Source organism: Pristiophorus japonicus, chromosome 5 (assembly GCF_044704955.1).
Source record: "Pristiophorus japonicus isolate sPriJap1 chromosome 5, sPriJap1.hap1, whole genome shotgun sequence".
Classification (NCBI taxonomy): domain Eukaryota; kingdom Metazoa; phylum Chordata; class Chondrichthyes; family Pristiophoridae; genus Pristiophorus; species Pristiophorus japonicus.
The window spans coordinates 35,333,427-35,405,131 of record NC_091981.1 but is presented as its reverse complement, the minus strand read 5'-3'; the positions used below and the strand labels follow the sequence as shown (position 1 = coordinate 35,405,131).

At 45.0% G+C, this 71,705-nt stretch overlaps 3 protein-coding genes across 4 annotated transcripts in view; 2 read left to right on the top strand and 1 right to left on the bottom strand.

Moving 5' to 3' along the window:
- Positions 1–10,290, top strand: part of exoc3 (exocyst complex component 3) — a 41,743-nt gene extending 31,453 nt beyond the window's left edge. For both annotated transcript variants that reach the window (XM_070880514.1, XM_070880513.1), the window contains exons 9-14: positions 1,593–1,703; positions 1,925–2,081; positions 5,272–5,394; positions 6,073–6,234; positions 8,293–8,420; positions 9,349–10,290. In XM_070880514.1, coding sequence (XP_070736615.1) covers positions 1,593–1,703; positions 1,925–2,081; positions 5,272–5,394; positions 6,073–6,234; positions 8,293–8,420; positions 9,349–9,520 — 853 coding nt within the window. In that variant the 3' untranslated portion in view covers positions 9,521–10,290. The remainder of the gene's footprint in view (positions 1–1,592; positions 1,704–1,924; positions 2,082–5,271; positions 5,395–6,072; positions 6,235–8,292; positions 8,421–9,348) is intronic.
- A 2,426-nt stretch (positions 10,291–12,716) lies between these two features.
- pigm (phosphatidylinositol glycan anchor biosynthesis, class M) lies at positions 12,717–39,018 on the bottom strand. The gene is made up of 5 exons (XM_070880512.1): positions 38,544–39,018; positions 25,810–26,396; positions 22,688–22,946; positions 21,226–21,327; positions 12,717–19,000 (listed from the first exon to the last, which is right to left on the bottom strand). Exons 1-5 carry the CDS (start codon positions 38,763–38,765, stop codon positions 18,833–18,835), a joined length of 1,338 nt encoding a protein of 445 aa, XP_070736613.1. The 5' UTR covers positions 38,766–39,018; the 3' UTR covers positions 12,717–18,832.
- Positions 39,019–39,167: 149 nt separating this feature from the next.
- Positions 39,168–69,077, top strand: pdcd6 (programmed cell death 6). Its single transcript, XM_070879831.1, has 6 exons — positions 39,168–39,362; positions 55,022–55,083; positions 56,889–56,933; positions 58,755–58,913; positions 66,447–66,556; positions 68,146–69,077. Exons 1-6 carry the CDS (start codon positions 39,259–39,261, stop codon positions 68,242–68,244), a joined length of 579 nt encoding a protein of 192 aa, XP_070735932.1. The 5' UTR covers positions 39,168–39,258; the 3' UTR covers positions 68,245–69,077.
- The last annotated feature ends 2,628 nt before the right edge of the window (positions 69,078–71,705 follow it).

The following is a 71,705-nucleotide window of genomic DNA, read 5'->3' as shown; positions in this document are numbered from 1 at the left end:
CCCCTGCCATATTAGTTTAAACCCTCCCCAACAGCACTAGCAAACACTCCCCCTAGGACATCGGTTCCGATCCTGCCCAGGTGCAGACCCTCTGGTTTCTACTGGTCCCACCTCCCCAGAACTGGTTCCAATGTCCCAGGAATTTGAATCCCTCCCTCTTGTACCATTCCTCAAGGCACGTATTCATCTTAACTATCTTGCTATTTCTACTCTGACTAGCTGGGGTTGTTCTCCTTGGAGCAGAGAAGATTGAGAGGAGATTTGATTGGGGTGTTCAAAATCATGAGGGGTCTGGACAGGGTAAATAGAGAAAAACTGTTCCCATTGGCGGAAGGATCGAAAACCAGAAGACACAGATTTAACGTGATTGGCAAAAGAACCAAAGGCGACGAGAAAAAAAAAATAATGCAGCGAGTGGTTAAGATCTGGAATGCACTGCCTGAAAGGGTGATTGAGGCAAACTCAATTTTATCTTTCAAAAGGGAATTGGAAAAACAATTGCAAAGCTACGGGGAAAGGGCAGGGGAGTGGGACAAGCTGAAAGTCGGCATGGGCTCGACTGGCCGAATGGCCTCCTTCCGTGCTACAACCATTCTAAGATTACCCAAGTCATGATGTATCCTACGACTTCTCCATCCATTTTGCCGCAAACTGGAGCTTTAATTTTAATCAAGTTCTTTACCTCTCCACCTGCCTGACAGTAGAGGAAGTTACTAACAGGTGCGGTAACCTGCTGGTCTCGGTTGGAAGGTGCTCAACTCAATTCTGGCACTGCTTGCAACTAATCAGAATGAAAGTGCCGGTGAATGGACATCTCAACTAAAACTAACTGGTAACTTCCTGCACAGTCAGGTGAGTGGGCAGAGCTGGAGGACCAAAGCTTTATACACACACACACCTGCTCCTACGATTGCAGAGACTGATGGGGAGGTTTTAAGAAGTACTGACTCAGGCTGGGGACAACCTTTCTCTTGCTCTCCTATACTCTATGTGCACCCACACTTTTGATGTCCTGAAAAGTAAAGCAGCATCTCTAATTGTAAAACCTCTTCACCCCAATTCAATGCAGCAATAATGATCTAATGAACTCTTAGTTTCAGATGTTATAAATGATGCGATAAATTAATGATTGGGAAGGTATTTTTATGGTCAAGGCTAATGGAAAAAGTATGCACTGAGTCTGTGGGCGGGAACAGGGGGAATATGGAAAATGCGTACATCCTGTAAAATAACTGAGGATGTGACTACTTTAGAAGCTGATCAGGGTGATATTTTAAGATGCCTGGGAGCAGATCATCCACCTATGGTCTCTAGAATCGTATGCCATTTAGGAAAGCTTATAGAGATGGAGAAAATTAAACATTTAATTTTTAAAGATGATTGCCACATACAAAATTTAATTTTAAAAGAGAGAATTTTGCATGTGGTACTTCCTTAAAAGTAGAATATAGTGTCATTGAGATAAGAGGGGAGGGCACTGTGGACTTCTGTTTTATTTTTAAATGTTGTGGAGACAGAGTTTAGATATATCTGAATTGTATAAAAGCAGATTTGGCTGAAGGCTGAGATAATGGGATTTCTCTACTTGCCAGGTACAAAGAGGAAGTGACGCTATATAAAGATGATCATCTGAAAGATCGTCAGCATCCTCAGTTCTACATTCAGTACATGGTTGCAGTTGTTAACAACTGCCAGACTTTCAAGTAAATGTACAGCTTTATTTCTTTACCACACACACTGTTTTGCTGCAATAAATAGTTTATTTTGATTAAAAGTCTCCTGTGTAATAGTTTACTTCATTTTAGAAGTGCCAAGAAGTGTGAAAAAATATTTATTTATCGGCATCTAGAAACATCTTAAACATTCTTGAAATATGCTTTGGTTAATGTAATTAGTGTAAAATTATTCATTCTGTTTACTGCAGGGAATCTGTCAACAGTTTGAAGAGGAAATACACAAAGAATGAGTTAGTGATGGACGAAGAACATTATGCCAATCAGCCAACAATAGAGGTAACTCTGGATACGATTGCCAAGGATGGGTGTGCCTACCTGCTCGATGAAGTCTTCCTTGACTTGGAGGTTAGTATACACTAAATATACCTACAATTGGAAATAAGGTCTAATGTGAATTGACTCTTATAAACAAAGTGTTTCAGGAAGAGGACAGGACAGGTGTTTAAGGACAGGACGATACTATTACCAAAATAAATTTTTTTAAAGTCCATCGTTTACTGATGAAGGTATTTTTTTTTACTTTGGAGCTACTTACAATTAAGCTGCTCCTTTTTTTTTAAAAACTTATTTTCTGACACAGCGGTGAGTTATTTGTTTAGCCCTGCAATGCCCCACGCTGCTGATTTATCAATCTTGCCGTGCTGTCGTGGAGAAGAAAATGAGGGGAGGCTAGCACTTCTCCTCCTGGTGACTGGTTTCATAGCAACATAAATGTGTCATTTTCCGGTTGGCAAACAGTGACTAGTGGGGTGTCGCAGGGATCGGTGCTGGGTCCTCAACTATTTACAATCTATATTAATGACTTGGATGAAGGGACCGAGTGTGGGAAAGCAAATTGTGAGGAGGATACAAACAATTGGCAAAGGGATATAGACAGGCTAAGTGAGTGGGTAAAAATTTGGCAGATGGAGTATAATGTGGGAAATTGAGAGGTTATCCACATTGGCAGAAAAAAATAGAAAAGCAAATTATAATTTAAATGGAAAAAAATTGCAAAGTGCTGCAGTACAGAGGGACCTGGGGGTCCTTGTGCATGAAACACAAAAAGTTAGTATGCAGGTACAGCAAGTAATCAGGAAGGCAAATGAAATATTAGCCTTTATTGCAAGGGGGAATGGAGTATAAAAGCAGAGAAGTCCTGCTACAACTGTACAGGGTATTGGTGAGGCCACACCTTGAGTACTGCGTACAGTTTTGGTCTCCGGATTTAAGGAAGGATATACTTGCATTGGAGGCTGTTCAGAGAAGGTTCACTAGGTTGATTCCAGAGATGAGACGTTTGACTTATGAAGATAGGTTGAGTAGGTTGGGCCTATACCTATTGGAGTTCAGAAGAATGAGAGGTTATCTTATCGAAACATAAGATAATGAAGGAACTCGACAAGGTGGCTGCAGAGAGGATATTTCCACTCATAGGGGAAACTAAAACTAGGGGACATAGTCTCAGAATAAGGGGCCTCCCATTTAAAACTGAGTAGGAATTTCTTCTCGAGTGTTGCAAATCCATTGACTTCTCTGACCCAGGGAGCTCTGGAGGCTGGGTCATTGAATATATTTAAGGCGGAGATAGACAGATTTTTGAGTGATAAGGGAATAAAGGGTTATGGGGAGCGGGCAGGGAAGTGGAGCTGAGTCCATTATTAGATCAACCATGATCTTATTAAATGACGGAGCAGACTCGAGGGGCCAGTTGGCCTACTCCTGCTCCTAGTTCTTATGTTCTTAACACTGGTAGTGCATTTAGTGTGCAGTAATAATGAGTTTAGTGAAGATGTACAGTACTGCTGGAGTGCTATAATGTGGGAGGTGCATTCTTTCGTATGAGACATTAAACCAAGGTCCCATCTGTTTGCTCAAGTGGGCGTAAAAGATCCCATGAAACTATTTAAAGAATAGTGGTGAGTTTTCCCAATGTCTTGGCCAATATTCATCTTACAGCCAACACCAACAAAAACAGTTGATCTAATTTTGCTGTTTGTGGGATCTTGTATGCAAATGAGCATCCATGTTTGCCTACATAACAACAGTGAGTACACTTTAAAAGTAATTAGTTGACTGTAAAACTTCTTGGGACAACCTGAAGTTGTAAAAGGTGCTACAGGTGCAGCTTCGAGAATCTGGAGTTCCGGAATGTTCCAGACTCCGGCACAATTGGTGGCAGGGTCATCAACCCTGCCGACCTCGGGACCCCGCCGCCGTCCGATCTTGGGCCTCACCTCGCCGCCATTGCCTCGGAGCCTCCTCGCTGGTCCATCCGACGACCACCTCGCCGGGGCTACACCCGACACCACCAGCTCCTCGGCAGGGCCGGCCCGTCCGACGACCTCCTCGGCGGGGCCCAGCCCACCGCTAACTGCTCCTCGGCAGGGCCGGCCCGCCCGACGACCTCCTCGGCGGGGCTACACCCGACACCACCAGCTCCTCGGCAGGGCCGGCCCGTCCGACGACCTCCTCGGCGGGACCCAGCCCACCGCTAACTGCTCCTCGGCAGGGCCGGCCCGTCCGACGACCTCCTCGGCGGGGCCCAGCCCACCGCTAACTGCTCCTCGGCAGGGCCGGCCCGCCCGACGACCTCCTCGGCGGGGCTACACCCGACACCACCAGCTCCTCGGCAGGGCCGGCCCGCCCGACGACCTCCTCGGCGGGGCCCAGCCCACCGCTAACTGCTCCTCGGCAGGGCCAGCCCGCCCGACGACCTCCTCGGCGGGGCTACACCCGACACCACCAGCTCCTCGGCAGGCCGGCCCGCCCAACGACCTCCTCGGCGGGGCTACACCCGACACCACCAGCTCCTCGGCAGGGCCGGCCCATCCAACGACCTCCTCGGCGGGGCCCTGGCTGGCCCGAACCTCAGCGGGAATTCCTCCCCCCCCCCCCCCCAACCCCACTCACCTTTCTGACGTTCCGAAATCCGTAAATACTCGAACCTGGGCTCGGGTGTTTCCGGATTCGTGACGTCAGGAAGCAAATTGAAAATCCGGAACGGCCTCAATCCCGAGGGTTCCGGATTTTAGGCGCTGCACCTGTATGTATTAATGAAAATTTGTTCATTATTACACTCTTATAATTTGGGGATAAGCATTTTTTCTTTCAAGCAAGGTGAATGATTCAGGGCATATCATGAAAATCTACATGCTGCATGGTAGTAGCAACCATTGTATTGTAAAGGCACTTGCCTCCTGGATGCAGCCTTAACTGGCAGATTTCACGAGGCCTGTGAAACCCGAGCAGCTAAAGTTAAATTCAAAATGGAGGTTCAAGCAGAGGCTTCCAGCCTCATTATAATATTTAGATAGACGACCCGCCTTCTGGCAACCTGTTAAAACCGGAAATGCGTGGGTTGGACGCGGGTTCTGGTTGGGATTTTGATTTTTAACACTTAAACTTCCCACACGACCCCCAACCCACCCATTTTTTAGGTTAAAATTCCCTCCAAAGTGAGCAGTTTACGTTTTCTTGAGCTACGCCAAGTATAGTGGAAATGATTGGATCCCCAATCATCATGCACTTCTAAAATCTACACACCTTATTTCAGCCCCATCTCCAGGAGTTGATGACCAGGAAATGGCTTGCCGGGTCTAACGCTGTGGATATCATTTGTGTTACCATCGAGGATTATTTCAATGACTTCGCTAAAATTAAAAAGCCATACAGCAAGGTACAAATTTAGTTCTTAATTTAGAACAGTCTTTCTTTTCAAAACGGTATTGATAAGGTCACTTTTCTGGAGAGCTGGTGTTCCCATCACCCTCTATTACTTGTTGTGCTAACTTTCATCTGTCTTAAAGGCCAGCTCCACACGTATTGCAGAAAGATCATGCATCACTATTTTGTAGTAAGTTGATGCTACAAAATAGAAAATGTAGAAAAGTAACCGTTTTGTCTGCTGTGAATTTCTGCAATAATCAGTTTGTGTGTTCAGTAAAAAACACAATTATTTTTAGCCAGACCCTTATAATTAATGGAGTTTTACCGATTTTCTGAAGTTCTCAAGTTGAAAAGAGCACATCTTCAGAGGACACATAAAGCATTTGTTTAAAGGAGGATTGCCACCAAAATTTTGACATAATATACAGAATTCTGTTGAGAAGGGGCTGCAGTTTTACAAAATTGATGCATTTGTTTGTAGAGCACTTGAGTGGTGTGTTTTTATAGAGACTGCTCCAAAACCTTTCTATTGTGCTACAAGTAAAATGCAGTGAATGTTTCTGGTGTCATCTTTCATTCAGTGAAGTTTTTAGATTGGATTATTCTGGTTTGCAAATGTATAATTTATGACAGCAGTTTCCCTTTGAGATCTTCATAGCATCAAAAACTGCCCTTTGTTCTTTTACAGCAAATAACAATCGAAGCTCATCGAAGGGTCGTGGTGGAGTACATCAGAACTATGATGCAAAAAAGGATCACCTTTAAAGGTTTGGACGAGCGCAGAGAGGGGGCTGAGAGAGTGATCAAAGACGCAGAGCAGTTTCGATTCTTGTTTAAGAAACTTTCGACTGTAAGTAGTTTGCCCACCCAGTCACTGTTTCAGTGATATTTCTAAAGAACTGGAATGTGTGTTGTAAGCTCCATGAGATAATCGGTCTGGATATCAACAGTGAGGTCTTGAGATTATTATTTTTTTTAAGTTCCTGTTACTCACATTCCTTTTTCTGGTCTCATGTGCCATGTACAGTCCGGAGTGCAGACTGTTGAGGGATAATTAGGGAGCTCACCTGCTGGGAGCACATATTGAGAATTGAGATTGTGCCCCCACGATTTTCTTTCTACTGATTTTAATGGCCGGTACATTGTGGGGACTGCATTGTCCCAATTCCTGATGCATGCTCCCAGTGAGCGCGGCTCCCGGCTAGGAGTGTGATTTAATTGAATTGCCCCTGTAATCTGCTCCCAGATACTGCTGTGTTACTGGCCACACACAAGTGCATACGAGCCACATGGCGCGTTAAGACACATATTTAGCCTCATCCCAGCAGTTTCCCAACAGAATTACATAGAATTTACAGCACAGAAACAGGCCACTTAGCCCAACTGGTCTTTATACTTTTGACACAAGCCTTCTCACACCCCTCTTCATCTAACCCTATCAGCATATCCTTCTATTCCTTTGTCCCTCATGTACTTATCTAGCTTCCCCTTAAATGCATCTCTGCCGTTCACCTCAATGACTCCGTATGATAGAAAGTTCCACATTCTAACCACTATGGGTAAAGCAGATTCTCCTGAATTCCCCATTCTTTTTATTGGTGACTATCTTATACTTATGACTCTAGTTTTGGTCTCCCCCCCCCCCCCCCCACCTCACACACGCACACAAATGGAAACATCTTCTCTAGGTCTATCCTATCAAACCGCTACATAATTTTAAAGACCTCTATTAGGTCACCCCTCAGTCTGTTTCTAGAGAAAAGAGCCCCAGCCTGTTCAGCCTTTCCTGATAAATATATCCTCTAAGTTCTGTTGTCATCCATGTGAATCATCTTTGCGCTTCTCCAGTGCCTCGATATCCTTTTTACAATATGGAGACCAGAATTATGTACAGTACTCTTAAGTGTGGTCTAACCAAATATAACATAACTTCTCTGCTTTTCAATTCTATCCCTCCTGAAATGAACTCGTGCTTTGTTTGCTTTTCTAATGGTCTTACTAAGCTGCATTACTACTTTTAGTTATTTATGTACCTGTACGCCTAGATCCCTTTGCTTCTCTATGCCATTTAGATTTATTATCAAAGCAGTATATGGCCTCCTTATTCTTCCTACCAAAATGTAACACCTCACATCAATGTTCCTATTGAGCTGTGTAGCTGCAGAGCTATCTGGAGGTCCCATGTAGGCCGCTCAATGGCTTTATAATTGAAACAATCGTGCGTGCTAATTTGAATGGGCTGCGCAGCCCCTTAATGGGGCCACACACCCAAAACAATTAGCGGTAACATTGCCTCACACTTATTTATATTGATATAGAACAGCCGAGATTGGGAACTCGCTATGCGGGCATTTATAGATGCCAATCTTAGCTATACATGACAGTGTCTTAGAGAACCACCATGCTGCTCCATCTGTTGCACCATTGACTCGAGCTTTGTTTCGGGGCTCCTCGCACTAAATGCTTAGGTGCCTAAAGTAGGGATAACGAAGGCATGGGTTATACAAAGACCTTAAATAAGAATGTTTGTTCTTTGCCAGCACAGTGTTGATGCTACAAACTGCAGTGCCACAGCAGTGGGTGAAGCAGGTTCAATTGCCCCACTCTGGTGAGAGTTGCCACTCTTGGCAGCATAGCTGTGGGAAGGTAGATGCCATGTACTCGTTTACATGTTGGGAGAATGCCATTAACAAGCCATACACGTGTCTAGTAGCACCTAGATGAAGATTCTGCCCTTCATCTTGGCCACATGGAAACTAGAGGAATTAGGAAAATTGGTGCCAAAAAAAAAAGATGACCAATCTAAAATGTATTCTGCACAGATGTGATTACGTAACTAAATTGCACATTTGTGTAGAGGGTATGCTGTAGTGCCTATATCCACCAGTTGCTTTATCTTTACATACAGGGTTTTGGAGAGGACACTGATCTGCTGTGTGATGCTATTCCAGCTCTAGCTGAAGTCCTAAAGCTCACTGACCCATCTTTATTATGTCTTGAGGTCTCTACATTGGTTAGCAAATTTCCTGACTTCAGGTGAGATCATTCTTCTTGAACATGCCATTGTCATGGGAAAAAATTATCGTATACTTTCATGGAAAGCAGCAAAATAGGGTTATCGCTCACTAGATCATTGGCCTGTCAATGAAACTGGTAGAAAGCTTTCTGCTGGGACCAAGATTTGAGTCACAGAACTGCACAATATTCAGATCCTGGCTCGTTGTCTGAATTTGTCAGCAAGATTATCTTAAAAGAAATTAAACCTTTCATTTTGTAGAAAGGCAGAAATCTTCTCTTTCGAATAATGCACACTTTAAGTTGCACCAGTTGCTGTCCATCGATGGAGTGGCATTGTCAACAGTCATGAGCAACTAGTGTGGGCTGTCCAATCCTCTCAGCTTGAAGCTGATGCATGATAAGGCGGGAAGTCACTTTTTAATCCAGTCGCTCCACAGAAAATGTATTTTCCTGGCATACTTCTGCAGTCACAAAAGTCGGGAACTTGAAAACTTTGGTATGGTAAGATCCAAGAAAGAAGCATGGAAGGTAAAGCTAATAGAAAAATATATTGGCTTGGAATTTGCGGTCCTGCTGACAGCGAAGTGGCAGTATTCGCCATCATTTCGCCTTTGAAACGGACCGAAAACTCAGCCTGTGAATGCACTAAATCCTAACGCGGAAATCCTGAAGTTGTGGTCTGTCATTCACTGCTCCTCCTACCTTAGTGACTGTGTGCGCCTTTGCCTATCTTATTGATGCCATGCAGTGCTACCTGAGGACTATGTGACTGTCCAGGAGATTGAACAGTATAAAAACATTTTTAAACAACTTGCACTACAAGGTTTTATGTTGGTGCTAGTTTTGAGCAGTGCGCATATCCCTAATAATGTGTTACAAAAGTTTATTTTCTAGCTAATCTTTTATAATTTAGCTTTTTTTTAAAACTGTCCATGTTGCCCCACAGGGAAGAACACATTGCAGCACTGATGGCAATGAGAGGAGATGCCAGCAGGGAAATGAAACAGACGGTTATTGAAATTTTGTGGCAAAACACAACTCATCCTGGTCCTAATTTTAAGCCAATCTTCAAAGATATTTCAGTACAAAACTTAACACTGTCAAAATTAGTCAAGTGAAATGTGCATTTTTGGAAGTTAATATATACAGTAGACCCTCTCTCAATACAGCTGCATTTGGGAGGCATATAGAAAGTATGACAGAAAGAGTTGTATTATAAGCTCTAGTATACTTTTCCTAGTGTAATTTATTTTAAATTGTATCTGTGCAAGCCTCTCTTTTCAACTCATTCTTGAATTGTGAAATGAGTGAGTTCGAGCGAAAAGGATGACAGTGTCGTTCAGCAGACACTTGCTCGCTGAGCTCGTGGCTGAGCAGCACAATGGTAGCTTTCTGACCTAAAATATTGGATCGCCACAAGACTAGCTGTGGCTTGACTATTTTGGCAACTAAAGGTAAATAGAAACTGGTTTTGGTACCACAAGTAGGGCTAGACTGTTTTTAATGAGCTTATTAATGCGGCTGCAGTAAATAAAAAAGATATAGCTGTGTTATACAGAGGGGCTACTTTATATGTATTTTTGCCTTATGCATTTTTGAAAACAATTAGTAATTAATGCCACATTTTGGAAGACACATAGAATGAGGAATGTATTTTTATGTATGCACACTTGTACAGAATTTAAGGTGCATAACCATAAGCAAAATGGATTGACTGTTTTGCTGTGGGGTCTAAAATCTGCAGTAAAATAAATGAGTTTCCAAATGTAAACTAAACCATAGAATGTTTGATAGTGGACATTTCAAAATAATGTTTTTGTGCGATGTTTTTGAAACAAAATTTCAAGTCTGTATAAAAACACAACAATAAAGCATGGGTGTAAATGTTTACCGTAGCTGGCTCCACTTTGAAATGCTATATAAGCTATCTCGTTTATTGTGTAACTCAAGTTTCAGAAGATCAATACTTTTAGCAGGTAAACCTATTTTTCCTGACGGAAGTAACAGTGTATGATGAGTTGTCTGTTAAGTCAGAGGTATTCAGTGAAGAATGGACCCTTTCTATTTGAGTTGTGGTGACTGTGGGCTCGGGAGAACATGACAGGTTTGTGCTAGAATGGACCAGTACCATCTTTGTCTTGCAGTTTTTTTTTTAAATTCCAGTTGTGTGATCTTGTACTTCGATCTGACTACAGGGATCGCATCTTGGAACAGGCTGAACGGCAACCATTTAATCCTTTTTTTTAAACTCCAGGGGGCCGAAATTGCCCTCCGCCCCAAACAGGGAATTAAATGGGTATTCTGGGGCAGAGAATGGAGTGAAATTGGGAACTTTAAAAAAAACAATTCTGTCGGGGCGGCTGACAGTCGGGAATGGGGCACTCAGCGCGGCGATGCTTATGATGCCCCTCCCCTTCAGTTAAACGGGAGGGCCACTGTGAGATCTGCACAAAGTTTAGTTGGGCCATCAGGGAGGATTTCAGCCGGACCAACATCCCAGTACCCAAGATAGGATGCCTGGCTGCCTGTTGGCGGCCCGACTATTGATATAAAATGGCAGCCGCGCTGCCCAGTCACTAACAGCTTCCCGAAAGGGGAAAGCTGTCTAGGGCACCGAACGGCAGTCGATCCGCTCCCATGGAGCAATTTCAGGAACATGGGCGAGCGGTAGTGTGCGCCACCACAGCAATAAAGGAGGGCAATTTCTCAAATGTCGGCACCTCCGCCCCGACTGAGCGGTAGATGCTTACTGACCCGTTACCAGCAGTGGTATTCATCTTTTGTTTATCTCTGCATTCCCAAGGATAGGGCCCATAATCTCACTGGGGAAAATCATTGGACTGGTTTTAGGCCAAGAGGTATTCAAAGACCCTTATCCTACATAATGCCTACCTCAACCTGGGCTCTTGAAACTAATGGAGATTGGAGCACCACTTCCGTGTTCTCCTCAACCTTTCTGTGATATTCAACAGTTGGCCACACCATACTCCTCCACAGCCTCTCCTCTGATCTAGTTTAATGGAAGTCTCCTTACTTAGTTTCATTCCTATCCATTCCAACAGCCAGCACCTCTCCAGCAACTTTTTCTGCTCCTGCCCCTGTTGGTCACCTCCAGAAATCCCCAAATATCCATTCTTGGCTCCATTCTCTGTCATCTACACACTGACCCTTAGTGACATCAAGTCAGCTTCCATATGTATTGTAACAACATCCTATTCCATCTCTTGTTACTTCCCTCGACTACCTGCGTGACATTAACTTGTGGAAAATCTGGAATTTCCTCCAGCAACTGATCCTCATATCTCTTCCTGACCACTCTGCACAATGCGAGTCATCCTTAACCCAGAGCTGAGCATCAAACACATATCCTATCCATTGCCAGAACCAATTACATCCACCTTTACAATAGTTCCTGTATTCACCCCGACTTGCTGCCACTAAAACCTCTATTTCTCCTCCTTGCCAGCTACCACCTTCCACAAACTCTCGACTCATCCAAAACTCGTCACCTGCATCTTTTCTTGTACAAAGTCCTGGTTGACCCACAACACCTCGCTGATCTATACTGACACTGTTCCCAACCCATCAAATGTACTGTCCTCACTGATCCCTCCATGACATTTTCCTATCCTACCTCTGCAACCTCCTCCAGTCCTATGTTCCCTCCTCTGGCCGTCCATGTTGTGGTATTCTTTTTAGTGCTCTCATCTGAATATTCCTCCCATAACTTTTAAAAGCCCCCTCACCATTTCCATGTCGTCCATTGTATGGCACCAACAGATGTTTTTGTATGTTTAAAGCTACATTAATATAAATTGTACCATTTCTTCTTGTACTGAATGAATTGTCTAAGAATGCCAGTTCCAAAGATTGAATGCTACTATATGAAAGTGGTATCTTTCCTAAGTTTATGACTTATGCTATGGTAAAGTTCAATAGATTCGCAGCAGCCCTGTTACTTTGCTAAAATGACTATTCTTCCTAGATGAGTACAGTGAGTATATAATCATCTGGGTAACAAGCCCAATCCTTGTCTGCCATCTACACAGCAGATATTTCAGCAGGGAGTACTGTATCGACGTGAGGAACAGGAACCCTGCCCAATTCCTCTTTCTCTACTCAGACAATATGAAGGATTATTTTCTAATCATCTCTGAATAGCTGGCCAAAGGCACCCCTCACTGGTAGGGGAGAGCATCACTAGTCCAGAATGTCCAACTACTAGCCTTGCATATATAATGCTTAATAAGTTGTGAGGTTAAGACTACAATTTCAATAAATTGTGCAATCAAATTACAGTATAAAACACCCAGGTGTACAAATAGCATTTTATTACATGAAAATGTACAAACAATGTATATAACACAGATTGATTTTGATGAAGTCAGTGGCATCTGGCAAATTTCACAAAGCATGGTGAAAAGAACATTCCGGGACTTCACAGACCGGTGAATTCAGCTATCACAGCAGAGGTTAAAGCCCCGGAATCAATGAAACCATGGGATGCTATAATGTAGGGGTTAGGATCTATATGGGTGGGTGGGTGGGAGGGGGGAGAGGGAGAGGAGGAGGAGGAGAGAATTAAATAGGACCAAATAGCCTTCCTCAGCCATAATTATTTTGTATTTGGTTAGGTGGGGAGAAAGGGAGCATATGTTTCAACTAAAATGAAAAATGAACATTATGGTGTAAAAAAATGTGCATGTAACAAGGGAGATAATCAGACACGTATTTTATATTGAGCTGCAGTTGTATTAACAAACGTGTCTGTAGTATAGTCTTGCATATAGCATGTGTCATGCATTAAGGGCATCCCTAGAGCTCAAGAAAAAGCTCAAATTCAACACTTGCCTCACGGTTTGATCTCAGCTCTACTTCCCATCTTTGATTTCTGTTTCTATGTATAAAATATGTGCAACTTATGATCAGTTGCAGGATATGGTGTAAGTTTTTTTTAAGTTATGCTTTGAGATGGATCTTGCTATAAGGAAATGTTTTCTAATTACTATGACTTTACTGACAAAAAGGCTTGTATCTCAGAAAAAACCTTGTTCAAACAAAAATTATTTGGATTTTCACTTTTTCTTTCATTCAAAAAAATGCCACTCAAAGCTGTGGGATACTTCAAGTTTACTTCACTATTACAACATAAAAACACTCACGCTACCAGGTGATAGTTCAAGCAAAAATATCAGAGTCCAGTTATCTTGATCTCACTTGCTTAAACATTATCCAAATGAAAGATGTCTGAGACAATACATGATAATAGAAAATCAGCTGATCCCAATTTCCTTGGGAACTGGTGTGAAGTTGCAGCACAATCCCTATGGGAGCTCTGGCCCCAAGCAAGGATTTCAGTTGGGTAGGAGGTTAATTGCACCCACCTTTCCCTGTCAGCTAGACCTATCAAAAAGAGGCAAGATGGAGTCAGCTGCCTGAATTCCTGTTGCATCTCATGCCTCGAACACAAATACCGGCATTTCAATACAATTGAATGGCGGCAGTGGGGTCCACAGGAGTCTGAGATCAGCCCTCAACTTTTTGTTGGAGCTACTAGATTTACCGGCTTCTACAAACAGCTGGACAGTGCTGCATTCTCCACTTAGTGGATACCAATACTGGCATAGCCGCGCCCTAGTACAATGTAAATTGCCTGACCCCTAGAAATCCAGTGGAGACTTGGAATGCAGGTCACCTACAGGCAGCGTTTCCCACTCCAACAAGGGAAGGCGAGCAGGATTGCAAATTTTCAGCCCATCCTTCGTCCCTGAGCAAGATAATCAATGAAGAAGTTAACCAGCAAGTGTCAAATAGCAGAATGAAAAACTAGGTTGCAGACAACCTGTTAAGAGACCAACTTCGCCCAGTCAAAAAGAAATATCATGGTAATTTTTATGTATGTAACCCTTGGCAATCTGTATCACACCACCACCAGAGGGCCTACCTGTTGAAGTCCCAAGGGATCCCAGCATCCCTTAGGAGCACTGTATATAAGCAGGCCTCCCACGCTGCACCAGCAGTCTGGAGTTCAATTAAAGGAGCTAAAGTCACACTCATTGCATGCAGTAATCAGTTTCATCCTTTATTATGAGCTTAATAATTGGCGATGAGTAACGAACAACCGTGCGAAAATGCAAAGAACTGTTCGTATCCTGGAGAAATTCTCAAAAGGGGATGATTGGGAGGCCTTCGTGGAGAGACTCGACCAATACTTTGTGGTCAACGAGCTGGAAGGGGATGAGAACACTGCCAAACGAAAGGCGAGCCTCCTTACCGTCTGTGGGGCAACAACCTGTGGCCTCATGAAGAATCTTCTAGCTCCGGTGAAACCAACAACCAAATCCTATGAAGAATTGTGTACGCTGGTCCGGGAACATCTAAATCCGAAGGAAAGCATTTTGATGGTGAGGTATCGGTTCTACACGTGTCAACGGTCGGAGGGCGAGGAAGTGGTGAGCTACGTCGCCGAACTAAGGCGCCTTGCAGGACATTGCGAATTCGATGGATTCCTTGAACAAATGCTAAGAGACTTTTTTGTGCTTGGCATTGGCCATGAGGTTATCCTTCGCAAACTATTGACTGTTGAAACACCAAATCTGAGCAAAGCCATAACGACAGCCCAGGCATTTATGTTCACCAGCGATAATTTTGCAGCATAAGGCGGTTTCGGCTAGTACTTTGCACAAATTAACTCGTTTTCAAGCAGGAATATACATGGCAGAACGTACACACCGACTGCTGCCCGACCTCAGATGACACATAGTCCGCCATCAATCGTTAATGCGAGGCAGTTAACACCTTGTTGGCGTTGTGGAGGTGATCATCGGGCCCATCAACGCTGCTTCAAGCACTATGCGTGCAATGACTGCAGAACAATGGGACACCCTCCAGCGAATGTGCAGGCGAGCTGTAAACCCTGCAAACCACCACATTGCAGAGGAATACCGATCCATGGTGGGTCAGGCTGAACTAGAGACTCGAACCGAAGAGGCAGAAGTGTACGGGGTATACATCTTCATCACGAAATGTCCACTGATTATGCTAAAAGTTGAACTGAATGGAATTCCAGTATCCATGGAACTGGACACAGGTGCGAGTCAGTCTATAATGAGCAAAAAGGCCTTCGACAGGCTGTGATGCAACAAGGCACACAGTTCCAAGCTCAGCCCCATTCACTCCAAGCTAAGAACTTACACCAAAGAGTTGATCCCTGTAATTGGCAGCGCAGAAGTAAAATTCCCCTATGATGGAGTAGTGCACGAACTCCCACTATGGATCGTGCCAGGGGATGGCCCCATGCTGTTTGGCAGAAGCTGGCTGGGAAAAATCCGTTTGAACTGGGATGACATTCAAGCGCTTTCGTCCGTCGACGATGCCTCGTGCTCAGGTTCTGAGTAGATTCCCATCGTTGTTCGAGCCAGGCATTGGAAATTTCTTGGGAGCAGAGGTGCAGATCCACTTGGTTCCCGGTATACGATCCATCCACAAGGCACAGGCGGTACCGTATATGATGCAAGAGAAAATGGAAATTGAGCTGGACAGACTGCAGCGAGAAGGTATCATCGTGCTGGTGGAATTCAACGAGTGGCCCAGTCCGATTGTCCCAGTACTCAAAGATGACGGCACGGTCAGAATTTGTGGGGACTATAAAGTAACGATTAACCATTTTTTGCTACAGGACCAGTACCCGCTACCCAAGGCAGACGACCTATTTGCGACCATGGCTGGAGGAAAGACGTTCACCAAGTTGGACCTGACCTCGGCCTACATGATGCAGAAGCTGGAGGAATCTTCGAAAGGCCTCACCTGCATCAACACGCACAAAGGTCTGTTCATCTATAATAGATGCCGGTTTGGGATTCGTTCGGCCGCGGTAATTTTCCAACGGAACATGGAGAGCCTGCTAAAGTAGGTTCCACGCACCGTGGTTTCCAGCATGACATACTGGTCACAGGTCGGGACACCATCGAACATTTGCAGAATCTGGAAGAGGTTCTAAGTGGGCTAGATCGTGTGGGACTCAGGTTGAAACGCTCGAAGTGTGCCAGAGGTCGAGTTCTTAGGAAGAAGAATCGCAGCAGATGGCATCAGACCCACCGACGCCAAGATGGAGGCCATCAAGAACGCGCCGAGACCACAGAACGTGACAGAGCTGCGGTCGTTTCTGGGACTCAACTATTTCGGTAATTTCCTACCCGGGTTAAGCACCTTGCTCGAACCCATACATGTGCTACTGCGCAAGGGAGACTACTGGGTATGGGGGAATTTACAAGAGGCTACCTTTGAGAAAGCCAGAAAGCTGTTGGGTTATACAGAACAAGCAGTTTGTTTGAACCTATGTAAACAATTAGTGCTAGCTTGTGATGCGCTGTCATACGGGGTCGGGTGTGTGTTACAACAGGCTAACAGGGGATTTTGCAACCTGTCACCTATGCGTCCAGGAGTCTGTCCAAGGCCGAAAGACCCTACAGCATGATTGAATAAGCTCTGGCATGTGTTTACGGGGTGGAAAAAAAATGCACCATTATTTGTTTGGTCTCAAGTTTGCACTAGAAACTGACTATAAGCCGCTCATAGCTATTCTCAGGAAGCAAAGGGATTAATACCAATGCCTCTGCCCGCATCCAAAGATGGGCGCTCACGCTGTCGGCATACAACTATGTAACCTGCCACAAACCGGGCCCAGAGAACTGCGCTAATGCTCAGTCGGCTACCATTACCCACCACCAGGGTGGAAATGGCACAGCCTGCAGACTTGCTCTTGATGATGAATGCATTCGAAAACAAAAAGTCATCCGTAACGGCCCGTCAGAACAGGACCTGGACGAGCCAGGATCCTTTACTGTCCATGGTAAAAAAAAAACTGTGTCCTCCATGGGAGCTGGTCCAGTGACCCAGCGGAAATGCAGGAAGAGATTAAGCCGTTCCACAAGCGCAAAGATGAAATGTCTTTACAGGCAGACCGTCTTTTGTGAGGTAATCGCATGGTCTTGCCCAAGAAAGACAGAGAAACGTTCATACGTGACATTCACAGCACCCACCCAAGCATAGTAATGATGAAAGCTATAGCCAGATCCCATGTGTGGTGGCCTGGTATTGACTCAGATTTAGAGTCATGAGTGTGCCAGTGCAACACTTGCTCTTAACTGAGCAATGCACCCAGAGAGGCACCGCTAAGTTTATGGTCATGGTCCTCCAAGCCATGGTCTAGGATCCATGTTGACTTTGCGGGCCAATTTCTAGGCAAAATGTTCTTGGTTGTTGTGGATGCTATTCAAAATGGATTGAATGTGTAATAATGTCTGTAAGCACGTCCACCACCACCATCGAAAGCCTACGAGCCATGTTTGCCACACACGGTCTGCCTGATGTCCTTGGCAGCAACAATGGGCCATGTTTCACCAATGCTGAATTCAAGGAATTCATGACCCGCAATGGGATCAAGCTCGTCACATCTGCCCCGTTCAAGTCCACATCCAACGGCCAGGCAGCACGGGCAGTTCAAACCATCAAGCAAAGCTTGAAACGCGTGGCGGAAGGCTCCCTGCAGACCCGACTGTCCCAAATCCTGCTCTGCTACCGCACCAGACCCCACTCGCTCACCGGGGTTCCCCCAGCTGAGCTCAAAACAAGGCGCTCTCTTTTGTCCACCTTGATCTCCATGATCATGTCGAGGGCAGGCGGCATCAACAAAGCATGTACCATGATCGCGCAAACTTGTCACGCAATATTGAGGTCAATGATCCTGTGTTTGTACTCAATTATGGACATGGTCCCAAATGGCTTGCTGGCATGGTCATAGCCAGAGGGGAGTAGGGTGTTTCAGGTCAAATTGGCCAATGGACTAACGTGCAGAAAACATTTGGACCAAACCAAATTGCAGTTCACCAACAGCTATGAGCAACCCGAAGAGGACACCACCAACTTCGACCCTCCAATACACATACAAGTGGCAACCGACATCACGGTTGACCACTAAGGCTGAATTCACCATCCCCAGCAGCCCAGTGAAGAACCAACCAACTCACCCACACCTGCATTTGTACCGAGGCGATCGACAAGGGAGTGAAAAACCCCAGATCATCTCACCGTGTAAATAAGTGCACTATTGACTTTACGAGGGAGTGATGTTATGTATGTAACCCTTGGCAACCTGTATCACACCACCACCAGAGGGCTTACCTGTTGGAGTCCCAAGGGATCCCAGCATTCCTTGAGAGCACTGTATATTAGCAGGCCCCCCACGCTGTACCAGCATTCTGGAGTTTAATTAAAGGAGCTAAGGTCACACTTACTCACTGCATACAGTACTCAGTTTCATCCTTTATTATGAGCATAATAGTAATTAATCATGCATAGGATCAGAATCCATTTTGTGTATTATCCATGAAGTAAAAGGCAACACACTGAGCAGCGAAGTGTTTCTGCTGTTATTCGAGCTTTGTTTTTGTCTGCAATTCTCTTTTCTTGTAATTTGAAATCAATACCAACAGAATGAAACAGTTGATGGAAAGAAATGCCAACCCAGCCATCCAGATAAGTAGAAATGTATTCTGTCCTTCAAACTCCAGGTAATATGCAGGGACGAGCCATAATCCCTAGATTGACAAAATCAAAACAAAACCAATCAGAGAAACCGGGCTCCAGACCCAAACAGCAACAACAACTTTTATTTATATAGCGCCTTTAACGTAGTAAAATGTCCCAAGGCGCTTCACAGCAGTGTTACAAGACAAAACAGATAAATTTGACACCGAGCCATAAAAGAAGAAATTAAGGCAGATGACCAAAAGCTTGGTGAAAGAGGTAGGTTTTAAGGAGTGTCATAAAGGTGGAGGTAGAGAGGTAGAGAGGCGGAGAGGTTTAGGGAGGGAGTTCCAGAGCTTAGGGCCCAAACAGCTGAAGGCATGACCACCGATGGCTGAGCAGTTATAATGAGGGATGTTCAAGAGGGCAGAATTTGAAGAGCATAGACATCTTGTGGGGTTCTGAGGCTGTAAAAGATGAGATAGGGAGGGGCGAGGCCATGGAGTGATTTGTAAACAAGGATGAGCATTTTGAAATCGAGGCTTTGTTTAACCGGGAGCCAATGTAGGTCAAAAAGCACAGGGGTGATGATGATCGTGACTTGGTGTGAGTTAAGACACAGGCTGTTGAATTTTGGATGACCTCAAGTTTACATAGTATAGAATGCATGAGGCCAGCCAGGAGTGAGTTGGACTAGTCAAGTCTAGAGGTAACAAAGGCATAAATGAGGGTTTCAGCAGCAGAAGAGCTGAGGCGGAGGCTGACAATATTACGGACGTGGAAAAAGGTAGTTTTAGTTATACCACGGATATGTGGCCGGAAACTCATTTCAGGGCAAATATGACACCTAGGTTGAAACAGTCTTGTTCACCCTCAGACTGATGCTAGGGAGAGGGATGGAGTCTGTGGTTAGAGAGCGCAGTTTGTGGCGGGGACCAAAGCTAATAGCTTCGGTCTTCCCAATATTTAAAATCGTGATTTTATACAAACGATATGCTATTAGCATCTGATGAAGTTTTTTTTTTTCTAAAACTATTTTATCTTCCACTCTCCCTCCCCCTCCCCCCCCCACAAATTTTGTCTTCCTGCAACGTCAACATTGGAGCGATCAGGCAGACAACCAACTACAAAGCAGCCCCCATTCTGAAACTGGCTACCAGCAGTCCAAAGACTAATCTCCTGCCAATTTCCTATTTTCTTCTGTGGGAAGCAGTTGGCCTTTGACCAGCCTTTCCCCACAGTAGCTCATTTCAGACAGGGAACTCAGGGTGTGAAAGAATCGTCATGTGCCATCGCTCACTGATAGTCCAACACACCTAATTCAGTGTTTTATGGACATGGCCAAAAACAAGTTTCAAAGAGGTTTCCCACTCCTCTGCTAATAGCCACGAACTGCTCAGCCTTTTGAGGCCAACTGTTTTGGTGATTAACCATTTTTCCCGCTGGTTAAACCACCTTAAAATCCATAAAGTTGACTCACTTTTACATTAGCACCCCCACCCCCCATCTTGCATTCATATAATCCCTCATGTAGAATCTGTCTCATTGGAAAGAGCTTTGAAAGAGATACGTGGATCCTGAGCATTGGGATTGAAGGGGCAAAGATGGGGAACCAAAGGCACAGTTAAAGAGAGGTGTTGTGACGGCAAGGAGGAGGGATGGAGGTAGTAAGGTGCAGGGAACAGGGTACAGAATTCCAGAGGGTGGGAGCATGGTGGTTTGTGATGCTGGCCTGGAGGGAGTAAGTGTTGAGTGCATCTTTCATGCAATGCTATAAGATGGATTGAGGCCTTGTTGAGGTTTGAAAGCAAGGTTCAGAGTTTTGAATTAGTGCATGAGAAGCCAGTGGAGCTTGGAGAGGACAGGGTGATGGGAGTATGAGACTTTTCACAAGTGAGGATGCGGAGAGCAGTGTTTGGATGAGTTGAAGCCTGTGAAAGGTTGGTGGAGGAAGGCTGGCTTTAAGGGCATTGGAGAAGACAACCTTGGCAAGATGAAGGCAATGGATTAGGATTTTGGCAGCAGAAGGGGGAGGTAGACAATGCTGTAGTGATGCAACAGCCAGTGGGCCCATTCCCATAGCAATGCTATGGCCAGCCAGGAGGAGTTGCACAAGAGCAGTCCAGCAATAATCTTACTGCCATTTCAATGAGCCCACAATACTGCAGTTTTAATCGTTTGCGAGTTCACATCAAAATCTAACCAAATATTCTAGGTACAGGGCACAGCAGATACATTTGTGGTGTTTTTATGCGGCGGCATTAAGGCAGTGCTACAGTATAGCAATAGTACTAACCTGACCAGTGAACCACAAAGATAGCAGCACAATGCCTCTTCTCCAGGAAAGTGTCAAATTTGGAAGAACCACTGGTAGCAGACACAAGTACCACAGGAAGTACTAAAATTGTAAATAAATGCGACGCAAGTTATTTTAACACATTCAATGTACTTTTCACTGATTCTATCCTCTCCTGCCACAAATAACTGTGAAAGTTTACAAACATTCAGATGCATGAAATGCAGATTCCATTCCACAATACTGTAGAATTCCATAGTGCAACCATCAATCAATGACTGCCACTTTTCAGCCAAACATGTTTATATCACTGCTACTTACAGATCCCTGTAAATGTCTGAGTGATGTAGAAATATATTTGTATTTTAAAAAAGTTCAGTGAAACATGCAACATAAATTTATTGTGGTTAATGTCAAAAAAACTATTTCATGTATATCCACAATTTTCTTTATAAGATAGTGTCTCAAAGAAAAAGAGGGGTCGGGGGAGGGGGGGTGGCAGGGGAATTCTGAAAGAATTCTATCTCATTTGCATTTGAATGAATCAACGCTATCCGTTTCCACCGTCTCCCTAGACAGCCTGTTCTATAGATTTATCTCTTGCTCACTGAAATAATGGGTGAATTTTAATGGGTGGATTGGGGTCACGTGAGATGTTAAAATTTTATAATTCTCAAACCCAACCTGCTCACTTCCGGGTTTAATGACCCGGCACAAGGGACTGGCAGCCAACCCGTTCCCAGAATGCGGGATGGAAATTTAATTATTTTAATGACGCTGGCAGCCTCTAATTTAACCTGCTTTGCAGGTTTAACCCTGGTCGGCTGGGTTTTCAGAACCTTGGGAAACCCGGCAGCTGAAGGGAGGCAAGTTTACAGTTGCTTCTGGGCCAGAAGGAGCAGGAGTGCTTCGTCCCACCTCCACCCAACCTCCTCTTCCCATACAAAGACCCCTGGGACGGGGATCGGACTTCGCCCAGGATCGCCCCGTGCTCCCCCCACCCACCTCCACTTGCAGGCTCCCCATCTTCTCCTGCGCTCTGCTCCGGAGTCCTCCCCCCCCCCCCAACTGGAAGCCAAGCCTGTCAATCCGGCTGACTTCTGGGCAGGTAACCAGTCAAAGAGAGAAAGACACACGCTGTGGAGTTATAATTCCACAGCATGCGGGGAAACCCGGACTTCCGGTTTCCCATCCAAAACTCCCTCCCACCCCCTCAATATAGGGGCCAATGTGTCCGTAGATCAGTTTTGAATTTACCCCCCTACAAGCGCAGGCTGTGTCCTCTGGTTCTACTGTTCTGGACAAGGTGAAATAGTTTGTTATCTTCTACACTATCTGATCCCTTTACAATTCTACAAACAGAATGAAATGATTCAGTCTGGTTTATTTGAAGTTCTAAAATGGTCATTTCTCACTTTGTTCAGGAGGAGAGCGCCCAAAGGGAGAATTTCTTCAGACTCACCTGTGACGTGCACACTTTGTTGAAAGTGACAAAAATGGCAGTGTGAAGGAAGCAGCAAAACGTCAGGTCCTTGTAATAAGCAAAAGACGTGATGAGGAGCAACAGGATCTGTGGGAGGAAAGCAGCTAGTCCCAGAGCAGAGCTCCACTCGCTCTCTGCAGTCAAATACAACATGTAGAAATACGGGGAGAAGTTGTGGCGAATGTCTCTTCGTGTTAAGTGGTAAAAGTACGTGTGCTCCAGAAATTCCCAGCCATATCTAGAAAAAAAATCCACAAGGACTGTAAACAGAGACTGTACGTGTTATAATCAAGGAGCTTGTAGGAATGCTATTTTTCATGGATGGTAATTTTACTGTGCAAGTGCAAATTAGGTACCAATGAGGATTTAAAAAGTAAAGCAGACATTATACTTATCCCAAATTATAAAATCAGATTTAATATGCAGAACAGTGGGCGGTAGGAGGGAGGACTGTGACATTCTCTGCTAGGTTTAAGTTCACACCCACGATTCTCCACACAGAGAAGTTTTCTATTCTGAGGTTTGGCATTGAGTTGAAGTGCTGTGCAACGGCTAAACACATCAGAATGGGGGTAAAAATATAGGAGATTCAGTCATCCTTCACAGCTCTTCACTCCTCCTGCTGGATGAAGCAATGCTGACAGAGGCTGAGAAATGTCCAGCCTGCACTCCTAGCTGGAGAAGATCCGCAGTGCGATGAGGGTGAGAGAAGAAACCCACATGTACTCAAAGTTAAGGCTCTCCTATATTTTGCTACCATATTCTCATATATTGCATAGGTACAGCCTAAAGCAATGTGTAAGGATATTTAAAATCAGTTCTTATTGGCAAATTGAAAGGCGGGTTTTCCAGGTTTTATTTTTAATGTAAAAAGAGAAAACAAAGTAGGGAATAAACTGGTACTTCTCTTTGACAGAGCATTGATACTAGCCAAGGGGACCACAGCTTGTTGCAGTATTAATCATTCTTTGGTTATTGTTCCACACATTCTGCTCCCCCAATTCCCCCCACAATCACTTCCTAGATCATTTTTAACCCTTCCACTGTTACCTTTCAGACACGTGTGCCTTATTTATACCACCAAACCAATTCCCATTCCATCGTTTAACCTGGTTCCTTTGCTCCCGACTCTGCCCATTTTATACTAGGAGACACATGCAGCAACAATGGAATAACTGTGAATGTGCAATTTGCTCATTCACAACTTGCAGTGAAGGCCCTGACAGGCTTGCAACCAGATCCATGATAGCTGACCCTGTGCAAGTGACATAAAGCCAGCAGTTTCATAGAATCTTACAGTACAGGTGGCCATTCAGCACATTGTGCCTGTGCCAGCTCTTTGAAAGAGCTATCCAATTAGTTCCACACCCCTGCTTTTTCCCACCGTAGCCCTGCTTTTCAAGTATATATCCAATTCTTTTTTGAAAATTACTACTGAATCTGCTTCCACCACTCTTTCCAGATCACTGCAAATCGCTGCGCAAAAATAATTCTCCTCTCTGGTTCTTTTGCCAATTACCTTACATCTGTGTCCTCTGGTTACTGATCCTCCTGCCTGTGGAAATAGTTTTGCCTTATTTATGCAATCAAAACCCCTCATCATTTTGAACATCTCTTAAATCTCTCCTTTGCCTTCTCTGCTCAAAGGAAAACAGCACAGTGGTTCAGAATCGGCTAAACATCCTAAAAACTACTGTGGATGGTTATTGCCGAAAAGTAATAGACTGTCCAATCAGTTCCAGCAAGGCAAAACAACGCAGTCGATCAGACTAGCTTCAAACAGATACAGGAAACTTTTGATTAACAAAACCACAAGAGAGGGAGAGCAGCAAAGGACTACAGAAAGACGTTCCGAAGGACGACAGAAAAACATCCCGAAATCCAAAATACCCGAACCTCACTCGTGCATTTCCTGATTCGGGACTTCGGAAAGATGTTCCGAAATCTGTAAATACTCTAAATCCAGAACAGTTTCTGTCCCTCGGATTTCGGACGCTCGACCTGTACCATTCTAGTAAATCTCCTCTGCACCCTCTCCAAGGCTTTGAAATCTTTCCTAAACTGTGGTGCCCAGAATTGGCTACAATACTTCAACTGAGACCCAGCCAGTGATTTATAAAGGCTTAGCATAACTTTCTTGCTTTTGTACTCTATGCCTCTATTTATAAGGCCAAGGATACCGTTTGCTTTCTTAATAGCCTTGCCACCTTCAAAGATTTGTGTATGTGAACAGATCTCTGTTCCTGCACCCATTAAAAATTGTAACATTTAGTTTATATTGCCTCTCCTCATTCTTCCTTTAAAAATGCATCGTTTCACACTTCTGTGGCAAATGTAATCTGCCATTTGTCTGCCCATTTCACCAGTCTATGTCCTTCTGAAGTCGACGACTATCCTTCTGACTGTTTACTACATTTCCGAGTGTTGTGTCGTTTGCAAACTTTGAAATCATGTCCTGTATACCCAAGTCCAGGTCATTAATATATATCAAAAAGAGCAGTGTTCCTAATAGCGGCCCCTGGGGAACACCACTGTCCTCCAGATACTTGCCTCCAGTCTGTAAAAACCACCCCTCACCACTACTCAATGTTGTCTATCTCTCAGCCAATTTTGTATCCACGCTGCCAACTGCCTCTATCTCAGGGCCTTCAAATTTGCTAACAAGTCTCTTCATTTTATAAAATCGTATTTTTGAAAGTCCATATACACAACGTCAACTACATTACCTCCACCTATCTTCGCTGTAATCCAAAGATAATGGCACTGGTGCAGAGTCCTTTACACAACAGATTCCTCAGATGGCTGTTTTTCATACACGTGTTCAGTGAGTCTTGGCAGGCTATTTGAGACTGCGCATCACATCACAGCCCAGCCCAATCCTGCCCTCACCCAACAGTCACAGCTGTGCACTTTGCTGCGGTCACTGGAGATCAAGAATGGGAAACCCACCTGATTTTCTCTTCCCCAGTAACCCTTGCTACCTCTCGACAGATTAAGCAACTCAGCAAACAGGCAGTCAAACTTGGGACTTTCCTGGTCAGTATATCTCAGTGCATTTACTCACCAAGCTATCAGATGACAATGACTTTCAATTACTTTACCTGCAACAGAAGAGTAATCCGAGGGCAAGAAACACTAGTCCAGCAACACCAATGAATAGCAGCACCTCCCTATTTAGCAGTCTGACAACCAGCTTCAGGGATGCTCTCACATGGCTGTGAAGACCCGTGTCTTTTTTAAGGTAACTTTTACTCCTTATAGTCGGGCTATCATCCGCCGTTGTTTGCTGGTCAGTCTGGAGTGATAAGACGATGGGGAGTGCATAGGTCACTGGGTACATTTTCATATGTACGGAAAGCCCGTAAAACAGCGCAGCCAACACAATTTGCCTGCTCTCTAGGTAGTGCAAAGTAGCCAGCACCAACACCACCAGAATGGCTTCTGCGTTCCCTCTGCTCGAGACGGTCATTGGCAAGGGGTTGAAAAGCCATAGGCTGCAGTAGCAGCACGCTCTGTGGCTGTCCAGTCCTCGGAGGCACAGGATCCTGTGCATGAGATAGGCAGCAATGACATCACATATAATGAAGAGGAATTTCCCATATAATTCCGTGAGGTAGACGTTGGGCGTCAGCATCCATGCCAGCAATGGGGTGTAACGATAGGTTGCCCTTTTGTATGGAGAAGCCCCCTGAAAGCAAACAATAGGAAAATAAATTATTCACTCAATAATCAGTGATGTCGCCATGTGTACTTAGCATATTGGTATAAATAAGTTATTTAAAAAATACACATTATGCAGCATCTTTCTTGCATAAAACTCTTAATTTATCTTAATTTGCTCCTGTGTCAGCCACAACCATCATCATCATCATAGGCAGTCCCTCAAAGCAAGGATGACTTGCTTCCACGCCAATGAAAGACCTAATATTCCAGATCCCGAACTACATCGTGAAGGGTGGAAGATGCCTGTACTTGAATTTTTTTTTAAAAAACGTGTGGTGGCCGTTGCACATCAGCCACCACACGGGCTTGACAGAGCTAGGTCTTGGTCCAGTGGCAGCAATAGATTCGTAACCGCCAATACTTCACCAGGTTTTGTATATGCAACATGAATCTGCTTTCCCAAATCCCAAGTTTAGAAGGAGAATATCGATAATTTACTGGTAGCTATTTCTCCACCACAAGCTTGGCTGAGATGCTGGTATTTAGACAGCCAGAAGTATCACATTTCTATAAAGCTGTTACAACACCACTTTCAGTCACAACGCAGAGCATATTCAAAACTTTTCTGGCCAAGTAAGTTGCGCCCAGCTTTTTAAACACATCCAAAATCCAAAAATATCTCTACCTCTTGGGATTAAGAACAGCCAATGAGGGTAACAGTTAATTGAACCATCATAATATTAATATGGGAATGTCTGCAGTGTACTACAATCCTGATAAATGTAAAGACAACATTCCCCATGATAACCATCACACACTAATTATCCTATTTAACTTTTTTTTCTCTCATCATCTCTACAGACTGTTTTCACAAAATTTCTCTTCAACCCATTCTAAATTTTCAATTCTTGCAATAAACAGTACTTTTGAATAGAATCATAGAATAGTACAGCACAACAGTAGGCCATTTGGCCCATCGAGCCTGCGCCAACTCTTTCGAAGAGCGATCCAATTAGTCCCACTCCCCCACTTTTTCCCCATATCCCTGCAATTTTTTCTCCTTCAAGTATTTACCCAATTCACTTTTGAAGGCTAATCTGTATCCACACCCATCAGGTAGTGCATTCCAAATCCTAACCACTCGTTGCATAAAAAACTTTTTCCTCATGTCGCCTCTGGTTCTTTTGCCAATCACCTTAATTCTGTGCCCTCTCGTTATCAACCCTTCAGCCATTGAAAACAGGTTCTCTTTATTTACCCTATTTAAATCCTTCATGACTTTAAATACTTCTATCAAATCTCCTCTTAGCCTTCTCTGCTCCAAGGAGAACAACCCTAGCTTCTCTAGTCTATCCACGTAACATGGAGTTTGAGAGTGAAATATTCAAATCGGAAACGAGTGTGTTAAACTTAAATAAAGCCAATTACATGTGCTAAGGTAGATTGGGAAATTAGATTAAAAGATATGACTGTAGTTAAGCAGTGGCAGACATTTAAAGAAATATTCCAAAATTCTCAACGAATATACATTCCATTGAGAAATAAAAACTCCACATCCATGGTTAACTAAAGAAGTAACGGATAGTATTAGGTTAAAAGAGCTTATAATGTTGCGAACAATAGTAGTAAGCCTGAGGATTGGGAGAACTTTAGAAACCAGCAAAGGATGACCAAAACATTGATAAAAAGGGAAAAAGAGAGTAAACTAGCATGGAATATAAAAAAATGACTGCAAGAGCTTCTACAAGTATGTAAAAAGGAAGAGTAGCAACAAAAGCATTGATCCCTTAGAGGCTGAGACAGGTGAAATTATAATGGGGAATAAGGAAATGGCAGAGACTTTAAACAAATATTTTGTATCTGTCTTCACAATAGAAGACACAAAAACGATACCAAAAATAATGGGGAACCAAGGGGCTAATAAGAGTGAGGAACTTAAAGCAATTAAAATCAGTAGAGAAAAAGTACTCGAGAAACTAATGGGACTAAAAGCCAACAAATCCCCTGGACTTGATGGCCTACGTCCTAGGCTTCTAAAAGAGATGACTGCAGAGATAGTGGTTGCATTGATTGTGATCTTCCAAAATTCCCTAGATTCTAGAACGGTCCCAGCTGATTGGAAGGCAGCAAATTTAACCCCGCTATTCAAGAAAGGAGGGAGAGAGAAAGCACGGAACTACAGGCCGGTTAACCTGAGATCAGTCCTCGGGAAAATAATGGATTCCAGTATCAAGGAAGTGATAACAGGGCACTTAGAAAATCATAATACAATGAGGCAGAGTCAACATGGTTTTACGAAAGGGAAATTGTGTTCAACCAACTTTTTAGATTTTTTTGAGGATGTAACTCGCAGAGTAGATAAAGGGGAACCAGTGGATGTAGTATATTTGAATTTCCAAAAGGCACTCGATAAGGTGCCACATAAAAGGCTGCTATGCAAGATGGGGCTGGGGGAAATATATTAGCATGGACAGAGGATTGGTTAACAGACAGAAAACAGAGTGTAGGGATAGATGGGTCGATTTCCAGTTGGAAGGCTATAATTAGTGGGGTTCAGCAAGCATCAGTGATTGGGCCTCAGCTATTTACAATCTATATTAATGACTTAGATGAAGGGACCGAGTGCAATTTATCCACGTTTGCTGACGATACAAAACTAAGTGAGAAAATAAGCTGTGAGGAGGAAAGAGTCTGCAAAGGGATATAGGGCCCAAGTTTCCCAAATTAAAAACAATGGCACACACTCACCTGGACGCCCGTTTCTTTGTGGCCCCTCGGCGCTGAAAAAAAAAATCTAAAGTTTTCTTCAAGCATACGCACCTTCTCGTGCTGGCGCTACCCGAGTCAGTCTCACAGGGCGGGGCTTCGAGTCTGCGCCTGAAACGCACAGTGCATGCGCTCCAAAAAAAGCCAACGAATTGCACAAAAACATTTTTTTATAAAACACACTGCGCATGCAAAGTATTAAAAAATCAGCACGTGTGGGGACTGTGTGGATCACCATTGAGAATCCATTGGTGGCAGAGGTGGATTCGCAGGTAGGAAATACAGCTTCGATCACGAGATGGCTGCAAGGGAAGGGCGCAGAGAAGGTGAAAGGGGCAGAGACGGAGAAGGGGAAGCTGTAAGGGCCAAGAGATTTCTCGCGGAAGAAATTGAGACCCTGGTAGACTTAACTGAGAGTAGATGGGAAGTTCTTGAAAACAAGGGGAGCTTCGGTAAAAAGAAACTTAAACCCTCTGTACTCGCAAAAGCTCGGGACCAGGTTGCAGTCGAGTTTAATGGAATGTCCATCACCCCGAGAACCAGTGCACAGCTGAAAAAGTGGCAGGATCTCGGACAAGCAGTGACTGTAAGTAATAAGTTATATTTACATTTATTTGGGTTTTTAAATATATGTATATTTATGCATTGCAATAACATCTGTAAATGTGATCCGTGTATGTGTGTGTGCGTGTGTTCAGAAGGACCCTCTCTTTAAAAAGTTCCATTTTCATCTTTGCAGAAGATGGTGTCACAGATCAACCGAGAACGGTCACAAACTGGAGGAGGTCCGCCAAGTAGGCTCCAACTAACAGCCATAGAGCAGAGGATAGCGTCAGCGTCAATGATTAAATGTCACAGGAGAAGACCAATCATCAACGCGGAAGCTGGTCCCAGTTTTCCAATAGAGGGTAAGCCCTGCAAATGGTACAATCTGGGTTGGCTAAATGTTACGTACTGCGTGTGCTGCCTATGCTTCTCCTTCCTCAATGCTGCTAATCCAGCATCTATCTTTTGTTTCGCAGAGGTTGAGCATCAGGAGGAGACAGAAGGTGCACCTGACGTTGAAGGAATGTTCAGGAAACCACCACTCCAGATATTCCAAATCAGGAGAATGACGGGCAGCAAGAAGGCGTCAGTGACGAGATGGTTACCATGGATTTGGAGATGCTGAACCCCTCAAGAATTCCAACCCCTTTCATGAGTGAATCAAGTGACGGAACATTTCTAGGTGTGACATCTGAGGCTGCATGTCCAAGTGTGTCGCAGCAAGCCACACCTGCAAGACGTCAAAGGAGGGTGGACTATAGACCTGATGCAGAAACACAGGATTCGGAAAACATAGGACATCTTGCAGGGATGAGCGGGGAGAACATTCAACAATCGCTATTGCTCCTGGAAGCCTTTGGTGGGGTGAGGGTAGAGTTAGGGGGACTGTCATTACAGGTGGAAAGACTTTCGGGACAGATGAATGAGGTAGTAGCGGCAATAGGGGGGCTCACTCAGGCTGTCATTGATGCGAGGAACACTTTCTATTCTGCACCAAAATCAAGGGTTGATCCTGAGGCTGAGGATGATTACGAAGAGGAATCCGGGCCTTCCACAATGACACATTTTGGTTCTGTCCCTGTTGTAACCCAGCAGCAAGAAACGCCGCATCAGAAAAAAAATGATTAAATCTGGGGTTAAGGGGGGCAATGAAGCAGAAGTCTGCAACTACGGGCACGTGCAGGGGTAGTGACATCTACTGGGGCAGGATTGGCGCACAGCGCTAAGGAGGAGGATAAATGGCTTGTTTGTTTTTTGGTTGCTTTGGCTGATTGTTCTTTTGAAAGTTTGCCATGGTATTCATTAAAGTTTTTAAAGTGATGAAAGTTTAAAGATAAGTCATGTTAAGCTAATTACAACTGTGCTGTATAAATGTTTAATAAACATATCTACTTTGGAGTTTTAACCTGACTCCTGCACTTCATTTTTTAATGCTGCACTAATAAATATTATAGGATAAAGGAACGGACTCAACATGTAAAATGGCCTCACCCCTTGCAACCCATTAGTTTAAATGATACAGGAGCAGGTTCCAGTACCAAGGTGTTCATGGATACTGACTTGTTCTGGGTCACTGATACATCCACCATGGTCCAGCGTTGCATGTATCAGTGACCCAGAACAAGTCAGTATCCATGAACACCTTAGTACAGGAACATGCTAATTTAATTATCTCTACAAATATATTATTGTCCACCTAAGCATTCCAACACTATTAAAACATTAAAGATTTGTGGTGGGATTATTTAATAAATATAATGTAATGTCCAGACTTTTAGAAGTCACTGCTGCTTTCTTATGAGCCTGGAGTGTCTTGCACTGTCTTGTGTGTAGGACCTTCGGCCTGGGATAGCAGCGGGCCGCGTGGGTGGAGGACCTTCGGCCTGGGATAGCAGTGGGCCACTTGGTTGGATAACCTTCGGCCTGGGATAGCAGTGGGCCACGTGGGTGGAGGACCTTCGGCCTGGGATAGCAGTGGGCCACTTGGTTGGATGATCTTCGGCCTGGGATAGCAGTGGGCCGCGTGGGTGGAGGACCTTTGGCCTGGGATAGCAGTGGGCCTCGTGGGTGGAGGACCTTTGGCCTGGGATAGCAGAGGGCATCGTGGGTGGAGGACCTTGGCCTGGGGTAGCATTGGTCCACGTGGGTGGAGGATCTTCGACCGGGGATAGCAGCGGCTGGAGTCGACTTCGAGGATAATCAGGAGATGGCTGCCCTTGCTGATTTAAGAAGATGACTCCAATTTTTCTGCTGACTTTCCCAACCTGGTAGATGTACAAGGCTCCTTGGAAGATTTTGGGCCACCAAGAACACCGCTAGAAAAAGGTGAAGATTTTTTCTTTTACGGCCTGCTTACATTTATCATCACAGGAGCAGCATTATTGGTAAGTTTACATTTATCATTTTAATTTTATTTGCATATAGTTCATGTTGTCTTTTTAAATTTCCTAAAAGTTTAAGATTTCCTTCGGCCGAGGATAGGAGCAGGCCAGCACGGATTTCTCTAACTGCAGGTAAGGCTTTTTCCCCACGGTGCTTCTAGGGTCTGTGTGCCAGTTGAAAAAAGATTTGTTTGTGGTGAAAGTTGGCCTTATGCCCTGAAACGGCATGTAACCTTCTTTTACATGTACACTAACAAGTGAATGCATGGCACCAAACATTCTGCCGCTGGGAGTAGATGCCGCGCCCCAACATTGGGGAATCTTTTAACTAAGCTTCTGCAGCAGAAAAATCACTGGCCGCTGATTAAACGGCACCCAGTGCTGGTCAAAATTGGGGCCATAGACAGGTTAAGTGAGTGGGCAATTAAGATGGCAGATGGAGTATAATATGTGGTGATTAAATTTGCTAGGAAGAGTAGAAAAACAGAATACTTTTTAAATGGTGAGAAACTATTAACTGTTGGTGTTGAGAGTTGTAGGTGTCTTCGTACAGGAAACACAAAGAGTTAGCATTCTGGTACAGCAAGCAATGAGGAAGGCAAATGGCAAGTTGGCCTTTATTGCAACAGGGTTGGAGTACAAGAGTAAGGAAGTCTTATTACATTTGTACAGGGCTTTGATGAGACCTCACCTGGCGTACTGTGCAGTTTTGGTCTTCTTATCCGAGGACGATATTCTTGCTTTAGTGCCAATGCAACAAAGGTTCACTAGATTGATCCCTGGGATGAGAGGGTTGTCTTATGAGGAGAGATTGAGCCTATATTCTGTGGAGTTTAGAAGAACGAGAAGTGATCTCATTGAAACATACAAGATACTGAAGTTGGATTGACAGGGTAGATGCTGAGAGATTGTTTTCCCTGACTGGAGTCGGCTATTTAAGACGAGGAGGAATTTCTTCAGTCAGAGGATTGTGATGCTTTGGAATTCTCTACCCAAAGGGCTGTGGATACCAAGTTTCAAGGCTGAGATAGATAGATTCTTGTCTGGCTGGACCACATAAAGCATTATCGGGTCCTACTCTTGTCTGCCAAACCTGCTTAATATTCAAGGATCATTCTGGAATGCAAAGATAACCTCCAGCTACAATTCTCTACTGCCAACAATCTTCTTAAACCCCTTGCCCCTGTCTCCATCACACTCACCTCCAACAAGTGCATGGAGCTCTTGGATCAGCAGCCTCTGCCATTTCTGTTCCTTCCCCTCGCCCACCATGCCTAACTTCCTCGGAGGTTCCTCCCTGCCCTAACCCTGAACTCGCATATTTCTCTAGTTTCTCTCTGATCTCCCAGGCTCATCTTGTCCATGAGACCCACTTCCTGCTCCCTTGACCCTATCCCCACTAAACTGCTGACCACCCAACTTCCTTTTCTGGCTCCCATGTTAGCTGACATTGTTAACAGTTCTCTCTCCTCAGATACTGTACCCCTCTCCTTCAAATCTGCCATCATCACCCTTCTCAAAAAAAACAACCCTTGGTTCCATTGTGCTTGTAAGCTACCGCCCCCATCTCCGGCCTCCCTTTCATCTCCAAAGTCCTTGAACGTGTTGTCGCTTCCCAAATCCGTGACCATCTTTCCTGGAACTCCATGTTTGAATCTCTTCAATCTGGTTTCTGCCCCTGCCACAGTACCGAAACGGCTTTCATCAAAGTCACAAATGACACACTTTGTGACTGTGACAAAGGTAAACTATCCCTCCTCATCCTTCTCGACCTGTCTGCAGCCATTGACAGTTGACCATGCCATCCTTCTCCAACAACTCTCCACCATCGTCCAGCTGGGTGGGATTGCACTCGCCTGCTTCCATTCTTATCTATCTAATCGTAACCAGAAAGTCACATTATATCTGGTGTCCCCCAAGGATCTATCCTTGGCCCCCTCCTATTTCTCATCTATTTGCTGCCCCTTGGCGACATCATCTGAAAACACAGCATCCATTTCCACGTGTATGCTGACAACACCCAGCTCTACCTCACCACTTCTCTCGACCCCTCCATGGTCTCTAAATTGTCAGACTGCTTGTCCAACATCCAGTAATACATAAGAACATAAGAACAGGAGTAGGCCATCTAGCCCCTCGAGCCTGCTCCGCCATTCAACAAGATCATGGCTGATCTGGCCGTGGACTCAGCTCCACTTACCCGCCTGCTCCCCATAACCCTTAATTCCCTTATTGGTTAAAAATCTATCTATCTGTGATTTGAATACATTTAATGAGCTAGCCTCAACTGCTTCTTTGGGCAGAGAATTCCACAGATTCACAACCCTCTGGGAGAAGAAATTCCTTCTCAACTCGGTTTTAAATTGGCTCCCCCATATTTTGAGGCTGTGCCCCCTAGTTCTAGTCTCCCAACCAGTAGAAACAACCTCTCTGCCTCTATCTTGTCTATCCCTTTCATTATTTTAAATGTTTCTATAAGATCACCCCTCATCCTTCTGAACTCCAACGAGTAAAGACCCAGTCTACTCAATCTATCATCATAAGGTAACCCCCTCATCTCCGGAATCAGCCAAGTGAATCGTCTCTGTACCCCCTCCAAAGCTAGTATATCCTTCCTTAAGTAAGGTGACCAAAACTGCACGCAGTACTCCAGGTGCGGCCTCACCAATAGCCTGAACACTTACAGCAGGACCTCCCTGCTTTTGTACTCCATCCCTCTCGCATCGAAGGCCAACATTCCATTCGCCTTCCTGATTACCTGCTGCACCGGCAAACTAACTTTTTGGGATTCATGCACAAGAACCCCCAGGTCCCTCTGCACCGCAGCATGCTGTAATTTCTCCCCATTCAAATAATATTCCCTTTTATTGTTTTTTTTTCCAAGGTGGATCACCTCACATTTTCCGAGATTGTATTCCATCTGCTAAACCTTAGCCCATTTGCTTAACCGATCTAAATCTCTTTGCAGCCTCTCTGTGTCCTCTACACAACCTGCTTTCCCACTAATCTTTGTGTCATCTGCAAATTTTGTTACATTACACTCTGTCCCCTCTTCCAGGTCATCTATGTATATTGTAAACAGTTGTGGTCCCAGCACCGATCCCTGTGGCACACCACCAACCACCGATTTCTAACCCAAAAAGGACCGATTTAGCCCGACTCTCTGCTTTCTGTTCGCCAGCCAATTCTCGATCCATACTAATACATTTCTTCTGACTCCGCGTACCTTTATCTTCAGCAGTAACCTTTTGTGTGGCACCTAATCGAATGCCTTTTGGAAAACATAAATACACCACATCCATCAGTAGACCTCTATCCACGGTGCTCGTTATATCCTCAAAGAATTCCAGTAAATTAGTTAAATATGATTTCCCCTTCATGAATCCATGTTGCGTCTGCTTGATTGCACTATTCCTATCTAGATGTCCCGCTATTTCTTCCTTAATGATAACTTCAAGCATTTTCCCCACTACAGATGTTAAACTAATCAGCCTATAGTTACCTGCCTTTTGTCTGCCCCCTTTTTTTTAAACAGAGGCGTTACATTAGCTGCTTTCCAATCCGCTGGTATCTCCCCAGAGTCCAGAGAATTTTGGTAGATTATAACGAATGCATCTGCTATAACTTCTGCCATCGCTTTTAATACCCTGTGATGCATTTCCTTGAGTCCCATTAGCCTGTCCAGCACTACCTCCCTAGTGATAGTGATTATCTTAAGGTCGTCCCTTCCCACATTCCCGTGACCAGCAATTTTTGGCATGGTTTTTGTGTCTTCCACTGTGAAGACCGAAGCAAAATAATTGTTTAAGGTCTTAGCTATTTCCACATTTCCCATTATTAAATTCCCCTTCTCATCTTCTAAGGGACCAACATTTACTTTAGTCACTCTTTTCCGTTTTATATATCAGTAAAAGCTTTTACTATCTGTTTTTATGTTTTGCGCAAGTTTACTTTCGTAATCTATCTTTCCTTTCTTTATCGCTTTCTTAGTCATTCTTTGCTGTTATTTAAAATTTTCCCAATCTTCTAGTTTCCCACTAACCTTGGCCACCTTATATGCATTGGTTTTTAATTTGATACTCTCCTTTATTATCCACGGTTGGTTATCCCTTCTCTTACCGCCCTTCTTTTTCACTGGAATATATTTTTGTTGAGCACTATGAAAGAGCTCCTTAAAAGTCCTCCACTGTTCCTCAATTTTACCACAGTTTAGTCTGTGTTCCCAGTCTAGTCTGTGTTCCCAGTCTACTTTAGCCAACTCTGCCCTCATCCCACTGTAGTCCCCTTTGTTTAAGCATCGTACGCTCACTTGAGACACTACTTCCTCACCCTCAATCTGTATTACAAATTCAACCATACGGTGATCACTCATTCCGAGAGGATCTTTTACTAGGAGATCGTTTATTATTCCTGTCTCATTACACAGGACCAGATCTAAGATAGCTTGCTGCCTTGCAGGTTCTGTAACATACTGTTCTAAGAAACAATCCCGTATGCATTCTATGAATTCCTCCTCCAGGCTACCCCGTGCGATTTGATTTGACCAATCGATATGTAGGTTAAAATCCCCCATGATTACTGCTGTTTCTTTTTCACATGCCTCCATTATACCCTTGATTATTGTCCGCCCCACCGTGAAGTTATTATTTGGGGGCCTATAAACTACGCCCACTAGTGACTTTTTCCCCTTACTATCTCTAATCTCCACCCACAATGATTCAACATTTTGTTCATTAGCCAATATCATCTCTCACAACTGCCCTGATATCATGAGCAGAAATTTTCTCCAATTAAATATTGGGAAGACTGAAACCATTGTCTTTGATTCCCGCCACAAACTGCATTCCCTAGCCACCGACTCCATCCCTCTCCCTAGCATCTGTATAGGCTGAACTAGATTGTTCGCAAACTGGGCGTCATATTTGACCATGAAATAAGCTTCCGACCACATATCCGCGGCATAACTAAAATCACCTATTTTTACCTCCGTAACATTTTCCCATCTCTGCCCTTGCCTCAGCTCATCTGCTGCTAAAACCCTCATCCATGCCTTTGTTACCTCTAGACTGGACTGCTCCAATGCACTCCTGGCTGGCCTCCCACATTCTACCCTACGTAAACTGGAGGTGATCCAAAACTCAGCAGCCTGTGTCCTAACTCACACCAAGTCCCATTCACCCATCACCCCTGTTCTCGCTGACTTACGTTGGCTCCCGGTTAAGCAACGCCTCAATTTCAAAATTCTCATCCTCGTTTACAAATCCCTCCCGAGTCTCCCTGCCTATCTCTCTCTAATCTCCTCCAGCCCCACAACCCCCTAGATGTCTGCGCTCCTCAAATTCTACCCTCTTGAGCATCCCTGATTAGAACTGCTCAACCTTTGGTGGTCGTATCTTCTGTTGCCTAGGCCTTAAGCTCTGGAATTCTCTCCGCCTCTCTATCCTCCTTTAAGACACCCCTTAAAACCTACCTCTTTGACCAGGCTTTTGGTCATCTGCCATAATTTCTTCTTATCTGGCTCGGTGTCAAATGTATTTGTTTTGTCATATAATACTCCTGTGAAGCGCCTTCAATGGTTTTTTAATTGATTACATCGTGGGCCGTCCCAACCTGTGTGAGAACACCACCGCAGGTCGGGGCTATAAATAGAGCTGGAGCGCTGGGCCCTGGAACATCGTGGGCGAAGGTGCGGCGAATGAGGGTATGGGGCCCAGAAGAGCCGCGGGCCCAGGGGCAGCACGGGCCAGCCCACACTGTGATGTGTGTGCGCGCACTAGGTCCGTGCAACAGAGCAGGTCTCCAGTCATCCTAGTTCAATCCTTACCAACCCTCGTCGAGCCATGTGGTGGCTGATGTGCAACGGTCACCACACATTAAAAAAATCTACGCACAGGCATCTTCCACCTGCTCAATTGGAGTTCAGGACTGGAACATCGGGTCCTTCATCGAAACATCTGTGAACTCTCGAGGAAGCAACTCATCTTCGTTCGAGGGACTGCCTATGAGAACATAGGAGCAGGAGTAGGCCATAAGGCCCCTCGAGACTGCTCCGCCATTCACCAAGATCATGGCTGATCTGATCATGGACTCAGCTCCACTTCCCCACAACGCCTTATTGTTTAAGAATCTGTCTATTTCTGTCTTAAATTTATTTAATGTCCTAGCTTCCACAGCTCTCAGTTCTAAATGGACGGCCCCTTATTCTAAAGATCATGCCCTCTAGTTCTAGTCTCCCCCACCAGTGGATGAAGAAGCGCCTTGGGTCGTTTTACGACGTTAAAGGCTCTATATAAATACAAGTTGTTGTCCAGTGATTCTTATGGAATAGTGGAAAAATACAGGAGCCAAACTCCTTCAAAGGAGTCAACAACTTCAAGAAAAGATGGGAGCAAACTGATGGGTGGAAAAAAACCACTTCACAGTCATTAAAATGCACCAGCTAAGAAGTGCTTTTGAAGTGAAGTTGTAAGTCTAGTTACCTGAGTGACAAACCGAGCAGCGTCCGTGAAGACGTGGTAATCCACATCCGTGTATTTAACCAGCATGGAGCGGTCCTGGTGCAGCCCGTAAAAGACGAGGCCGACGCGGATGCAGAGAGCGGCTGCGACCAGCCCAGCGTCCCTGCGGGTCCTGCCCGGGCCCACTGACAGGCAGAGTGGCGCCACCGCCCCTTTAACAGGTGGGCTTTTACATCGGCTCATTTTTTTTTAAGAGACGGTCCCTGCCGGATTGAAAGAGGAGGTTCGTTGGAAAGCGAAAGGGCGGCCTCTTTTTTTTAGGAGATTTGACTCCCAAGCAGTCGCCGGGCGGTAAGATAATCCGGTTCTTTTGGGCGTTTCTGCACGCCGGCCTGATGGGGGCGACAGGCGCAGCTGGAATGGGACAACCACGGCCAACGGCCCCTCCCCGACCTAACCCCATTACAGCACACGGGACGGACAAATCCCGCGGGTCGGCGCATGACGGTGCGCGAGGGCGGGGTCAGGTGACGCTGGCGCAAGCGCCTGCGCGGGGGCGGAGTCAGGTGACGCTGGCGCAAGCGCCTGCGCGGGGGCGGAGTCAGGTGACGCTGGCTGCAAGGGCCTGAGCGGGGGCGGGGCCAGGTGACGCTGGCGGAAGGGCCTGAGCGGGGCGAGAACGAGCGAGGGAGGGGTGAAACGATTGGGATTGAGCTCGTGGCACTCACCGTCTCTGATGGCGTATCAGTACCGGCAGCAGCAGCCGCAGCCGCACCACCAGAACCAGCAGCAGAACAACGGCCTCGCCGACCAGGGCTTCCTTTGGTCCGTCTTCCAGAGGTACGAGACCCCCTCTTCCCACCGCCCACCGATCCCTCTGCTGACCAGCATCTAGGCCGCGCGGACCTTCTCTCTCTGTGTGTGTGTGTGTATGCATCGGGGGCATTGGAAGAGAGAGACCGGGGCAGCGGGACCCTCGGGGCACAGGGAGGGAGGGAGAGAGGGAGAAAGAGGGAGACGGGGGCACAGGGAGGGAGATAGACGGGGGCACAGGGAGAGAGGGAGAAAGAGGGAGACGGGGGCACAGGGAGAGAGGGAGAAAGAGGGAGACGGGGGCACAGGGAGAGAGGGAGAAAGAGGGAGACGGGGGCACAGGGAGGGAGAGAGACGGGGGCACAGGGAGGGAGAGAGAGAGAGACGGGGGCACAGGGAGGGAGGGAAAGAGAGACAGGGAGGGAGAGACGGGGCCACAGTGAGGGAGGGAAAGAGAGACAGGGAGGGAGAGACGGGGGCACAGGGAGGGAGAGACGGGGGCACAGGGAGGGAGGGAAAGAGAGACAGGGAGGGAGAGACGGGGGCACAGGGAGGGAGAGACGGGGGCACAGGGAGGGAGAGAGAGAGATGGGGGCACAGGGAGGGAGAGACGGGGGCACAGGGAGAGAGAGAGAGAGAGACACGGGGCACGGAGAGAGAGAGAGAGAGAGACGGGGGCACAGGGAGAGAGAGAGAGACGGGGGCACAGGGAGAGAGAGCGGGAGACGGGGGCACAGGGAGAGAGAGAGAGACGGGGGCACAGGGAGAGAGAGAGACGGGGGCACAGGGAAAGAGAGAGAGAGAGAGAGAGAGAGAGAGAGACGGGGGCACGGAGAGAGAGAGACGGGGGCACGGAGAGAGAGAGAGAGAGAGACACGGGGGCACGGAGAGAGAGAGAGAGAGAGACGGGGGCACAGAGAGAGAGAGACGGGGGCACGGAGAGAGAGAGAGAGACGGGGGCACGGAGAGAGAGAGAGAGAGAGACGGGGGCACGGAGGGAGAGAGAGAGACGGGGGCACAGGGAGGGAGAGAGAGACGGGGGCACAGGGAGGGAGAGAGAGACGGGGGCACAGGGAGGGAGAGGGAGATGGGGGCACAGGGAGGGAGAGAGAGACGGGGGCACAGGGAGGGAGAGAGAGACGGGGGCACAAGGAGGGAGAGGGAGATGGGGGCACAGGGAGGGAGAGAGACGGGGCACAGGGAGGGAGAGAGACGGGGCACAGGGAGGGAGAGAGACGGGGGCACAGAGAGACAGAGACAGAGACGGGGGCACAGGGAGGGAGGGAGAGGGAGAGAGAGAGACGGGGGGCACAGAGAGACAGAGACAGACGGGGGCATGGAGAGAGGGAGAGAGAGACGGGGGGGCACAGGGAGGGATGGAGGGAGGAAGAGAGAGAGATGGGGGCATAGGGAGGGAGAGAGACCGGGGCAGCGGGTCCCTCGGACACGCAGCATCTCTCACCCATGGTGCTATGTTACAAAAGAGGAGAGTTCTCCCCGGTGCCCTGGCCAATATTTATTTTTTGGCCAGCCTCACTTTTTTAAAAGAAACAGTTGAACTGGTCGTCATGTTTGCTGTTTGTGGGAGCTTGCTGATGCCTTTTCTACATTACAACAGTGACTATACTTCACCAGTCTTAAATGGCCAGATCCCTTATCCTGAGGCTATGCTCTCCCCCACCCCCCCCCCCCCCCCTCCAACCTTAATTCTATACTCTCCAGCCGGTGGAAACAACCTCTCAATGTCTATGTGTCAATGAGATCACCTCTCATTCTTCTAAGCTCTGGAGTATAGTCCCATTTTACTCAATCTCTCCTCATGAGACAATCCTCTCATCCGAGGGATAAATTTAGTAAACAACAACAGCCTTCATTGCACTGCCTCTGAAGCATGTATGTCCTTTCTCAGATAAGGAGACCAAAACCTCGGCACTTACACTTTTGAGTAGATTTTATTTTGAACGCCTTTTTAAAGTCATTACTATTTTTAAATGACTAAACTCACTCAGCAGCCTCAAGATTGGCAAATGCATCATCATCATAGGCGCAGTCCCTTGGAATCGAGGAAGACTTGCTTCCACTCTTCACATGAGTTCATAGGTGGCTGTACAGTCCACAGTCTCTGTCACAGGTGGGACAAACAGTCGTCGAGGGAAGGGGTTGGTGGGACTGGTTTGCCGCACGTTCTTTCCGCTGCCTGCGCTTGATTTCTGCATGCTCTCGATGACGAGATTCGAGGTGCTCAGCGCCCTCCCAATGCACAGTGCCTATCACACCCTTGGGAATGGAATTTCCACAGCACCTGTCAAACCCTCAGGACTGGCATTTGCACTTAGAATTTGCTTTTACATAGTGCATTTCTGGGTGTCCCAAATTGCTTCACAGACAATAAATTACTTTTGAAGTGCAGTTGCTGTTTTGTAGGGAAATAGCCACCAGTTTGTATACAGCAAGTTTCCGGACAGTAATAGGATAAATGACCAGTGTTAATGTGTTTTGAGAGGAGAATTGCCCTGCTCCTATTCACATAGTACCATGGGATCTTTTACATCCTCCTGAGCAGTTAGACGAAGCCTCAGTTAGATGAAGTCTCATCCAAAAATGGCACTTCTGATAATGCAGCACTTCCTTAGACCTCAGGAGTGTGTCTTAGTTCCACAATCTTCTGAGCCAGGTGAGAGGGAGTGTTACAGGGGGCTTTACTCTGCCATGAACCATCTTCCTAATTTCATTTAGTCCACAATCATTGCCTGAATCTGGTGCTTAATATGCATATTCAGGAGCATTGGTGAATGGGCAACTAATGGAGTGTGTGTACAAATTTCAAATATCTGGCTACAGTCATGCAATAATGCAGCTTTCTGAGGCATATGCAAACTGGAAAGGCAGAGCAGCACAGCTGGGGGCAGAACTTGGATGTAACGCTGAGACAACTGCCAGCATTGTCAGATTATTTCATTCTAGTCCCATAACCTCACTAGCTGTTTCTGCAAGAGAACCACACAAAAGTGAGTGGGGAAGGAGAGAGGAGAGAAAAACAGGAAAAATGCCAAGATGAACAACATAGATTTGAAATAGGATGTAATATTCAGTCAGGATTCTACTTGAGTCAAAGGCGATTATGTGCTGTTAGCTGAGAAGTTGTGGCACATCGATCTGGCCCCTTGCTGCAAAAGTGTAGATGTTGGAATTGGTGAGGCCACACCTGGAATACTGCATGCAGTTTTGGTTTCCATATTTATGAAAGGATACACTTTCTTTGGAGGCAGTTCAGAGGAGGTTCACAAGGTTGATTCTGGGGATGAGGGGGTTGACTTATGAGGAAAGCTTGAATAGGTTGGGCCTCTACTCATTGGAATTCAGAAGAATGAAAGGTGATCTTATCGAAACGTATAAGATTATAAGGGGGCTTGACAAGGTGGATGCAGAGAGGATGTTTCCACTGATGGGGCAAGACTAGAACTAGAGGGCATGATCTTAGAATAAGGGTCTGCCCATTTAAAACAGAGATGAGGAGAAATTTCTTCTGAGGTTTGTAAATCTGTGGAATTCGCTGCCTCAGAGCTGTGGAAGCTGGGACATTGAATACATTTAAGACAGAAATAGTTTCTTAAACGATAATGGGTTCTGGGGAATTGGAGCTGAGTCCATGATCAGATCAGCCATGATCTTATTGAATGGCGGAGCAGGCTCGAGGGGCCGTATGGCCTACTCCTGTTCCTATTTCTTATGTTCTTATGTTAGAGGCCATTCAGCCCATTGTGCTGGCTCTTCAGCTACCTCTGTTATACCTGGTCTGGGTATTTACTGGAAGCCAGTAGCAAAATGTTCCAGTCTCTGTGCTAACAGCCCTAAACATGGTCTAGTAGTGGTGCCTTGTGACAACGCAGTTGCACAATGTAACTCAAAATCACATTGTTTCAGGAAACTTGAAGGAGCCAGTGAAGGTTATGACTAGCTCTAATGTCAAAGTACACTAAATTCTGTTTCTTTTCTTTGTATTAATACAGGACAGTTAGTGCTTTAGATGTTTACAGATCTATATTGCTGAAGTTTGTATTCATATAAAAAGCTGGGTTTAAAACATACAGTTTTTGGGGAAACTTTCACTTCTTGTAAAGGCAAGTAGAGATTTAATTGTAGCTAATGCTGATCGTTGGCAAGTTTACAATTTTTAGTAGCTAGGATATCATTTCAATGCTTTATACCAGAAGATAAACAAATGTACTTGTAGTAAATTCTGGGGTATACTGAAAATGGCATGTATCTTTGTATTTAAAAAAAATCTCAGTCCACTATTTGAAATTTTCCAGGATAAAGTTATTGGGAACCAATGACATGAACCTATAGTATTGAAGATGCACTTTGTTGCATAATGCTCTTCAGATTTCTTTGTGTAGATGTAAAATGTAGCATGGTACTAAACCATACCAGAAGAATCTGCGGTTTGAACTCTGATCTGTGCTGAGTTAGGGCATTGGGGACACTATAGTTGGCCTCAGTGTGTCTCGTATAGGAAAGGAAGGAAATCAATAAGCTTTTCCCCGCTCTATCTCCTTGATCACTATGTAGCATAGCCTGCTGGCATTGTGCATCTGAGGACATAATCATGCCTGTTTTATTGCCCCTCCCCTCAAAGTAAATTGTCATGTTAACGCTCACTTTCTCGTCTCCCAAGTGAAGCCTGAGTATCTTGGCTGAGATATTGGAGGGCAGTCAGCATCAGTGGGACATGAGATTTTGTCTGGTAAGAAGAGGCTGGTAAAGAGAAAACATTGAAACACTTGAGGTAGTTTCATTGCATTGATCCCTGGCAGCTTAGGGTATAGGGTCTTATTTGTGATCTTCCTGCTCTAAGTGGTGAATTCACACTCGATATTGTAAGGAGAGAGTGCCAAGATGTGGCGTGGTTCCCCACGTGGATGGAGAGAAAATTGGTGTAACTTTCAAATAATGCAAGAAAAGTTGACTGGCTACAGCCCCAGGCTTGGACCAAAATTTCTGCAATTCTGCATTGACGGTTAAAAGTAGAAATGGAAAGTTTTATCAATGGTGCCATTGTGTGTAATGTTGGATTTTACAGAGGTGTAAAAGAGGTTGAGCAATTGGGAAGACTAGTGGTTGAAAAACTTAGTCGTGATTATGTGCATGTAGAGTGGAAAATATGAGCTTCGGTGAAAAGATAATATTTGTGAAAGGTTACTGAGAAAAATACTTAACTTTTACTCAGTGTACATTGTAGAAGCCCTCGAGTTTTCAGCCTTTGCAGAAGACTATTTTTTTGTTTGCGGATCTTACATTTTTTTTTGTGTGGTTGTGAGTCATTCTGGAATGTGAGATTGAGTTTGAAAAATTGAGCTGTCAGTCACTGAATTTCTGCATGGAATCTTTGATATCTAGGTAGATATTTTTCTGCAGTTGCTAAGCAATGTTAGGATTAACCTCGAGCAATAAAATAGAGGCAACATGGAGACTTCTGTAATAGGAGTTGTACTTTAAAATTGCTACTATAATGTGGGTTATTACACACTTAGATAGTGAAAATATGCATGTAACATAAGGACTGAGTGTCATAATGATTCAGTTAACAGTGAAACCTGAGTTTGAATCCAGCTTAGACTGCAGGTTTGGAAATCTACTTTCTCTGGGAGGTTACCATAATAGCTGGCTCAGAAAGCCAATGGGAAAATCCAGCTATTGCACCAAAAAGATGTTCCATTTCAGATCGCCAAAGTCCCTCGCAAGTCTTTTTAAAAACTCCTTTAAAAAAAAATCTTCCAGTGTTGGAAGCATAATTGAATGTATCTAAAAGACAGTCTATAACAAATCAAACATCGTAGTTGTTAAAGTGCAGCAAAAAATCATTGACTACTTGCATCTCTGACATTTGGGAAATTTGTATTTCGGTATTTTTTCTACACCTTTCTCAAAAGTAAACAATGTAATTTAGAGCTTAGGATTTGTTTTGTAAAACAAACTCAGCTTGAGTGTATGTAATTCATAATTGTTGGTGGTTTGGTTATAGGCTAGTATAGAAATAGAAACAGTCTGTTCCTGATCATTATCCCCCCCACCCTCCATAAATTTAAATTATCCATAAATTGAAATTAAGCAATTGCATTAAAATGGTACTCCTTTTAAGCACATTTCAAATTATCCAGTCCTGTCATTCAAATTAAACAACTTTGAATACACAGGAGTAGATTGTAGACTAGGTCTAATAACGTGAAAATTTCATGCAATTAAATATTTAGTTTATATTGCAAGTTCTGGCCCAATATATAACCTTGTTATGGCCATTCAATTATCTAGTGATACATGTGTCCTGAGTTACATTCATTTGCAGTAATCATCCCACTCCAAAGAGTGTGTTGGTTAACTTGTATCAGAACAGAAGTGAATGAGTTTCTTCAAAGACACTCCATTTTATTCATCAGAATGTGTCCGTTGTCTAATATTCATACCAAGTTAAATTTGCACACATGCTGTAAGATGAGCATTGACATTGAGAAGAATCAAAGCTTAAATGCACCTCAAAACAAATTAGTTTGTAGTTGCCTGGGTCTAGTTTGTCTCCAGGTTATAAAAACAACGGGTACCACATTACTTTGTTTCCAATCTAATGGGACCTCTCCAACATCCATTATGAAGATCCTTAGCACCTCATTAATCTCAATTTGTGCCTCTTGGTCATCTGGAATAAACATCAATCGTGGGTATTTGTTTTGAACCCTGGTAGCCTGTGTAGAACTTGTAAATGTCTGCTTCCAGTGCAGCCTTTATTATCTGATGGACTTTGTGCCTGTGGGTGCGTAGTTATGCTTGAGAACTAATCGGCACAGAGCCGATCTAGGTTGAGGTTTCAAGTTCTGAGTAATTTTAAGTTTGTTACCAGCAGTGATGCACTTGCTATCTATTGCTGAATATTCACTCCCTTTTCATTTTTCAATCACTTGATTAACAGGTTTCTTCATGGCCTGATGTATTTAAGTTTTCATTTTGTATGTTTTTAAGATTGCACCTACCACTTTAATAACAGCGACTGGTTTTTTGAGTTCTGTACTGTTGCAATGTGCTATTAGCTAATATAAAATAATCCAAGTGTGTTAAATGACTTTAACACCAATGAAATAAAGGTTCTAACCATGTTTTGAAGGTTCAAAACAAAGTCCCAGGAATGGATCATACTCCAGGGTCCTAAGAGGCACAGGATTAAATGGCTGGTGGTCTCCATAAAAGCATTCAATGGGAATCCATGTTAAATTGGGCACAAGCGAATGTACCAATTTTTAAAAACTATTAACAAAATAGACGCAGGCAACTACACATTCCTTAGTCTTGAGACACTTTCACATTTGCTCCTTCTATAAGATCACCTCTAAAATGTCTCCTTCCACAGATGAAAAGCCAAAGTTTTAATCGATTGTTTCTTTTTTGGAAATTAATATCTTTTATCTGTTTGGATTTATTGCTAATAGGATCTGGGGATTTGCTCTCTTTGGGAAAGATTAGAGTCTCCCTAGTATTCTCATCTTATTAATATTGCTCATTCTGGGTAATCTCAGCTTTTCCACACCTTAGAGTAAGCACGTTCGTGTGATGTAATTAAACCCTATAGCAATTTGATGGTTTGCTGTCACGGTTGAGGGGAAATGTTTTGCAGTGAGCCAAATTTGTTTCATATTAGTGATTGATTCATTACTAGGGTCATTCTTGCTCCCCAAACAAAAAAAAACAAAATACATGAAGTAGGTCGCTAAAAATAAGGGGAAATGGTTTAAAATGAAACATGGCTACATCTTACTTCCTATAAAATGTTTTACTTCAGCAGCACTGAAGAAAAAGCACTCATTCCAGCTGTCAAATAACGCAGGCATGAAACAGTTGTGAGGATTGTTTCTCAGTATCCAACGTCAACATGATTTTAAACAAAGTACTGTTGAAACCTGGATTTAATGTAGCCTAAAATTGACATTGAAAATCACATTTTTTTAAATAACCTGAAACCCTTAATATTCCTTTTCAATAAAATTGTATTTAAAAAAAAAACTATGTGCAGAAATCCCAAACCCATTTCCTTTTAGCATATTCCAACTTATCTGGAATAAAAAAATCACCACTCCCATATAAGATGTAACAATTAGGAGCAGGAGTAGGCCTTATGGCTCTTCAAGTCTGCTCCGCCATTCAATAAAATCATGGTTGATCTTGATTCCCCTAGAGTCCAAAAATCTATCTAGCTCAGCCTTGAATATACTCAATGACTCAGCATCCACACCCCTTTGAGGTAGAGAATTCCAAAGATTCACAACCCTCTGAGTGAAGAAATTCCATCTTATCCCAGTCTTAAATGGCTGACCCCTTATCCTAAGACTAAGCCACTATTCTAGACTCTCCAGCCAGGGGAAACAACCTCTCGGCATCTATCCTGTCAATCCCCCTTAGAATCTTGTATGTTTCAATGAGTTAAGGCATACGGAATGCTTGCCTTTATTGGCCGAGGCATAGAATATAAGAGCAGGGAGGTTATGCTTAAATTGTATAATACTTTGGTTCGGCCACAGCTGGAATATTGCGTGCAGTTCTGGTCGCCGTATTATAGGAAGGACGTGATTGCACTAGAGAGGGTGCAGAGGAGATTTACTAGGATGCTGCCTGGAATGGAGAATCTTAGTTATGAGGACAGATTGGATAGGCTGGGTTTGTTCTCATTGGAGCAGAGGAGGTTAAGAGGAGACCTCGTTGAGGTGTACAAAATATTGAGAGGCCTGGTCATAGTGGATAGTAAGGGTCTATTTCCATTGGTGGGGGGATCTATTACGGGGGAGGGGGGCATAGTTTTAAAGTGATTGGTGGAAGATTTAGAGGGGATTTGAGGGGGGGAGCTTCTTTACACAGAGGGTTATGGGGATCTGGAACTCGCTGACTGGAAGAGTGATGGATGCAGAAACCCTCACCACTTTTAAGAGATGGTTGGATGGGCACTTAAAGTGCAGCAACCTGCAGGGTTACGGACCTGGAGCTGGTAATTGGGATTAGATTGGATGATCTTTTGTTGGACGGAGTAGATATAATGGTAAGTACTGTAGGAAATTGAATACGGCCAGGGTGATCTCCTGGACTAGTTTTGATCGCCTGGATGGGTCGGAGAGGAATTTTCCCAGATTTTTTCTCCCTAAATTGACCTGGGTTTTTAATCTGGTTTTTGCCTTTCCCAGGACATCACGTGGCTCCGGTTGGGGTGGAGAGTAGAATGTTTTAGTATAAGGGGTGTTGCAGTTGTGATGAGGGATTGGTTGGGCTGGGTGCTCTTTGCCTTTCTGTCATTGTTCATTGGTTTATATGTAACTTTTGGGCTACTGACCAAGGGTTGTGTGGCTCTTTGTTGGCTGGCACGGACACGATGGGCCGGAATGGCCTCCTGCGCTGTAAATTTCTATGTTTCTATGAGATCACCTCTCATTCTAAACTCGAGAGTATAGGCTCAATCTCTCCCCATAGGACAACCCTCTTATCCCAGGGGTCAATCTAGTGAGCCTTCATTGCACCTGCCTCTAAGGCAAGTATATCCTTCCTCATAAGGAGACCAAAACTAACTTTGTGTTTTCTGTACAATGACACCTAAATCTCTCTGAACACCAACGTTTAAGTTTCTCACCATTTAATAATATTCTGTTTTTTCTATTCTTCCTTCCAAATTATATTCCATCTGCCACCTTATTGCTCACTCACTTAACCTGTCTATATCCCTTTGCAGGCCTTTATGTCCTCCTTACAGATTACTTTCCCAAGTCAACAAACTTAGATACATTGCACTCGGTCCCTTCATTTATGTCATTAATATAGATTGTTAATAGCTGAGGCCCAAGCACTGATCTTTGTGGGTCCCCACTAGTTACAGCTTGCCAACTGGAAAATTACCCATTTGTCCCTGTTCTCTGTTTTCTGCCAATTAACCAATCCTCTACCCCATGCTAATATATTGCCCCCAGTCCCATGGGCCCTTATCTTGCGTAGAAACCTTTTATGTGGCAGTTTACCGAATGCCGTTTGAAAGTCCAAATATACTACATCTACTGGTTCCTTTTTATCTACCCTGCCAGTTACATCCTCAAAAATCTCTAATAAATTTATTAAACACGATTTCCCTTTCATAAAACCATGTTGACTACCTAATCACATGATTTTCTAAGTGCCCTGTTACTAATTCCTTTATAATGGATTCCCAATGACTGATGTCAGACTAACAATCTATCATGAACGAGGACACAGTGCAATAAAAACAGAAAGTGCTGGAGATACTCAGCAGATCAGGCAACATCTGTGGAGAGAGAAACAGATTTAACGTTTCAGGTCGATGACCTTTCGTCAGAACTGGAAAAGGTTAGAGATATAACTGATTTTAAACAAGTGCAGAGTCAGGGAGAGGAAGAAAGAACAAAAGGGAAGGTCTGTGATAGGTGCTACGGCAGGATAGATTAAATAACAAAAGGGATGATGGTGCAAGGTGAAAAGAGATGGTAATGGGACAAATAAAGAAACAAAAGATGAGTCTAGAGGTGGTATAAATAGGAATAGCAGAATCATCAGCAACAGCTGCCGTGCAATTTTCCAGCTTTTTTTTTGGGTGCGCAGCCCCTTTAATGGACTGCGCGGCCCATTCACATTTCCGCGCTCACACGTTTTTTTCCATTTGAAAGCCGCTGAGTGGCCTGCGCGGATCTCCAGACCACCACGCAGCTTAATGGGCTGTCCGAAAAAATGGGGGTAGAGGTTATGATATGAAATTATTGAACTCTGTGTTGAATCTAGAAGGTTGTAAAGTGCCTAATAGAAAGAGGAGGTGCTGTTCCTTGAGTTTACGTTGAGCTTCATTGGAGACCGAGATAGAGACGCCAGACTGTGATTGGTCTGGAGAATTAAAATGACAGGTGACCGGAGGATTGGGGTCACACTTGCGGACTGAATGGAGGTCTACGGCAAAGCAGTCCCCCAATCTGCGTTTGGTCTCCCCAATGTAGAGGAGACCATATCGTGCGCAGCAAATACCGTATACTAAATTGAAAGAAGTACAAGTAAATCGCTGTTTTACCTGGATGGTGGTAAGGGAGCAGGTAAAAGGGCAGTTGTTGCATCTCCTGTGCTTGTATGGGGACGTGGGAAGGGGAGTGAGTGTTGGGTATGTTAGAGGAGTGGACCAGGGTTTCATGAAGGCATTCAGGGAGGGGAAGGGAAAATGTGTTTGTTGGTGGAATCATGCTGGAGGTTGTGGAAATGGTGGAGGATGATCCGTTAAATGTGGAGGCTGGTGAGGTAGAAGGTGAGGACAAGGGGAACCATATTGTGTTCTGGGAGGGAGTAGAAGTGCAGGAAATTGAACATATGCGGTCGAGGCCCCTGTCAACCACAGTGGATAGGAATCATTGGTTGAGGAAAAAGGAAGACATATCTGAAACACTGGTATGGAAGGTGGCATCGTCAGAACTGATGAGACAGAGAAACTGGGAGAATGGAATCATCATCATAGGCAGTCCCTCGAAATTGAGGAAGACTTGCTTCCACTGTAAAAGTGAGTTCTCGGGTACAGTTCAATATGCGAATTACAGTCTCTGTCACAGTGGGGCACACTGGTTGAAGGAAAGGGTGGATGGGGAGCCTGGTTGGCCGCACGCTCCCTCCGCTGTGTGCGCTTGATTTCCGCATGCTTTTGGCGACGAGACACGGGGTGCTCGGTGCCCTCCTGGATGCTCTTCCTCCACTTTGGGCAGTCTTGGGCCAGGGATTCGCAGGTGCCGGTGGGGATGTTGCACTTTATCAAGGAGGCTTTGAGGATGTCCTTGAAATGTTTCCTCTGCCCATCTGGGGTTCGCTTGCCATGTCGGAGCTCTGAGTAGAACGCTTGCTGAGGGAATCTTGTGTCGAGCATGTGGACGATGTGGTCCGCTCAGCGGAGCTGGTCGAGTGTGGTCAGTGCTTCGATGCTGGGGATGTTGGCCTGAGCGAGAACACTGACGTTGGTGCGTCTATACTCCATTTGCAGGATCTTGCGGAGGCAGCGATGGTGGTATTTCTCCAACGCTTTGAGATGTCGTCAGTATATAGTCCATGACTCTGAGCCTTATAGGAGGGTGGGTATCATTACTGCCCATAGACCATAAGCTTGGTGCCAGATTTGAGGTCCTGGTCTTCAAACACACTTCCTCAGGTGACCGGAGGCTGCGCTGGCACACCGGAGGCGGTGTTTGGACCTAGTCATCGATGTCTGCCCATGCTGATAGTAGGCTCCCGAGTTATGGAAAATGGTCCACATTGTCCAAGGCTACGCTGTGGATTTTGATAACCGGGGTGCAGTGCTGTTTGGCGAGGTCAGGTTTGTGGAGGACCTTTGTCTTACAGATGTTTAGTGTAAGGCCCATGCTTTTGTACGCCTAGGTGAAGGTGTTAATGATGGCTTGGAGTTCGGCCTCAGAGTGCGCAGACGCAAGCGTCGTCCACGTACTGTAGTTCAATGACAAAGGATCTCGCCTGGAGGAGGCGGTAGCTCTATAGTTTAGTTCCACTCCAACGGGGAGCTTGTTGAGAGTGAGATGAAGCATTGCAGCAAGGAAGATCGAGAAGAGTGTTGGTGCGATGATGCAGCCCTGCTTGACCCCGATCCGTATATGGATTGGGTCTGTGGTGGATCCGTTGGTCAGGATCATGGCTTGCATGTCATCGTAGAGCAGACGGTGGATGGTGACAAACTTTTGATGGCAGCCGAAACGGAGGAGGACGCTTCATAGTCCCTCACGGTTGAGAGTGTCAAAGGCTTTTGAGGTCAAAAAAGGCCATGTACAAGAGTTGATGCTGTTCCCTGCATTTCTCTTGTGGTTGTCGTGCGGTGAAGATCATGTCCGTTGTACCCATTAGTGGAAGGAATCTGCATTGCGACTCTGGGAGGAGCTCTTCAGCCACAGGGAGAAGACGATTGAGGAGGATTCTTGCGATGACTTTCCCAGTGGCTGACAGCAGGGAGATTCCTCTATAGTTACCACAGTCGGATTTGTCCCCTTTTTTGAAGATGGTCACGATTACGGCATCTCTGAGATGATCTGGCATGCTCTCCAGCTTCCAGATAAGAGAGATGAGGTCATGCATTCGTGCCAATAGTGCTGCACTGCCATACTTTAGTGCCTCAACGGGGGTTCCATCTGCTCCTGTTGTCTTGTTATTGAGCTGACGGATGGCCTTTTCTACCTCGTGCAGGGGTGGGGTTTTGCTGAGATGGTGGCGGGTAGCATGCTGTGAGATGGAGTCAAGGACACTCGCGCCGAAGACAGAGTCTCTGTTAAGGAAATCTTCGAAGTGCTCCTTCCAGCAGGCACTGACTGCCTCCGTGTCCTTAATGAGTGCCTCTCCGTTCTTGGCCAGCAGTGGGATGGGGCCTTGGGTGCTTGGGCCGTAAGTGGTCTTGACTGCGCTGAAGAATCCTCGCACGTCATGGTTGTCAGCCAGCTGTTGGACTTCCTGTGCTTTCTCTACCCACCATCTATTCTTAAGGTCGCAGGTTTTTTGTTGGATCTCGGCCTTCAGCTGCCTGTAGAGCTGCTTTGCTGCTCCTGTATTGGGTTGCTGCTTTAGGTTCAGAAATGCCTTGCGCTTGCGGTTTATTAGCACCTGGATCTCTTGGTCGTTCTCGTCAAACCAGTTTTGGTGTTTCCTGGTTGAGTGACCGAGCGTCTCTCTGCAGGTGCTGGTTATGGAGGCGTTGAGGGCAGACAGACGCTGTGGGCACTCTGCGTCATCGAGGGTCGCCAGGTTGGCAGTGAGGTGCTGACTGCATAGGGCTTTCTTAACTGGGTCTTTGAATGCCCCAGCGTTGATTTTCCTGCGGCATTGTTTCTGTTGCCGTCACTGTTTTGGGGCGATGTTGATGACTGAGCGGATTAGGCTGTCCAGCAATTGTCGGCTCCCGTCATGGCGCGGGTGATGCGCATGTCATTGCGGTCCCTCGCTCGGATGATAACGTAGTCGAGCAGATGCCAGTGCTTGGAGTGAGGGTGTTGCCATGATGGCTTTTACTTGTCCCTTTGACGGAACAAGGTGTTAGTGATGACCAGGTCATGTTCTAGGCATTTTGTCAGGAGCAGGGTACCGCTTGAGTTGGTTGTCCCTACTCTCTCTGCCGATCACGCCTCCCCAGAGGTCTTGTGTCCTTACCGACTCTGGCGTTGAAGTCGCCAAGGAGAATCAGAATCATGAGACAGTCACTTATCCCACAGGAGGAGCCTCTGAGACGGCCCACCAGTTCATTCTTGATGGCGAAGCCAATTTCACGGAGGCGGCGTTCATCTGGTTTGCCTTTCCAGAAGATGATGTAACCACCACCTTGTTCTTTGAGCTGGCCTTTCCCTGCCTGCCAGGTCTCACTTAGGGCGGCAATGTCAAAGCGTCTGAGTTCTCGGGCAACATTACGGTCTGTCGCTGTCGGGGTGGTCCATGAGGGTCCTGACGTTCCAGGTCCCGAACTTCATTTTGAAGGGTGGGAAATGCCTGCGTATGAGTTCTTTTAATGTGGGGTGGCCGTTGCACACCGGCTATCACATGGGCTTAGCAGAGCAATGTCTTGGTCCAGTGGCAAGGGGATCCAAGACAACTGGAGACCAGGCTCTGCTGTATGGGCCTAGATGTTGGGAAATCAGTGGCGTGGAGGGTGAGACACTTGAGGCAATGTTTCACTCTCCCAGGGATTAGTCCCCGACTGAGGGCAAACACTGGGCCCCGTTCACGTTTTTTAGCTCCATCCCGCTCCATCTTTGTTTCTTGGGGTCGCAGAAGGAGAGAGGGTGGCCGCCACTGTTACACATGTCCGCCGCGATTCCCCCAGCTATCTTCACCTCCACAGTCGAGTGGGACCAGCGGCCGAAGGGCAGTTGAGGCGCCAGCGGGGTCTGCATTACATCCGAGAATGGAATAGAGTTCTTACAGGAAGCAGGTTGGGAGGAAGTGTAATCAAGGTAGCTGTGGGAGGCAATAAGCTTATAGTGGCTATTGGTCAATAATAGCCTATCCCCAGAAATGGAGACACAGAAGTCGAGGAAGGGCAAGAGTCTGAGGTGGACCACGTGAATCATAGAAATTTACAGCACGGAATGAGACCATTTCGGCCCTTGTGAAGGCGAGGGAAGGGTGGAAATTGGAAGCAAGGTTGTTGAAATTTTCCAGTTTGGGACGCGAGCAGGAAATGGCACCAGTACAGTCATAAATGTACTGGAAAAAGAGGTGAGGGAGGGAACCCGAGTAGGACTGGAACAAAGACTGTTCCATATTCCACGAAAAGGCAAGCATAGCTGGGACCCATACGAGTTCTAACCTTTTTATTAGGCCAATGTGATTGGAGTCAAAGGAAAAGTTGTTCAATGTGAGAACAAGTTCAGCCAGGCAGAGGAGGATGGTGCTGGATGTGGACTGGTTTGTCCTCCGTTCAAGGAAGAAGCGGAGAGCCCTCTGGCCTTCCTGGTGGGGGATGGAGGTGTGCAAGGTGCCCGCTGGGACAATGTCAGATATAATAGTGTCTTGCTGATCTGGATAAGAATGGGAGTGGAGTCCATAGAAATATAAATGGTACTCGATAGGGATGATACTACATTTTTCTCATTTAAAATCATTCTAGAGCTTTATTCATACCTACCTTGTGCTTGTTTCAGGGTCGATAGAGACCGAAGTGGGATTATATCTGAACCTGAGCTCCAGCAGGCTTTATCCAATGGTAAGTCAGCACCTACAAACTGTTTTGTAGTGCCCTTCCTGAAAATTAAAAGGTGTGCTGTTGACCAAGTATCATGGCATTGAAACAATGTCAGTTCTTGTATTTCATGACCGTGTGAGATAAGTGGAAAATGTCGCAGTGCTGGTGCATGCAAAAGTACTGGATTTGAAATAAATGACTAACTGAAAAGTAAAACTGAAATCATTTTGTCCAACTTTACGAAAGCAAAAGTTACTGTTAGTTTTTGTTTTTATGTGTAAACCCTGTGAAACATGAATAATTACAACATAAATCATTTGGTTTTCACTGGGGTTCCGTGTTTGTTTTAATTATCCAAAACTTTTTTTAATAGTTTTTATTCAAAATACAATTGAAGTTTAAATTTAGCAGGGGGAGAAATGCAAGGAAGAACTTGCGTTTATAAACTATATTTCGTATTCTCGACGTCCCCAAGCGCTTCACATCCAATGTATTGCTTTTGAAGTGAAGTCATTGTTATGTAGGCCAACACGGCAGACGATTTGGCACGGCAAGATCCCACAAGCATCCAATTAAACTGGTAGACGTGGCTTCAGACTAACGTCTCATCGGAAGATGGATATCGTATTATTTTGATGGAAACTGGTGTGGAGTTGTGTTGGATAAATTCCATCAACTTATTCACACCTTTCTGTTACCTAAAACATAAAACATGTTATTTGTGGCAATTAGTTTTACTTCGGATTATGTAGGATTACATAGGATATTAAGCACACAAACAGGGCATTTGGCTCAATGAGTCCATGTCAGCATTTATGCTCCACTCGAGCCTCCTCCTGTCTCCTCATCTAACTCGATCAGCATAATCCTCTATTCCCATCTCCCCCATAAGCTTATCTAAGCTCCATTTAAATGCATCTAATCTATTTGTTTTAACCACTCCTTGTGGTAGCGAGTTCCACACTCTCACCACTCTCTGGGTAAAGAAGTTTCCTCTGAATTCCTTATTTTAATTCTTTCACACAAGAAAAATAAATCCCGTCCTAAAGAATTGATGGATTCTAACCTAAATATCTTAGCAACACTGAATTTCAGCTAGAATGAACTAGTGCCTGGAGGCTTGCTCAAAAAATAGAGATGAGTCGAGCTGAGATTTAAAGCGATCAGAAAGCTAAGAAGAGTTGTTGAGTAGATTAGGAATTCTGTTTGTCTGCCAGTTAAACTCCCGATTCCACTCTCCCTTCTGCCTGCCAAACCCCCCCCCCCCCCCCCCACTCTGCCTATCTGCCCGGCCCTCCACCCCCCGCCTGCTGTCCCGTCGTTCCCCTGCCTGCCGCCCCGTCCTGTCCCCCCACTTGCCGACCCGTGTCTCTCCTTCCACCCCCCCCCCCCACCCCCAGCCTGCTGTTCCGCGTCCCTGCTGCAGCCCCCCCCACCCCCCGACACCTGTCTCTTTCCTCCCCCCTCCTCCTCTGCCTGACGCCAGTCTCTCCCTCCGCCGTCTGCTCCAATGCTCTAGTAAACTCGATGCAAGCTCAATGGAATGAAGAACTAAGTGATCAGTTGTGTGACTTTACTTTTTCATGAGGCAACAATACAGAACACAGCAGCATGTGTATTGTTGATGTCTAATGCAATGCTGTGTATAGGGAGGGTGCATGTGCACAAAGTAAAGCAAAGGAAAACACATAATTGGGCTGTCTTCATGTCCCTCCCTGGGAGTGAGTTGCCTACTTGCTTTCTCAGTTGAAGTTGGTATGTGAGGAAGAAAAACATGAGATTACACCTTCCCAAAAATAAATCGGTATTTATATTTTGTATTTCAGGAACATGGACACCTTTCAATCCAAAGACCGTCAGGTGCATCATAGGTAAGTGTCTGTTCATTCTCTTTGAATTTAAAGGTGATAATAGAGTGAGCTGTCATTTTTAAACAAAAGTACTAAAGGTGCATGTGAGCCTGTTCCTAAAGCTGCTGGGAAAATTCTTGCATTAAATGCAAGAAAGAAAATTCAGGGGTTTACTGGGAGGAGGAAGGTGCTTGTGCTATCCATGAACCCAGATGGTCAACGGTGAGGACTTCGCCAAGGATTAAAACTATAACGTGAAAGTTCTGTCTGTACTATTAACCATGTGCATTGGAAGTCAGGACATAAGAACAGGAGTAGGTAATTCAGCCACTTGAGCCTACTCCACCATTTGACGAGATTATGGCTGTTCTCCGATCTAACTCCATATACCTGCCTTTGGCTCATATCCCTTAATACCTTTGGCTAACAAAAAGCTATCAGTCTCCAATTTAAAATTAACAATTGATCAATATCCGTTTGCGGAAGGGAGTTCCAAACTTCTACCACCCTTTGTGTGTAGAAGTGTTTCCTAATCAAATTCCTGTCCATCAGCTCAGCAGCGACAATGAATGATGCCCTCCATATAACAATATTAAGCCAGCCAACGAATGGACCAAATCAGAGATGGTCCCTTTTAAGGCAGTTCACAGGAGATGACCACTTGTGCAATTATTGAACAAAGTGACTCTTTGTACTGTGCTTTTCCTGTCGAGCCCCCACCCCCGATCCTCCTGCCCAGTCGAGTCCCCGCCCCCGATGCCTCCCACCGGAAGTGCCGGAACCGGAAGTACAGCCCCGAACCGGAATCAGTCCGACCACGTGTGCTGCTGATCTTCAGAGAGCCTGCCGACGGACCGAGCCTGCTGATCCTCCACTGGGACTGAGCCTGCTGATCCTCCCCTGGAACTGAGCCGGCAACGGACTTCGGCTGGGGGAGGGATGCACATGCGCTGGGGTACAGGACTTTGGCTGGGGGAGGCAGCACTTGTGCTGGGGGGGGCAAGGAACTTTGGCTGGGGGGGGGAACGACGGACGTACTTGCGCTGGGGTAAGGGACTTTGACTGGCACTTGGTGGCTTCTGGGGAGATCTATCCTCTATGGCCTCGAAGTCAAATTGGATCAAGTTCCAATTTGTGAAGTCAGTGAGAACTTGGGCTGGGCGTTTCCATTTACACATTCCAGAGAAATTTCAGGGTGTGGCTTATCCTCCAAGGGGACCAATCACAGACGAGGGCTGGCCATTTTTACAGTACAAATAAACGCATCCATTATTGAAGCTATTGTGACTGTTTCCATTATAAATCTGTGGCCTGCTCTTAGCTTACCATTGTCTAAAGAAGTCAAAAGGATAGAAGTTATGCAGTACTGACAGTACTGTGGAGAACAGGAAGATCTGGGTGACGTGTATGGTTTGGCAGTAGGGTTGAAACCTGGCCGGCCAATTATAACGGGCTTAATGGTGTTGATTTCCTCTGACGTTCCCACTGTGCTTTTGTTAGTCCACTAGGAGCTGGGTATTAATGAATTCGCATAGTCTTTTTACTTGGGTTCAAATCCAACACCAACAGGAGAATTTCCTCTCCACTAGTTGGAGGTCTGTAATGAAATGTGCTTGGATGATCTCAACCAAGTGGATAAAATGCACACTATTTACTGCTTCTTGGCAGATTGTCACAGTAGTTCATATCCTTGACGTGGATAAAATGTAATTTAACACTCTTCATTGTGTTTGATGTGATTTAAATTCTCTTTGCTTGATAATGTTGAATATCTGAAAGATGTATTAAGCCAAATGGCTCTACATTGTGTAATGACATATTTTACATTTATTTTAAACATAGGAATGTTTGACCGGAATAATAGAGGAGGAGTGGATTTCAATGAATTCATGGGTCTTTGGAAGTACATAAATGACTGGCAGAACATCTTTCGAACTTATGACCGAGACAACTCTAGTTTCATTGACAAAAATGAACTCAAACAGGCATTAACAGGTTTTGGTAAGTAAGATACCTAGTGTAAAGTCCTTACACAATACCACAAATCCACACGAGGCACATTCTATGGACAAGGTCACTCTGTGACCTGCACCTTTATTCACAGGACCAAGAAGTGATGACCCTGCGTGGGACCTCCCTTTATATACCTGGATGACCAGGTGAGGAGTGTCTCCCACAAGTTCACCCCCTGTGGTCAATGTGTGCATTTCTCAAGTATATACAGTATTGCAGTGTTGTTACATGAAGGTTACATACATGACATCACCTTCCCCCCCCCCCACGTCTTATTGGGAGCACAGGTTAAGTCTTTCGGATTGTCTGCACTCCCTCGTGGAGCGCCGCAGTTGTGGCTCTGGCTGTTGAGCCTTGGCCTGCGTGTCTGTACCCTGTGGTGAGTCCGGGCTGACCGCAGGGACTGTGCATGCTGCTGAATGTTCTTGTTGCTCGTTCACTGGCAGTGGTGTGAATACCATCTCATGATCTTCCTCAGAGTCCATGCTGAACCTTTTTTTTTTACTTGGTCCAGATGCTTGCGGCATATCTGCCCATTGTTAAGTTTAACCACAATGACCCTATTCCCTTCTTTGTCGATTACAATATCTTCAAACCATTTGGTCCCCAAAGCGTGATTGAGAACAAATACGGGGTCACCAATTTCTATACATCTCCCCCTTGAATTACGGTCATGGTACTCATTTTGGGACTAGCGCTTGCCTTCAACAATATTGGACAGCTGTGTTTTGAGTGTACGTTTCATAAGGAGCTCCACGGGCGGGACCTCCGTGAGCAAGTGCGGTCGGGACCTATAGGCCAGCAGGAAGCGTGATAGGCGGCATTGAAGGGAGGGACCTTGAATCCTGAGCATGCCTTGTTTTGTGATTTGGTCCGCACATTCCGCCTGGCCATTGGAGGCCGGCTTGAACGGTGCTATCCTGACATGGTTGATGCCATTACCCGACATGAAATCCCGGTTTCGCAGCTAGTGAAACATGGGCCATTATCGCTAACAAGGATGTCCGGCAAGTGTGAATCGCAAAGACCGCACGTAGACTCTCCACAGTGGTGGATGTCGTACACGAATTCAAAATGATGCACTCGATCCATTTCTAGTACGCATCAACCACGATGAGAAACATTTTCCCCATGAACGGACCCGCATAGTCTACGTGAATGCATGACCATGGCCTGGTGGGCCAGGGCCACGGGCTAAGCGGGGCCTCTCTGGGGGCATTTCCCAGCTGAGCACACGTTGTGCACCTGCGAACATAGTGTTCCAGGTCTGAATCAATTCCCGGCCACTAAACATGTGACCGGGCAATGGCCTTAATCAGCACGATGCCTGGGTGCTCGCTGTGGCGTTCCCTGATGAAAGCTTCCCTGCCCCTCTGGCGCATGACTACCCGGCTGCCCCATAGTAGGCAGTCGGCTTGGATGGAGAGCTCATCCATCCACCTGTGAAACGGTCTGACCTCCTCAGGGCATGCTCCGTGTGCGGGCGCCCAATCCCCAGTCAGGACACATTTCTTAATCAAAGATAGGAGGGAATCTCTGTTGGTCCAGATTTTGATCTGGAGGGCTGTGATGGGGGAGCCTGCGCTGTCAAAGGCATCAACGGCCATGACCATCTCAGCACTTTGCTCCGCTGCCCCCTCAGTGGTGGCCAGTGGAAGTCTGCTGAACATGTCAGCACAATTTTCAGTGCCCAGCCGGTGCCGGATGGTGTAGTCCTACGCAGCCAGCGTGAGAGCCCATCGCTGTATGAGAGCTGACGCATTGGCATTAACAGCCTTGCTGTCTGACAACAGGGATGTTAACGGCTTGTGGTCCATTTCTAATTCGAACCTCCTGCCAAAAAGATACTGGTGCATCTTTTTCACCCCATAGACACATGCGAGTGCTTCCTTCTCAACCATCCCATATCCACGTTCTGCTTGAGAGCGCGACCTGGAGGCATAAGCCACAGGTTGGAGTTGTCCCTCAGCATTGTACTGCTGCAACACACACCCAACCCCATAGGACGATGCATCACATGTCAGAACCAATTTCTTACAGGGGTTTTACAGGGTCAACAACTTATTTGAACAGTGTAGGTTACGCGCCCGATTGAAAGCCCGTTCTTGACAGTCCCCCAAAACCAATCACAACCTTTACGCAGGAGCATGTGTAGCGGCTCCAACAATGTGCTTAAGTTCGGCAGGAAGTTCCCGAAATAGTTCAACAGTCCCAGAAATGAACGCAACTCCGATGTGTTGCAGGGCCTGGGCGCTCGTCGAATCGCCTCTGTTTTGGATTTGGTAGGCCGTATCCCGTCTGCAGCAACCCTCCTGCCCAGAAACTCGACTTCGGGGGCCAAAAACACACACTTAGGTTTCTTGAGTCGCAGGCCTACCCGGTCCAGTCTGTGGAGGTGTTCCTCGGTGTCCCGATCCGTGATGAGGATGTCGTCTTGGAATACGATGGTTCCAGGAATGCATTTGAGCAGGCTTTCCATGTTTCTTTGAAAGATCGCGGCCGCTGATCAAATGCCAAACGGGCACCTGTTGTAAACAAACAGTTCCTTGTGCATGGTGATTGTGGACAGTAGTTTGAATTCGTCAGCCAGTGCTTGGGTCATGCAGGCTGAAGTGAGGTCCAATTTTGTGAACAGCTTGCCGCCTGCCAGCGTGGCAAAAAGATCCTCCGCTCTCGGAAGTGGATATTGGTCTTGTAAGGACACCCGATTGATAGTGGCCTTGTAGTCGCCACAGATCCTGACCGAGCCATCTGCTTTTAGGACGGGAACAATGGGACTCGCCCAGTCGCTGAATTCAACGGGCGAGATGATGTCCTCTCTCAGCAAACGGTCCAATTCGCTTTCAGTTTTCTCCCGCATCACATACGGCACAGCTCTGGCTTTGTGGTGCACTGGTCTGGCGTCCGGGGTGATGCGAATCACTACTTTGCTACCTTTGAACGTCCCGACGCCAGGTTGCAATAGAGACTCAAATTGCTGTAGGACCTGTGAGCATGAACTTCACTCCACAGGTGACACTGCGTGCACATCCCCCCCCTATTTCCAGTTCATCTCAGCAAACCAGCTCCTCCCCAACAGTGCGGGACCATTGTCCGGGACAATCCAGAGTGGCAGCCGGTTCACTGATCCATTGTGTGTGACAGATAACGTTGCACTGCCTAGCACTGGAATGATTTCTTTGGTGTATGTCTGTAATTGAATCTCAATGCGTTCTTAAAGAAGGGTAACTTTGAAGGTATGAGGCGTGAATTGGCTAGGATAGATTGGCGAATGATGCTTAAGGAGTTGACATTGGATGGGCAATGGCAGACATTTAGAGACCACATGGATGAACTACAACAATTGTACATCCCTGTCTGGCGTAAAAATAAAAAAGGGAAGGTGGCTTAGCCGTGGCTATCAAGGGAAATCAGCGATAGTATTAAAGCCAAGGAAGTGGCATACAAATTGGCCAGAAATAGCAGCGAACCCAGGGACTGGGAGAACTTTAGCACTCAGCAGAGGAGGACAAAGGGTTTGATTAGGGCAGGGAAAATAGGGTACGAGAGGAAGCTTGCAGAGAACATTAAAATGGACTGCAAAAGCTTCTATAGATATGAAAAGAGAAAAAGGCTAGTAAAGACAAACGTAGGTCCCCTGCAGTCAGAATCAGGGGAAGTCATAACTGGGAACAAAGAAATGGCAGACCAATTGAACAAGTACTTCGGTTCGGTATTCACTTAGGAGGACACAAACAACCTTCCGGATATAAAAGGGGTCGGGGGGTCTAGTAAGGAGGAGGAACTGAGGGAAATCCTTATTAGTCGGGAAATTGTGTTGGGGAAATTGATGGGATTGAAGGCCGATAAATCCCCAGGGCCTGATGGTCTGCATCCCAGAGTACTTAAGGAGGTGGCCTTGGAAATAGCGGATGCATTGACAGTCATTTTCCAACATTCCATAGACTCTGGATCAGTTCCTATGGCTACCCTCCACTCCAATGTAACCCCACTTTTTAAAAAAAGGAGGGAGAGAGAAAACAGGGAATTATAGACCGGTCAACCTGACATCGGTAGTGGGTAAAATGATGGAATCAATTATTAAGAATGTCATAGCAGTGCATTTGGAAAGAGGTGACATGATAGGTCCATGTCAGCACGGATTTGTGAAAGGGAAATCATGCTTGACAAATCTTCTGGAATTTTTTAAGGATGTTTCCAGTCGAGTGGACAAGGGAGAACCAGTTGATGATGTGTATTTAGACTTTCAGAAGGCTTTCAATAAGGTCCCACACAAGAGATTAATGTGCAAAGTTAAAGCACATGGGATTAGGGGTAGTGTGCTGATGTGGATTGAGAACTGGTTGGCAGACAGGAAGCAAAGAGTAGGAGTAAATGGATACTTTTCAGAATGGCAGGCAGTGACTAGTGGGGTACCGCAAGGTTCTGTGCTGGAGCCCCAGCTGTTTACATTGTACATTAATGATTTAGACGAGGGGATGAAATGTAGAATCTCCAAATTTGCGGATGACACTAAGTTGGGTGGCAGTGTGAGCTGCGAGGAGGATGCTATGAGGCTGCAGAGTGACTTGGATAGGTTAGGTGAGTGGGCAAATGCATGGCAGATGAAGTATAATGTGGATAAATGTGAGGTTATCCACTTTGGTGGTAAAAACAGAGAGACAGACTATTATCTGAATGGTGACCGATTAGGAAAAGGGGAGGTGCAACGAGACCTGGGTGTCATGGTACATCAGTCATTGAAGGTTGGCATGCAGGTACAGCAGGCGGTTAAGAAAGCAAATGGCATGTTGGCCTTCATAGCGAGGGGATTTGAGTACAGGGGCAGGGAGGTGTTGCTACAGTTGTACAGGGCCTTGGTGAGGCCACACCTGGAGTATTGTGTACAGTTTTGGTCTCCTAACTTGAGGAAGGACATTCTTGCTATTGAGGGAGTGTAGCGAAGGTTCACCAGACTGATTCGGGATGGCGGGACTGACCTATCAAGAAAGACTGGATCAACTGGGCTTGTATTCACTGGAGTTCAGACGAATGAAAGGGGATCTCATAGAAACGTTTAAAATTCTGACAGGTTTAGACAGGGTAGATGCAGGAAGAATGTTCCCAATGTTGGGGAAGTCCAGAACCAGGGGTAAGCCATTTAGGACCGAGATGAGGAGAAACTTCTTCACCCAGAGAGTGGTGAACCTGTGGAATTCTCTACCACAGAAAGTTGTTGAGGCCAATTCACTAAATATATTCAAGAAGGAGTTAGATGTAGTCCTTACTACTAGGGGGATCAAGGGAAAGCAGGAATGGGGTACTGAAGTCGCATGTTCAGCCATGAACTCATTGAATGGCGGTGCAGGCTCGAAGGGCCAAATGGCCTACTCCTGCACCTATTTTATCTCTTTCTATGTTCTAGTTGGGGCCTGCTGGCTTTGAGTGGCCATAGCTTTTCGAATTGTTGAACGCTCATAAGTGACTGGCTGGCCCCTGTGTCCAGCTCCATGCGTACCGGGGATGCCGTTTAATAGGACCTTCATCATAGGTGGCGTTTTGGTATATGAGCTGTGAATGTTTACCACATGAAACTGCTGAACTTCAGCGTCCATTGATTTGCCCCACGCGTCATCCTGCCTCGCAGACCCCTCTTCTGGTCCATCCGCCTCGTAAATTAGCCTGGTCGCAGGCTTCCTGCACATTCTAGCTAAATGGCCAGTGAGGTTACAATTTCTGCAGGCGAACTGTTGAAACCTGCAAGTCCTGGCAGCATGTCTGCCCCCACACCTCCAGCATGAACTGAGATTCCAATTGTTGTGAACAAAAGAGCTGTTACAAGGCATTCCTCGCTGATTGTCCTTTTGACTGCTCTTGAGCACCCTGTTAGTGGGTGTCAATGGCCCCATCCCAGAACGCATGGTCCATTGGGATGGCGCAAATGTCCGTTCAGCCTGCCATTGTCGATGTTGAAAACATGTTCTGGGGTCTATTGCTGCCTGGGGTGTGTCGAACTGCCCTTGCCTATCTGCTGGGCTCTGAGTCGCGTTTATGATATTGACCCCCTGATCCATCGCCATGTGGGAGTCAGGGTTGTGTGTGTATATAATCTTGGTTTCCTCCTCCCCCGCCATAAAAGTCTGAGCCAGCAACGCCGCCGCTTCCAACGTCAAGTCCTTGGTCGCGATTAACTTTCTGAAAATCCCGACATGACCGATGCCCTCAGTAAAGAAATCCCTCAGCACCTTCTCCCTGCAGACGTCTGTGAACTTAGAGGCTGGCCAAGCGCCGGAGGTCCGCAACGAAGTCAGGTATGCTCTGTCCTTCCCGACGTCGGTGGGCATAAAATCTATATCTGGCCATGTGTATGCTCCTCGCCAGTTTGAGGTGCTCACTGATTAGTTTGCTGAGCTCTTCAAAGGTTTTGTCCGCCTGCTTCTCGGGTGCTAGCAGGTCTTTCATGAGCGTGTAAGTCTTAGATCCACAGCTGGTCAGTAGATGAGCCCTTCGCTTGTCGGCCGCTGCATCTCCCAGCCAGTCCTTCGTGACAAAGCTCTGCTGAAACCACTCAATGAAATCGTCCCAGTCCTCACCAATACAGTACCGTTACTCCTTGCTACCGGTGGCCATTCTCGTGGGTCGTTGATTCCCCTTTCTCGTTTCCACTGTAAAGTCCTTACACAATACCACAAAAACCACACGAGGCACATTCTATGGACAAGGTCACTCTGTGACCTGCACCTTTATTCACAGGGCCAAGAAGTGATGACCATGCGTGGGACCTCCCTTTATATACCTGGATGACCAGGTGAGGAGTGTCTCCCACAAGTTCACCCCCTGTGGTCAGTGTGTGCATTTCTCAAGTATATACAGTATTGCAGTGTTGTTACATGAAGGTTACATACATGACATCTAGATATAATAATTTGAGCAATAACAGGTGACTAGTTATTTTTTGAAATGAGAAATAGAAAAAAAACTGAGTATAGGTTCATCAAAACTTTGTTTTTAGAATAGTGTTTTGGGTAAGCTAGAGTAGTGATCTCGGAATGAGTTACATGGCTGTCGCTCAATGAAGGGGCAGTGATGACGTTTTGAATTGGCCATAACTGAGATTGAAATGCAACTTTGTAAACTCCCATGCATTTTTAAAAATTTCCTTTTTTGGTCTCTGGATGTTGGTGTAATATTGGTGAAAGTGTTTTTACATATGCTGTATCAGGGCTGGATTGGTGGGCTGCATGGGCCTCGTTCAGATATCTCTCTCCCTGTACCTTTTGCAGGTATAACCCTATCCAGTTACTCCACGGTATGTGTCACCTACGTGTTTTTTATTTTAATTATTTCATAAGGGAGAATCCTGTGAAAATCAAATAACTTGGTTTGCATCAATTCAAACCTTGAAACATATCAGTATTACTTCTGTTTGTATGCCATTAGATATATGTAAGTTGAAGTGTAATGCTAAGCTTCAGTAGTGCCTCACTATAAGACTTTCTAAGGTACTACTTTTGTCACTAATCTGAATGTTTTTTTTTTAAGGGTACCGTTTATCAGAACAATTCTACAGTGTTCTTCTTAATAAGTTTGACCGACAAGGAAGAGGGCAGGTGGCCTTTGATGATTTTGTTCAATGCTGCATTGTCTTACAGGTAAACTTAAGATCATTTAACAATTTTCTCTTTTCGGATCATTCAGCAATTAGGCATGTGATTTATACTGGAAAAGGTATAGCAAAGCTAGGAGGGAGTTTGACGGATGTAACAGAGTTAATGTAATGGGAACTGGTTTGTTGGTGCCACTTGTAAGTAATGCACAGGAAGTGGCCGCCCATTGGATACTTTGATATCTCCACCAGAGAAAATGGAAGAAATGATCACGTAAAACAAGTACTAGATTTATCTGGACCATAATGATCTGGAGTGGATTACAAGGCAGTTTCACACTCATGATTTGACTATGTTCAATCCTGAGACACTGCTGGCTTGTAATATACACCAATTGTGTAAAGTACAAGGAAATCATTCCTCACATCACTCTTCACATTGTAATAGAAACTTTATCTACTAAATCATGTTACATTGAGTGTCTGACGCAGAAACAGGCCATTTGGCCCAACAGATCTATGCTGGCATTTATGTTCCACAAGAGCCTCCTCCCACCCTACCTCATCTAATTGTATCAGGAAATCATAGAAACATAGAAAATAGGAGCAATAGTAGGCCATTCGGCCCTTCAAGTCTGCACTGCCATTCAATATGATCGTGGCTGATCCTCTCTTAACACCATATTCTTCTATTCCTTTCTCCCTTGTGCTTATCTAGCTTCCCCATAAATGCATCTATGCTATTTGCCTCAACTGCTCTTTTCATTTGCCAAAATAGTCCTGCTTGTTTTTTTTTAAAAAGCAGAAGGCTATGATAGGTTTACAGTACTCACTGGAATGTGTTCAGTGATGCTAATCCATCTCTGCACTGAGAAATTAATTGAACGCGATTTTCACCATAGTTATCTCAGTCCGAAGATGCTGCATCCTTTGTATCACATTATAGTTAGTAATATGTTATGTATTACATTGCTGTGGAGTGAATAACAATTGAACATAAACACTGTCCCAATGGGAGATGGGTAAATATGTGGGACTGTACATACAGACCAGGAAGGTATCATCCCTGGTGTGTGCTGAATTAGCATCAGGCAACAGTAGAAGTATTATGATTGGCCACAGCACTCCTGGGAGAGGGAGAGGGGGATCAGCCAGGTTGCCTGGTCCAAAAAACTATCAAGTGACCCTCCTGTACATTAGATAAGGACATGATCAGGCTTGGCTGAGATCCATTGGTGATCATATAACCTGACACTGTCTGGATATGAAGAATGGAAGTTTGGAATGAGGTACCAGAGAGCAGCCGATACCCATGAAGAGTCGGCACCTTCAGGAAAGGAGGGGAAATATTTGAGAGTTCTTAATATAGTTGGTTTAAATTTGATACTGATGGGATTTCATTTAAGTTGATCATATTTTTGATAAATTAAATCACCGTTTTCTCAGATTAAATCATAAAACTCATAGTTTACTCTTTTTTTTGTGTGGGGGGCGCGTCTGAAATATACAAAGCAACAAAAAAATATATTTGTTTCTGCCCCTGGGAGTAGAGTTAAAGAGGAATTGTGTTTAATACTGAAACATTTCTGATGGACTTTCCTATTTAAGAGGATTTATTTTTCTCCTATTGTACAGAGGCTGACGGATGTATTCAGGCGATACGATACTGACCAAGATGGCTGGATTCAAGTTTCATATGAGCAATACCTCACTATGGTCTTCAATGTCGTATAAATGTTTGCTACTGTATAACCCTTTGATTGTGTAATGAGTATAGGCAACTGATTCTGATTATCATAATGCAATTTAGATCTAATTCAGATCTTATGTAACACAGATTTGAAAGTTAAACATTAAACGTAAAGCTAGGCAAAAGCATAATCTGCTAGTAAATATTGACAAATTGCACTAATGGAGACAAACTCATTTGACTACTGTACATGCTTTTTTAAATATTTGTAATTGGTTTATTGCATGCAGATGTGCCATACCACATCCTATTGCATCTGTAACAATCTGAGTTTTGATAACTAGTTTAGATGTACAGCAGCCGAGGCTGCATATGGCAAGGAAAAGCTTTTTAAAATGTTATGCATGGTGCCTTATGAAATTTCCTTGAGCAAAATGATGCATCATACTATAAAATAATTCTCTGCTAAATATTCAGTCTGAACTGAGTAAATTTATGATGCAGACTAACCTAGGCAAGCTTGTGCCTTGGTAAGTTTAGATATATTTCATTTTAAATTCCTAACACATTCTTTGTAATTTATATTAAACAACAATTACGTTAATATTTTGACAGTGGAAATTGTTACTTGGTTTAATGTGAAAAATGGGAATCTGTAGTTAAACGCATCATGTAACATGAACAGACCTAAGCCCATAACCTTGAGCTGTCCTTTACCTAGCACAGGAAATGCCATTATGGATGATACTTAGTCTCGTGTATGCAAAATGCTCTGTGTAAACAAGTAGAAGTGGTGCCAAATGTTTATTTACTGTAACATTTATAATGTAAACCTATTGTAATTCACAAACTTTGAAATAAATCTTACTTTTCAATATATTGTATCTTAAATGCATTTTTATTCAGTTATCAGTGTCTGGACTTTTACATATGGAAAGAAAGTCTTGCATTTATATAGTGCCTTTAAGATTCTGAGGGGGATTGAGTGGGTAGATGTTAAGAGGTAGAACTAGGAGGCATAGTCTCAGGATAAGGATTCAGCCATTTAAGACTGAGATGAGGTGGAATTTCTTCACTGAGGCTTGTGATTCTTTGGAATTCTCTACCCCAAAGGGCTGTATGCTGAATCTTTGAGTATATTCAAGGCTGAGATAGATAGATTTTTGGACTCTAAAGGAAGCCAGTGATATGGGGATCAGGCAGGAAAGTGGAGTTGAGGTCGAAGATCAGCCATAACCTTTTTGAATGGTGGAGTAGGCTTGAGGATCCGTATGGCCTACTCCTGCTCATAATTCTTATGTTCATGGCCTCAATGTCCCAAAGCACTTTACAGCCAATGAAATAGTTTTGTAATGTAGGAAATGAGGCAGCCAATTTGCCAACAGCAATGTGATAATGACCAGATAATCTGTTTGTGATGTTGATTGAGGGATAAATATTGACCAGGACATCAGAAATAATTCCCCTGCTATCCTTCAAAATAGTGCCATGGGATCTTTTACATCCACCTGAGAGAACAGACAGGCCTTGGTCTCATCTGAAAGACGGCACCTCTGACAGTGTAGCACTGCCTCAGTACTGCACTAAAGTGTCAGCCTCGATTATTGTGCTCAACCTTTTGACTCCGGCTAGGGTACTAACAACTGAGCCACGGCTGATATGGATGGATATGCTGTACTGTATATAAAGGATAGATTTAATGTGTCAGCCTCCTTTGTTAATTCTCCCATGGGACAATTTCCCAATTAAGTAATGGATATTGCTGTAATGTGAATTTGCACCCACTTGTAACAGGTTGAGACTGCCCAACATCATTTTATTTAAAGCTGTTTTGGGTTCTCAAACATCAAAGCTAGTCACTATAGTCCTGGCTCCATTTTTTGGGGCATTCTTCCACCTCGTATAGACAGCCATAGTCACCAGATGGTGTCATGGGGCTGGGATGGTCAAAATATGGAGCACTTTTCACCCTATCTCAGTGGTTGAATATTTACTCATTTTAAGTATGGAAAGTCCAAGGTTAGGATGAAGAGTGTACCTCCAGAGAAACCTGTAAATGATAGTGCCCATATACCAAAAGCACCAGAAAATACTAAATACTACCTGTTTGCATGAAGGACCCTGGAGAATGCCATGTAAATGGATAAAATGCTTCAACAGTAAACTGTTAATACTCTTCAGCTGGGAATATGGCTGAGAAATTCAAGTAGGCCGGAAATTTGCCAGTATCTCTGCGGACGTTAATGGCCGCACACTAAAAGTGATTTACATTCGCGCAACGAAAAGGTATCTGCAATATCCATAATTGGGCAATTGTCCCATGGGAGAATTAACAAAGGAGGCTGACACATTAAATCTATCCTTTATATCCAGTGCAGCATATCTATCGATGTACTGGCACCAGTACTGGGGAAAGAGGGAGCTGTTCCGTTGGGAAGGGCTCCACTTGAACCCGGCTCGAACCAGTGTTGTGACGAATCGAAAAACTAGGGCAGTAGACGGGGCTTTAAACTAATGAGGGGGTTGGGAGGATTCAGGAAAGAGTAAATTTAAAAGCAGCAAGAGAAATGCCAAGGCTCTAGAGCAGTTTTGGGTAAAAATAAGCAGAGTGGGTCAGGAAGGAACAGAGGGTAACAAAGGTAATAGGGCATCACTGACTAAGGTGACACAAGAGAAAAATAGAAAAAAGTCAAAGCTAAAAGCACTTTCTGAATGCGCGAAGCATTCGCAACAAAATAGATCATTTCTTCTATCAATTTAATAGGTTCGATCTAATAGCCATTATGGAGATGTGGTTGTAAAGTGACCACAGTTGGGAACTAAATATTCCAGGGTACTTGACTTTTAGAAGAGTTAGGCAAAATGGAAAAGGAGGGGTAGCCCTGATGATGGGATAAAGACAGTAGAGAGAAAGGATCTTGGCTTGGAAAAATCAAGAGGTAGAATCAGTTTGGGTGGAGCTAAGAAACAGCAAGGGGCAGAAAACATTGGTAGGAGTTGTTTATAGGCCCCCAAACAGTAGTGGTAATGTAGGGCACAGTATAAATTAGGAAATTAGAGATGCATGTAATAAAGGTACTACAATAATCACGGGGGACTTTAATCTACATATAGACTGGGCAAAATAAATTTGCAGTAATAGTGTGGCGACGAATTCGTGAATTGTACACAAGATGGTTTTCTCAATCTGTCTGTTGAAGAACCAACTAGAGAACAGGCTATTTTAGATCTAGTATTGTGCAATGAGAATGGGTTAATTAATAACCTTGTAGTAAACAGGCCCTTGGGGAAGAGTGACCATAACATAATAGAATTTTACATTAAGTTTGAAAGGGATTTAGTTCAATCCGAAACTAGGGTCTTCAATCTAAAGGAAACTGTGTGGGTATGAGGGGAGAGTTGGCTAAAGTAGATTGGGAAACTATATTTAAAGGTATGATGATAGACAAGCAATGGCTAGCATTTAAAGAATTAATACATAATTTACAACAAACATACATTCCTT

Coding starts and splice junctions, on each gene's coding strand:
- pigm (XM_070880512.1), bottom strand. CDS start 38,765: ATGAGCCGATGTAAAAGCCCACCTGTTAAAGGGGCGGTGGCGCCACTC. Junction 21,328..22,687: donor ACAAAGTGTGCACGTCACAG/GTGAGTCTGAAG, acceptor TTACAATTTTAG/TACTTCCTGTGGTACTTGTG. Junction 19,001..21,225: donor CTTTGTGGTTCACTGGTCAG/GTTAGTACTATT, acceptor TTGTCAATCTAG/GGATTATGGCTCGTCCCTGC.
- pdcd6 (XM_070879831.1), top strand. CDS start 39,259: ATGGCGTATCAGTACCGGCAGCAGCAGCCGCAGCCGCACCACCAGAAC. Junction 39,363..55,021: donor CTTTGGTCCGTCTTCCAGAG/GTACGAGACCCC, acceptor TGCTTGTTTCAG/GGTCGATAGAGACCGAAGTG. Junction 66,557..68,145: donor AATGCTGCATTGTCTTACAG/GTAAACTTAAGA, acceptor CCTATTGTACAG/AGGCTGACGGATGTATTCAG.